Source organism: Danio aesculapii, chromosome 5, assembly GCF_903798145.1.
Source record: "Danio aesculapii chromosome 5, fDanAes4.1, whole genome shotgun sequence".
In the NCBI taxonomy this organism is placed as follows: Eukaryota; Metazoa; Chordata; class Actinopteri; order Cypriniformes; family Danionidae; genus Danio; species Danio aesculapii.
Genome location: NC_079439.1, coordinates 23,741,049 through 23,801,996, shown reverse-complemented (window position 1 = coordinate 23,801,996; position 60,948 = coordinate 23,741,049). Strand labels below are relative to the sequence as shown.

The 60,948-nt window shown below is 36.5% G+C and overlaps 3 protein-coding genes and 1 long non-coding RNA gene across 7 annotated transcripts in view; 3 read left to right on the top strand and 1 right to left on the bottom strand.

Annotated features, from left to right (window-relative positions):
* Nucleotides 1-1,760: 1,760 nt before the first annotated feature.
* Nucleotides 1,761-7,996, bottom strand: tnfsf10l4 (tumor necrosis factor (ligand) superfamily, member 10 like 4). The gene is made up of 5 exons (XM_056456880.1): nucleotides 7,719-7,996; nucleotides 7,483-7,614; nucleotides 7,343-7,388; nucleotides 2,386-2,472; nucleotides 1,761-2,303 (listed from the first exon to the last, which is right to left on the bottom strand). The coding sequence occupies exons 1-5, from the start codon at nucleotides 7,890-7,892 to the stop codon at nucleotides 1,900-1,902; spliced, it is 843 nt and encodes a 280-aa protein (XP_056312855.1). The 5' UTR covers nucleotides 7,893-7,996; the 3' UTR covers nucleotides 1,761-1,899.
* Nucleotides 5,512-6,555, top strand: LOC130228454 (uncharacterized). Its single transcript, XR_008837764.1, has 3 exons — nucleotides 5,512-5,552; nucleotides 5,890-5,989; nucleotides 6,094-6,555. It is a non-coding gene; the product is annotated as an uncharacterized LOC130228454 (long non-coding RNA).
* A 3,292-nt stretch (nucleotides 7,997-11,288) lies between the features above and the next one.
* Nucleotides 11,289-33,187, top strand: aifm1 (apoptosis inducing factor mitochondrion associated 1). Of its 4 annotated transcripts, XM_056457625.1 has the most exons (19): nucleotides 11,289-11,486; nucleotides 13,287-13,417; nucleotides 14,568-14,667; nucleotides 15,311-15,334; nucleotides 19,211-19,531; nucleotides 19,636-19,695; nucleotides 22,311-22,477; nucleotides 24,522-24,652; nucleotides 24,780-24,870; nucleotides 25,018-25,102; nucleotides 25,181-25,257; nucleotides 27,061-27,169; nucleotides 27,420-27,527; nucleotides 27,724-27,812; nucleotides 29,453-29,593; nucleotides 29,787-29,929; nucleotides 30,585-30,709; nucleotides 30,797-30,987; nucleotides 32,603-33,187. In XM_056457625.1, the coding sequence occupies exons 1-19, from the start codon at nucleotides 11,399-11,401 to the stop codon at nucleotides 32,672-32,674; spliced, it is 2,253 nt and encodes a 750-aa protein (XP_056313600.1). In that variant the 5' UTR covers nucleotides 11,289-11,398; the 3' UTR covers nucleotides 32,675-33,187. The 4 variants fall into 4 exon arrangements, with proteins under 4 accessions (XP_056313600.1, XP_056313602.1, XP_056313603.1 ...); XM_056457627.1 differs by lacking the exon at nucleotides 15,311-15,334; XM_056457628.1 differs by lacking the exons at nucleotides 19,211-19,531; nucleotides 19,636-19,695 and having other exon boundaries at nucleotides 11,291-11,486.
* A 9,458-nt stretch (nucleotides 33,188-42,645) lies between these two features.
* The window catches only part of glra4b (glycine receptor, alpha 4b), a 23,880-nt gene continuing 5,577 nt past the window's right edge, over nucleotides 42,646-60,948 (top strand). The window contains exons 1-7 of the mRNA XM_056457630.1: nucleotides 42,646-42,724; nucleotides 50,298-50,365; nucleotides 51,207-51,430; nucleotides 51,516-51,598; nucleotides 51,682-51,819; nucleotides 52,775-52,989; nucleotides 55,727-55,882. Of these exons, the coding sequence (XP_056313605.1) occupies nucleotides 42,646-42,724; nucleotides 50,298-50,365; nucleotides 51,207-51,430; nucleotides 51,516-51,598; nucleotides 51,682-51,819; nucleotides 52,775-52,989; nucleotides 55,727-55,882 (963 nt within the window). The remainder of the gene's footprint in view (nucleotides 42,725-50,297; nucleotides 50,366-51,206; nucleotides 51,431-51,515; nucleotides 51,599-51,681; nucleotides 51,820-52,774; nucleotides 52,990-55,726; nucleotides 55,883-60,948) is intronic.

Here is a 60,948-nt window from a genome sequence, read left to right as displayed (position 1 = left end):
TTGGGGGAGAAGGACCTTAGTCAGGGAGGTGATCAATAACCCGATGGTCACTCTGTCTAAGCTCCAAAGGACATCCATCTGTGCAGCAATCCACCAATCAGGCCTGTATGGTAGAGTGGCCAGACAGAAGCTGCTTCCCACCTGGAATTTGCCAAAAGGCATCTGAAAGACTCTCAGACCATAAGAAACAAACTGCTCTGATGAGACTAAAATTAAACTCTGGAGTGAATGCCAGGCGTTACGTTTGGAGAAAACCAGGTACCGCTCATCACCAGGCTAATATCCTCCCTACAGTGAAGCATGGTGGTGGCAGCATCATGCTGTGGGGATGTTTTTCAGCAGCAGGAACTGGAAGACTAGTCAGGATAGAAGGAAAGATGAATGCAGCAATGTACAGAGACATCCTAAATGAAAACCTGCTTCAGAGTGCTCTTGACCTCAGACTGGGGCTACGGTTCATCTTCCAGCAGGACAATGACCCAAAGCACACTGCCAAAATATAAATGGAGTGGGTTCAAACAACTCGGTGAATGTACTTGAATGGCCCAGCCAGAGCCCAGACTAAATCCTATTGAACATCTCTGGAGAGATCTGAAAATGGCTGTACATCGTCACTTCCCATCCAACCTAATGGAGCTTGAGAGGTACTGCAAAGAGGAACAGGCAAAACTTCCCAAAGACAGGTGTGCCAAGCTTGTGGCATCATATTCAAAAAGACTTGAGGCTGTAATTGCTGCCAAAGGTGCATCAACAAAGTATTGAGCAAAGGCTGTGAATACTTCTGTACATGTGATTTTTCAGGTTTTTTGTTTTTAATAAATTTGCAACAATTTCAAAAAATCTTTTTCCACATTGTCATTAGGGGGTATTGTGTGTAGAATTTTGAGGAAATAAATACATTTAATCCATTTTAGAATAAGGTTGTATTCTACAAAGTGAAGCGCTATCAATACTTTCCGGATGCACTGTACAAAAACATATTTTCTAAAGATTTACAATAAATAAATGTGAAAAAAAATACAGATTTATTACATTAAATGGAAAAAAAAGGGAAAAAAATAGGAATCTGTTAAAGTTTTAAATGAAAATATGTAGTCTATTGTCATTTATTAGGCAGATAACAAACTACATTTGAAACTTCAAGGATAACAACAATAGCCAAATTAGTATTTAAATCAATTTCAATATGGTATGCTTTTGGTGCTTCACACCTTTTTTTTTTTGCTCATTTTTGTTTCAAGCATAAGGGTCCAAGATTTAGAATAAAAGTTACTTGTACGATGTTTTCTCAGTTTAAAAACAATTCAGTAGTGAAAGATGACTTGCCTTATGTCAGATTGAAAATTAAAAGTATTAGTTAGCATTGGCCAAAACTGATTAGCTAAAGTCACTGAAGCGACACCCAACAATGGATTCCGCTTGGTCTTATAGTCTTTTTCGATGGGTTATTTTGACTGTTTATGATGGCACAGCAGTCAAAATGGGAAATGAGTTAATGTATTGGACAAATTCTGGACCTTTGTCAGTGAGGGGTGGGTCTTCCTAACCACCTGAACACCCCCGGCTAAGGACCTGAGTTTGGATTTTCTGTCAATTTTAGGCTAAAACATTTATTGTAAAATACATATTGCATGTATATTGACAATCATTTAAATCACGTTCATGTGTCATTTTCCTGGCGACAATTAAGGGGTTAAAACATGTAACAAATCTATACCAACAGCATAAACCGTCTAATAAAAAAATTAAAAAGCCTTTTAAAATACTTTTATTTAATCTTTATATGTAAAAACAACCTGTTGTACATCACAATAAATATTTGATTATATTATCTGGAAAACACAAAAATATATAATCCCTGTAAGCAGTAAATTTAATCAAAACACAGCGGTATATAGCTTATTTAATCATGAATGCCCCGAAGTACGTGGCTTCCTGAGGGAAACGTACTGCGCTTGTGTCCAGCACGTACAGTGAGAGCCTGTCGCCCTTTTGTAAGCGGAACAGCGCCCCCTGGTGGTTGGAATAAAGCTGTACACCATATCTGACGCTCGCGCATGGAGTCACTGTGGCTTTGGAGAGCAGCACAGGTCGAGGATGGTACGCTGTCCTCTTGTATAAATACTGCGTAAAATGCACATTCTGTCCTAACTGTGTTTCGAAATTAACCTGAGAGTAAACGAAGTAAATTCCGCTTAGGGGCACCACTATTTCACCGTCGGGACTCAGCCGCATTAACCCCTCCTGGATGATCTGGCCATTCATGTTGTCCCACTGAATGCGACCCAGTGGAGGAACCTCGTCTACAAAAAGAATGTTGCGATTATTAACCTGTTGAACGTAATCACATTTTCTAACACACGTGTAAACGGTGTCTCGTCTTACCATTTATCTGCAGACTTTGATATTGTTTAAGGTCTTGTTTTGCCCCGACGTGCACAGCAGGTCTGAAAATCTCAGTGATGTTATGTTCTGTCAGATTTAACGACATATATTCAAATTTAATTTATGCTAAATTAAAAAGGGTCTGACTAAAGGTAGCCTAGTTCACCCAAAAATGAAATTTTTTGACATGTCAATACTCAGTCTTTACTTACCACAACAATGTTTGAGTTTCTTTTCTTTCTTTTTTGGTTATTTTACATTTTTTGGGGAACCTGTAGCCAAACCATTGAATTCCATAGTATTTGTTTTTCCTAGGCCAACTATGGAAGTCATTAGTTACAGGTTAACATTTTTGGACCAACCTCTTTGTGTTCAAAAAATGAAATTCATGGAACCACTTAAGGGTGAGAAAACTTTCATTTTTGGGAAAATGTTTAATGGAATATAGGCAAGTCATCCTCACTGTCATTTCAAATCCATGAGCATTTCTTTCATATTTTTAGGATGAATGCATGATCGCTTGAACTGATTCACTTTTAGCTGGAATTCACATAAACTAACATGAACATCAACAGAACCTGCTTTAATATTCCTGCTTGATACATTGATACATTCCTGCTACATACAAACCTCAGTGATTCTTCATAGAAGCTCAAATTGCTGATGTGGCAAACAATAATCACCCTGATTGGCGATGGTGTCAAGCAGGAATGCTTGAGCTTCCATAACCAAATTTTGATGCTGTAATATTTTTGCTGATCAATGTTTAGCATATATATGAATAAGACCCAATCCCAGTTCTACCCTTTAGCCCTTCCCCTTACCCCTACTCCTCATTTTGGGCATTCACGTGAAGGGGTAGGGGTGTCCCAATTCTCTTTATCTTGAAGGCGTAGGGCTAAGGTGAAGGGCTAGATAGCCCACGAAAGAGAGATTTTCCAGGACCACACTCAAAACCAAGGGGTAAGAAAATTTCCCAGAATACACCAGCTACAACGGCTGCATAGCTGCACCCGGAAGTCAGGAGATGTACAAATTAGTATTTTTTGTCATCATTAATTTTTACAACAAACAGACATATGTTTTAAATACATTCATAACTGTGTTAATGTTTTAATGTCATACTTTAAAAAAAAACGCTAAAATAAAAACTATAATCTAAATCTATAATCCCTAATAATAACTCATGTATAGCAGTCCCTCAAGCAGAGAAGGGCTAAGGGGTAGAATTAAGATTGGGCCTAAGTCTCATCTAAATCTGCCCAAAAAGTGATTCCTCTTTAAAATACTTAGATTAAACCATTTATTCTGATTTTCCAAATTATCAATTTGTATACATAATTATTCACAATTATTATTTTGTCATCTGAAGATAAGATAAATGGTCTTATGGATTTGTAAAGACGTGAGGATGAGCAAATGACGACAGAATTTTCATTTAGAGGCTTGATTTCCTCAAAGGTTCCAAAAGAGAGGTTTTCAGTGTAGGACCGTATTTGTGTTTAATATTTTATTGAAAAGTCTTGAATGTATTTTAAGTGTGAAGTATATCTCACAAATTTAAAGAACATTGTTCCACCGATTATAAAGAATAAAGAACCTGTTATTTTTTCATGAAACCAATAAGAAACCTCTATTTTTTTAAAGTGCTGAGATAATCATATGACGCATCCCAGCAAGCAATAGCCGTCATTTCACCGGCTAGGTGAAGTATAGACCAGATCTAGCCCAGCTACGTGTAACCCAATTTTAGCCCAAATAACCTTAAATTTGGTTGCATGTTGTTTTTTGCTAAATAAAGCTTATGATATGTATGATACTCCATCATGTAAGAAAAGTCAATAACGTTTATGAGGTTCCTGCAAGTAATAGGCGTAGTTTCAGTTTCTCAGAGAAGTATAGACCCAATCTAGTCCGGCTATGTGTAACCCATCTCTAGCCCAAAAAACCTTAAATTTGCTTACCTGTCTTTTTTTGGCAAAATACCTTGTGATATGTATGATATTCCTTCAAGTAAGGAAAGTCAATCGCATATAAGGTGTTTGGGTTTTTTAAAATATTTGCTATTTTCATAGTCTGAGCGTAGCCTTGAATTAGCTCGTCATCCGGCCGGCTATTTATAGCCCACTGATAGCCTAAACTGATTCACTGTATTTGGCCATGCAGCGCGTGCATCATGCACGCATTATCAGTAAGTGTTTAATTTCGTGACATTTTCTATTTGTAGCCTTAATTTAGCTTTGAATTAGATGGGCTTTACCCACCTCGCAAAATTGACATAAAAAATTTATTGCAGACTTACTGCCTTTTTATTTTTAATTAAAAGTGAATATGGCATAATATATGTTATTTATAATATATTACATATATCTTACGGTAAAACAAGCCAGATCTAATCAGTTAAGAAAAATCAATGCAGTTCTGTACTCCACACGATAGATGGCGGTATTGCACATTTGTCGAGTCGGCTCGGCTGAAATGGACCAACAAATCAAGAAGAAGCTGTTGTGGTTTGAAATTTGTAGCGCTAAGGACTGCGAGCGCGAGTGCCCTACAAGGTAAGTGTAATCTGCTTTAATATAATGTTTTAGCAATGTTTTTTTATTATATGTGTGAGTTTTAATATAGTATTATGCTAATATCAATGGACAGGCACCATTTATTCCAAATATCTTACACAAACAAAAACGGTGTGAGTGAGAGTTACAACATTTTAAACACGTAAAATTAAACACTTATTAAGCAAAGTTCGGTGATTAAGAGCATTTAGTGTGTACATTGCGAGTCGTCTTAAATTGCCTCATGAAGTCAAATAAAAAAATCAGTCATGAGATGAAACTTCTGCAGTTCTGGCTTTTAAATCATATTTGCTTGTGATTTCATAACAAGAGACTTTTAAACACAAGTACCAAGTTAATTCTGTTTTTAGAAAATCTATTCAAGGTAATTTCTGATTTTTTATTGATTTTTTATTTTATAAATAAACTTTACTATGTTATGGAAAATATATTTTTTTAGTAATATGATTAACTGTATTTTGACTTGTCACAGTAAAATTAAGTATAAAGTAAGCTGATAGTTATTATTATAATGCTTCTCTAATATTTGTAATTGTTTTTCCTCCACAGATATTTGAGTGTGGCTGTGTGAAATGAGCAGTCTAGCAGGTATGAGTTGCTTAAACACTTTAGACTAAAACATTTACACTATGACCACATTTGCTGGTTTCCCTGTCCATATGCAGATTGCCCATGTACAGTAACAAGCTGGATGAAGCTTTCGAGTCACATCAAACACACAGAATGAATATTAAACAGTATTTATGCATTATCCATATAACTGCTGTTGACATAAAGAAGCATTGAATATAACACATTGATACTAAAATAGTTAAAATAAGTGAATAAATAATTGAATTTAAATGTGTAAATAAGTAATAAGCTTTAAGCTGTAAACCTGTGGATAATTATTTTTTATGTTAATAGATGTTTTTTTTTCTTCTAGTTTTAATACGTAACCATCAAGTGTGATTGTGTCCTGAAGACCTACCTCATTTGAAGAGTCTGTGCATCTACCTCAATGAAGACTTTTAAAGGAATATGTGGTGAGTGTATCAACCCATCTCCTTTCATAAATGTATTTGTAAAACTCACAGTCACAGGACTGAGTTTGCAACACATCTCAGTATTTTCTCTCCTTTTTCTGCAGGACTGAAAGTGGCTGAATCTCAATGCACACACAACAGTGGAGATCTTTATCGTTTGGGCTGAGGATGCTGGTCCTGGGGACAGACCTACAGATGTGGGTGTAGAAGTTTTGCAGAACCTGCTGAGTGTCACATATAGATTGGATGGACTTTCTGGGCTCATGTACACTTAAAGGGTTTTTTTTAACCAGAAATGAAAACGTTTAATTATTTGTGTCGTACCAAACATTGATTTGTCTTCAAAGTACAAATTAAGATACTTCAGGTGAAATCTGAGAGCTCTCTCATTCTCTATAGACAGCAATGGACCCAACTTGTTTAAAGTTGTTTAAAACATCCTCAAAACAGACCACATGTTTTCAGTTGTTTAATCAGAATATTTTTAAGCTACAAGAATAATTTTGAGTGCATATAAAGCAAAAATAACAGCCTTTGAGTTTCTTTATTCTGTTGAACAAGATATTTTGAGGAAAGCTGAATAACTGTAACCATTGGTATATAACCTGTACTTCCATGGTATGTTTTTTACTGGCTTTCAGCTTTCTTTAAAATATCTTCTGTGTTCAACAGTAAAAAAATAGTTTTTATCTTATTTGTTTTGTCATAACTTTGAAATTTTTATATATATTTATTTTGTATTGTTTAATGTTTTTAATCTTGTTAATGTTGCTTTCATTAATAAAAGCTTTGTTTAATTAGTTTGAATGGATTGCATTTTTGAGAACCTGTTGATCAAAAATGTTTATATGTGTATTTTTGTTGTTTATTAAATGTACAAACATAATCATTCATTAGCTGAAATTTTGATGACTTGTTTATGCTTGGGCTATACTTAGACGTCTATTAGATTTTCACTGGCAGCCCAAATTTAACCATTATTTAGCCTAGACCAAAATTCACCGGCTTTTAGACGTATATATGTAGCCGTTGAAAAGGCGTCTAAATCACGTCTAGTCTAATCTTGGGCTATGGTTAGACGTCTATTAGATTTTCACTGACAGCCCAAATTTAGCCGTGATTTAGCCTAGACCAAATTTCACCGTCTAATAGACGTCTATATGTAGCCGTCTAAACTTGGGCTATGCTTAGACGTCTATTAGATTTTCACTGACAGCCCAAATTTAGCCGTGATTTAGCCTAGACGTCTAGGCTATGTTTAGACGTCTAATAGACGCCTTTTAGACCAAAAAATGCTTGCTGGGATGTGTTTTACATTAGACAAGTAAATAAATGTAAATATTTTTCAATTACCTCCAAATGTTTCCAGCAGATAATTCTGTATGTCTAACAGCAGCCTCTGATTAAAAAAAAGTATTAATAATGATCATAATAATAATACATTCATAGAATATCTTTCGCAATATGAAATGCTCCGGAGAAGTCTTAAATACCTGATGTGCAGTTTGTTTCAGTTCTTGATTGAACAAGTTACAACTTGTGATTCCTGGTTGATCTGCCGGTTGGCTGAGATTTGTGGAGAGACAGTGTATTGGAAACCCTCCATCTACAACCATTTCACTAGTCTTTTAAGGTGGAAAATGTAAATTAGCATAGCTGTCAATACGCTATTTCTTGTTTATGTTAAAAGATATGATAATATGCTATAAGATTGAAAGATTTGACTTACTCTGTGAATATCTCTGGAGTAGTCATAAAGAAGACAAGCTGTGATAAACGTCTCAGTGCTTAAAATAAAAGTCAGAATCAAGTAGAAGATGTACTGTCCTTTTGCATGTCTGTTTTCAGATGCGTTTTCGTCCAGCTGGCTATAATTGGGGCCGATAGGAAGGTTGGATGTCATATTCGGACAAAGTTTTGCAGCGTATTGGCATGACAGAAAGAGAAAGTATCTAGTGTTTCCCTGTCGGATCCTGCGGAGTCAAAGGTCTGTGTGTTTTCAGAGTTCTTCCGCATCTCAGTTTGTTTTCCTCGCTGGAAAGTCCCGCGTTCGCGGCGCCGCCCCGCTTTTCATCAAGGGGTATAGAGGGTTTATGTCGATGTACAGAATAGGTTTATGGCTAATAATGTATATGCTTTTTCATTATTATTTTATTAACAGAGTACACAAGTGTGCTGGTAAATAATCATCCACCTTGAAGCCAAGTCCGGGACCCATTATGATTCTCTTTGAACTTCAGTGGTCCAGCAGGGATGGCCAAAAATACATTGAAATGTATTTTAAAAATACCAAATACCTTAATTTTACATGTATCAACATACACTATAAAATACAGCAGCCACAAATGTATCAAAATAAAATACTGTATTTTCATTCATTTACTTTTCATCTTAGTCTCTTTATTCATCAGGGGTCACCACAGCGGAATGCACCGCCAACTTATCCAGCATATGTTTTACACGGTGGATGCCCTTCCAGCTGCAACCCAACACTGGGAAAATACTGTATTTTGGATTTTGAAAATACTAGGCCTACAAAATACTTTTAAAAGGGAGCATGAAATGTCTTCCCCATAACTGACTTAGTGAAGTAAACAATGTTTGACAGCAACAGCATTTCTCTGAGCAAGTTTAGTTCAGCTTCTCTGCCAACCCATTCACCTACTCCTGCACATGAGGTATTCAAAAACTCTTTCATTTCTCTTTTATTTTAGTATACATTTTGTACAAATTTCATACAGAAATTTCTTTCTTGAAGATGTAAAAACCCTATAGCGCAGATAATGAGTTAGAATATAGCACTATTTCTCTTTATTGTGTTTCTATCCATTGGGTGGACAGTAAAATTGCCATCTCTTAACAGTCTTATATTTTAAAAGGGTGATGTATAAAGAGGTTATTTAAACTTTTTTGTTCTCTTTTTTTTTTTTTTGCAAGTGAAATTTTCAATACTTAATATATGGTTTCTGAAAAGTACTAAAATCTTCAGTTTTACTCGTCTGCATAAATCATGTTTTTTGAATTTGTACTTTTCAACGAAAACATAAAATATTATATCTCTAAAAATCTCTAAAAATGGAAAAATCTGTTTTTGCACATAAACTCTTCATATACATCCTGCTGCTGCCATGTAACAGGAGTCTGGAGATTTTGACCTGTCTGAATAGACTGCAGTACTATTAAATATTTGTGTCTCATCACACACTGTATTGCGGCATTTTGACATCTTCATTTTATTTCAAATCTATTGTGTTGGTGTATAGAGCCAAAAAATTGTGTCGATGTCCCAAAATTTGCTGGTGCCGAATTATACTGCCATTAGGATTATGCAGTGTACTATTTACAATGATTGTTGACTTTTGTTGCCATTTGTCTGTTGTTTTCTTCTATTTTATTTGTGCTGCATAATTTTCACCCAAATTCCAACCCCACACCACCTTCTTAATCAATATTTAGTTCTGATTTCAAGTAAATAACTGAGAAATTATCAATCTGAGGCCACATTTTTATATCATCATGTAGACGTCTTATGAAGTATTTTACAGTATTTAAAAAACACTAAAGTACTTTGATAGAAAATATTAACCCATTTTCATAAACCCTATCAAATACAAATTACAAACTACTTATTTATGATATTTATATATCACAAATACTGCCCATCCCTGGCCTTAAGATTACTTCAAGTATAAGGCTATTTGAAATAGGACACAACAAAAGCTAAATGAATTTATATCTATGTCACTTGACATTTCTTATTTTCGTTTATTGCACCAGCCACTGTTTTACGGAAATTTGGTTGGCTAAAAAGAAAACAAATAAAGTAATGTTGTTAATTTTACATTAATTCTATGCCCTTTGTGATAGTTTGTCAGCCTGGTGATGTGACAACCTGTTGTAAGATGGTGTTTTTGGTAGTATAGGCTTTAAATCAATGAGAATTACATATTGTTCAGTTCTTTTTATTCTTATGCAACTTTTTAAATTTATTTTTTATTAATGCATGAACGACATATACAAAACAATGCCTTTTTGTAATGTTGTTAATGCTTAGCAATGTTTTTTCGTACGGGCTGTGGCACATGGAACATGAGACTGGCAGGCAGATTGGTGCAGCGGCAGCAGTAATGCGGTCGATGTACCGGTCCATTGTGGTAAAGCTTTCGATTCACCGGTCAATCTATGTTCCTACTCTCACCTATGGTCATGAGCTTTGGGTCATGATTGAAAGGACAAGATCTCAGATATAAGCGGCCGAAATGAGTTTCCTTCGAAGGGTAGCAGGGCGCATTCTTATGTATAGGATCAGGAGCTCTGACACTCGGGAGGAGCTCGGAGTAGAGCCGCTGCTCCTCCACATCGAGAGAAGTCAGTTGAGGTGGTTCGGGCATCTGTTTCGGATGTCTCCTGGACACCTACCTAGGGAGGTGTTCCAGGCATGTCCCACCGGGAGAAGGCCTCAGGGAAGACCCAGGACATGCTGGAGGGACTGTGTCTCTCGGCTGGCTTGGGAACGCCTCGGGATCCCCCTGGAGGAGCTGGAGGAAGTGTCTGGTGAGAGGGAAGTCTGGGGTTCTCTCCTAAGCTGTCCCTGCGACCCGGCCCCGGAAAAGCGTCAGAAAATGAATGAATGAAAATAAAATAATAACAAATACAGAAAAAAATATTACAAATAATGCTAGGCCTTATAACTCACAATAACTTAAACGTGTCAAGCAAATACACAGTTTTAACAGCTTTTTTGTTTGTACTCTCCTTAATGGTACTTCTATAAATATCTAGTTCAAGTACCAATGAACAAAGAGGTTTCTGACTCTTATGCAACTGAATTAATCGGAGTGTTAGGCGTGTCGAGGGTCATAGGCTCTTTTAAAGGTAATAACAACAATAACAACAACAACAGCGATAATAATAATAATAATAATTATTATTATTATTAATATTATTATTATTTTTATTATTATTAATATTAATATTATTATCACACACATATACACTCAATTCTTGTGTTTTATTGATACATTATTTAAATTTCTATTGTGGATACAGTATAAAGTAAAAAAAAGCAATCACCTAAAAATATAAATATATTATAAATACAAATATAGCGGGACATTTACTGGGCGGTCTCTCGTCACAAGACATGCTGCGTCGTTAAGGCGTGCGTTACATACAGCCAATAACCCATTGACATTAATAACGGACAGAAGCACTAGCCAGTTATTCAATCATCCGCTATAGCCGCAGCCAATCAACGCGCAAAGAGGGCGGGTCTCAGGCGGATGGCGGAAGCGTCTACAGGAGCTGTGTGTGACCTGAGAAGGTCTCCGGCCTTGTGCGAGAGCTGCACGGTGAGCGTGGCTGTACATTTTTCCAGGCTGTTCCACAGAAAAGCACAGCTCAGCCGCGATGTTTAAGTGCAAGACAGTATGGAATAAACTGGCTCCGCTGGCCCGGGCCTCGTCTACGTTGTGTCTGCAGAATGCGAGGAAATCAGGCAAGTTGAGAAAAGCGGCAGAGCTGAAGTCTGCGGCTCCACGAATCACCTGCGAACTTCATTTCAGTCTCGCAGAAAGCCTTTCACACTTTGTGTGGAAACACCGGTAGGGTAAAGCTCCTGTTTGGTGCGAGTTGTGCGGTGCTCTACAGATGCTAGATATAGGTTAACCGTGTAAACAGTCAAACCTTAAACTTGCGACACTGAAACGAGTTTCAATGATGAACATTTGTCAGTTTCATTCAGCGGTGTTTGCGGTCAAACTTTACGTGGACATTCTCTCTATATCATTATACGACAGAAAAAACCGGTTTGTGGGTTAGTGTTGGAGCGCACGAGGAGCTGCTTTAATTTTTGTGCCAAGGTCGATGATTATGAAGTCACACTTGTGGCTCTGACAGCTTCATGACGCTGAGGTTCAGCTGAATTACATGACAACAGTTTTGAGGATTACTTGACGAAAGTGACAGGCTGACTATTTCTCTAATTACAAACAGTATATTAAATATTACTCTTAGATATTGGTTTTGTGTTCTTTAAAACATTCCTTACTCCATATTAATATGTGTGTTTGTGTGTGTATAGGTATATAATATATATGTATATAACTTCGTAAAAATGCTGAAGTGAAAAGCTACCCATAAGGCATTAAACCACTAAACCTGGTCATGCTAGTATGAGCGCATCATAGTTTCTTGTGCAAAAACCCAATTTATACTGTTAAAATATACCAGTACAAATGCGTCTTAATTATTATTTGGAAAATATTGATTTACTTACTCATTTTTCAAATTTATTTATTCACTTTATTTTAATAAGATTTGTTTTTTTAATTAAATTTTTATTTATTTAAATAATTTGCATTATTTTCCTATTTCTTCTTTTGTATTCCTTTGTATTTTTTTGAATAGTCTATTATTTTTTATCTGATTTGTGCGTTTAGTTTACCTTTATATCAATATCTGTTTGTTTATATAATTTTTTTTATTATTCTAAAATCATTTTATTCATTCGAAAGGAATTCATTATTAGAAATAATTAAAAAAAAAATTTTTAATAACTTTTTCTCTGACCTTTTTAGCACACTTGCATCTCTGATTTTAAATTCTTTGAATCGAGGCTGACAAATGAACACACCACACAACTCTGGCCTTGAATTCATCAAGGCTAAATACACTACACAACTCTGGCCTTAAACACACCAAGGCTTGCAAACATGACACGATCATTGGCCAGATTTTGTGACCAGGTTTAATATTAGGAGCGGATTATACAATTTTTAAATTAATGTAATATATTCCAGAATTAAGATGTTCAATTTATCCTTCCTACACACAACACACTCACTTAGGCTACACAGATTCACTGTCTGAGGTTAATAAAAAAATTATTGCAGTAGTACACTACACAAGTTTGCAGTCTTGAAGTTGAGTTAATGTGAAAACCATGAGAGAAGTATGCTATTAGTTGCCAAGAGGTCTTGGTAAACAGCAATAAATTAAGCAAAATATAAAACAACTTATTACAGAATAAAACAAAATATTACAGGCCAATTCATTTGTTTTTTGGAAATAAAAATCTCTATTTCCACTGTGTAAATGATAAAATAATGTAGCTTAAGAATTTAGTAACCTGGTCCTATTTGAGGATTATGACACATGTACAGAATTTTGTCAAAGCATTAAGCACCTTTTGTTAAGCTGGTTTGTAAGATTAAGTATTGTGAAAGCGATATACAAATAAACTTGAAATATTGAACTGAATTTAGAATTTCCTTTGTTTTTATGATTGTCTCCTCAGTCCTGAGACATGGCAGAAGGCTGGAGATGGTTCAGAGGGCCCAGATGTCATCCAGGCCACCAGGAGGTGGTGGGGAAAATGCTGTGTATTTTGTCCTGGTTGGAGCAGCATGTCTGGGGGGAGGCATTTATGTAAGTACCCTTCTTCTTCGGCTCCAAATTAACAGTCCATGTGTGATGTATCAAAAAATAATGATGCTTTTTCTAGTGTGTAATATTTCCCCAGATAACAATAATTAAATAATTTTTATTTAAGTATGTTTTTGTGTAGGCATTGTGGCCTTTCAAAGATAAATATAAACAACACTGAATATGACTGGTAGTTTCTGTTTTAATGGGTGATTCATTGTGGTTTACATTTTGATGTGTATTAAAACGTTTATCTGACTTTTTGTCTCGAAAGTATAAGATGTATACATTGTTTCTTTTGATACAACTTTTTTTTAACATGAGGCAGTCTTTATCCCATAATCTTATTTTTAAATATAGTAACACAATTTAATCTAGATCAAAAGTTGAATCTGTTTTCTACATTGTAATCAGGGCTGCACAATATATAGTTTCAGCATAAATATTGCAATGTGTGTATTCACAATAGTCACATTGCAAGATATCTAATGTTGAGTCTGAATAAGCTGACCAGGAGCTACAGAACTGTATTTAATTACAGTATTAATATAGTAGTTATACGATTTATGCAAAAATGTTTTTCTTACTAAGACATTTGTCTTGTTTCTAATCCAAATATCTAAAATTCAAAGCAAAACCAAGATTATTTTGCTTACCCCATTGGCAGATAATTTTGTATGTTTTAAGGAAAGATTTTTCATTTTTACTTATTTATTCTGAAGGTGAAAACAAAACAATATTTTTTTATTTGTTCTAAGAATCGTTTTGATATTTGACTAAAATAAGACAAAGCAAAGTAAGAAACTTTTTTTATAATTCAATATCTGTACCTGAATACTGTCAGACACCCCAGGAAACTGTCAAATAGTGAAACTGCATTTACATTGCAATATTTATCACAGAAAAACAAAATTTCGCTGTATCAGATTTTTTTAATATGGTGCACGACCTAATTGTAATTGTAGTAAATAATGTTATAATTTCAGTCATAATTTTAAGCATTTTTATTCTGTAACAAATGGTTGAAGGAATGAGAATTGACACAGACAGCTTTTATTCTCTTGTTTTGTTTTTTCTTAAATACGATTTTGATTAGAATATTTGTAGTGTTTAAAGTGAGTGTTTATTTTATTCTATTCTTGTTTGTTTGAAGGCATACCGCACTGTCTCACAGGACAGTGAAAGGTATAATGAGCGTATGAGACAAATTGCCAGTAGACAAAGTCAAGAGTCGAAGCCGGCTAAAGCTGTAGGTAAGTCAATATGGTAAACAGACTATTTATTCGGCATGGCCCGTTATAAGATTCTGACGGTATGATAACCTTAGATAAAAATATCACGGTTTCACGGTGTCATGGTATTGTGTTTACTGCTCAAATATTTTATTTTTAAATGTCTGGGGTAAAAAACAACAACTTTTTCCACCATTGAACACAATATATTTTAGTTTAAGAAACATTTAAAATATTTTGGACCAGCAGCTTTTGATGTAGAGGTTCCTTTTCTGCTGGAGATACTGTTGCCCTAAAAAACTAAATGAAATAGTTGTGAAAAACATGTAAAAAAACCCAAACAACGACTTTATATACCTTAGGAATGGTATAACAAAAAACTTTGACAGTTTTAAATCTGTGACTTTTCCAAACTGCGGTAAACCTTGAAACCGGTTATCATCCCATGCCTACTGTTTATGCATTAAGTAATTGCCAGCTCTCTGTATATTTTCATTTCAAAGAGTTCTTGGTGTCTGTCTTCTGTTTATATTCATAATTTTTCCTGACACATTAAAGTATTTTTTTTGCCTTTTGATATACTGTTATTGGCAGCCCATGAATAAAAAAAAACACAATTTTAATTTTAGTTTAATTGAGTGGGATGTTGTTCCTTGTTTTTAAGCTGAAGTTGCAGAATCAAAGGAAGGTGAGACCCTTTATTTGTACATGCTAATCTAAGATCTCTCTTATCTGTCTGCATTCATATGCACATTATTCTCAGCCTTTACTGATGATGTTCTCTGAGGTTTCATGGCTTTGGATGGTATTTGGATCTTAGTGTGGCACGTATGGATACTAACATGCCCAGAATGTCCTGTTCTTGCAGGATAACACAGCAACTCCCAGTAGGAAATGTGTTCTAAGAAATGTTGTTAATCTGAAGGAAATAAAAACATGAATATACTAAAATAGTAAGTTATAAAATGACATTAATAGATATATAATAAATAATTGCATTAATAGTAACATATCTGTAATTTAAATATTTGAATGATTTATTATGTCAATGCCTGAATTTAAATCATAGTATAAATTCAATTCAATTCAATTCACCTTTATTTGTATAGCGCTTATACAATGTAGATTGTGTCAAAGCAGCTTCACATAAAAGGTCACAGTAAATAGGAACAGTGTAGTTAAGTTTGTAGTGTTTAAGTTCAGTTCAGTTTAGCTCAGTTCAGTGTGGTTTAATAATCACTACTGAGAGTCCAAATATTGAAGAGCAAATCCAACGATGCGCAGCTCTACAGATCCTGAACCATGCAAGCCAGTGGCGACAGCGGAGAGGGAAAAAAAACTTCACTAAAGGCGGAAGTGAAGAAAAAAAACCTTGAGAGAAACCAGGCTCAGTTGGGCACGACCATTTTAATTTCTCCGCTGGCCAAACGTCTTGTGCAGAGCTGCAGTCTCAGTGGCGGAGGCTGGAAGCTGGCCTCAGCGAAGACTCGTCTGTCTCTGGAGCGTCATAGGAAACAGTCTCATGTTCTCCACTCTTCCATGACCATCGCAGTAGTTGTTCAGGATTCGGCCAGGTCCAGGATATGGAAACCTTGGGATCATCTCGTCGTTGGTCTTGGATCGAATCAGTGACTCTGCATAGTCTGAGGGCCTCGGGAAGAGTATCCCCAGGTGGAATGGAGAATAAAGAAAATAATTAGCGTAGCTGATGTTCACAGTGTATATCAGCAAGATGCATAACCTGTGTGGAAGCCCCCTAAGTGGTGCACTAAGTGTATGCTTTACTGAACAGATAGGTCTTTAATCTAGTTTTGAATTGGGAGAGTGTGTCTGAGCCTCGGACGTTATCAGGAAGGCTATTCCAGAGTTTAGGAGCTATAAATGAGAAGGCTCGACCTCCTTTACTCGACTTTGCTATTCTAGGTACTACCAGAAGTCCTGAGTTTTGAGATCTTAAAGAGCGAGTTGGATTGTAGCGAGACAGAAGATTGGTTAGATAAACAGGAGCTAGATTATTTAGAGCTTTATATGTAAGAAGCAATATTTTAAATTCAATACGAAACTTAACAGGCAGCCAGTGTAAGGAGGATAAAATTGGGGAGATGTGATCAAATTTTCTAGACCTGGTTAGAACTCTGGCAGCTGCATTTTGTACTAATTGAAGTTTGAAAATAAATGTATCTTTCAGATTAGTTCTGCATTCTCATCAGGTATTTATTGATTCTGTCAAAAACCTTTATATGGAATATTACATTTTTAAAAATATACACAAATATGAATAAGAATCACACTCAAAGTTATATGTAAATGCTGAACATGTTTAACTCTTTGGCATTAAGTTGATGATTTGAGTTTTAAAGAAAGCATATTATGATTGTCTTGGACCCTTTGTCAATAGATCAACCATCGGCTTCTAGGGAAACCACAGAGAAAGTCAACAGTTTCTGATAAAACCCTATGCTGTTTACATGTTCACCATTTCTGTTTAGTCCCTTAATAGAATCTAGACTGTCATCTGGGGATTTTTTTTAAAAAGCCTCTGGATGTTTGGTCTGTTGTTTTGTATATCTATTAAACGTCGCCTTTGGTTAAGTCTTTTTGGGATATTGCAAAAACCATAGAAGACTTGACAGGTTTTTGTAATAGCTATTGTTTGAAGTACTCAATATGTGGCATGTTTCAGGTTAGTTATAGGAACCTTTTTTTGGGGAGCAAAATTTATTCTAACAGAGTATGGTCACTAGTGTACATTGACCTAGCTGGTTGCACATTCTGCCACCTCTGATTAAATAAATACATGGACAGATTCTGAAATCCAGGAACTTTAGTTCAGTGTTTCTCACCCATATTCCTGGAGGACCACCAGCACTTCATGTTTTGGATGTCTTCTATGTTTGTCACTTTCATTACAGGACTTTCAGTCTCTGCTAATGAGCTGATGATCTGAATCAGGTGTGTTTGGTTAAGGATACATGGAAAATTTGCAGTTGGTGGTACTCCAGGAACATGGTTGAGAAACACTGCTTTAGTTGTTGTTTATTGCAACACTTTAAAGTTGCTGTTGGCAGATTTATGTCAGTTCAGAATTCATATTAGTAATGCAAATGTATTTAGGAAAATAGCACTAGGGCAAAATTTAGAGAGATTCTTCTGGTGGTTGATTCCCATAACTGATTCCTATAATTATTCCTATATGAAAAATAGATAAAATGTACATGAACTGTGTCACAAACAGTTGTGCATGCTTTCAGGGGTCACTGCATGCTTCATACAACATGTGCCTCCTTTTGCTATTAACAACCTTCACTTGTTTAAATGTCCTCTAACCTTTCTAAAATGCCTATATTTATATATATTCCCCTTGCCAGGTACTTGTAAACCGTTCATCTTTAGAACTGTCACCATGACCTTCCATCTCTTTGCATACATTGTCTCCTCTCTGTCAAGCATTTGGTTTAGAGTGACTGCTTTGTGGGTAACTTCATTGACATTCTTCATTCAACCCATTGACTATTCATGCACTGAATTCACAATTTTTTATTTCAATTGCTCTGTTATTTTGAATCAAGAATATATAATGGTGCAAAGTGTATCCAAGCTTTCTTTGAGCCATGAGCGGTTGGATTGAGGTAATGTTCAATGAAGTTCTTCTTTCATTGTTGATGGACGTGTCAGTTCTATATTTTGCATCACATTTTGTCTGTCGTCACCAAACCAACATTTCCACCACATGGTCACCACTTTTTCTTGCCTCCTTTTCTCTTCGTCACACTAACTCCTCAGTGTTTTTAAGAAGGCTGTTTTGTCTTGCAAATTGCCTTGTTTTAACTTTTCAATTTTAAAGTGTTTGGAAATACTTTAGATGGCTAGACCAGCCATTTGTCTGGATTGTCTGTCTTGCACAATGAAACTTTTGAAGAAACCCTCAACAGGACTCGTGTTGCTCCATATATGTTTCTATTGGACTTTTTAATTGGCACCAGTGCATTGATCCAGCCTCAGAATCTGTGAATACAGAAGCTTCTGTGCTACCAGTTACACATATTAATAGATAAATGGAAAAAGAGTTTAATGTAGTGATTGTGAAGCCAGAAGAAAAGTTCTGGAAATGGTTCAGAATACTATTTCAGAGTATATGACATGTTTCTTGGTTGCATGGTAGTCATCCCTAAATCTGAAGGAGGATCATTCAGAAAAGCTGCAACTCAGGCAAGAAGTGAATGAAGACACCTTCACATTCATCCTTAACTATTGCGCTTTTCCTTATGTTTTTACCCCTTTTCATCATTTAACCCTTTTCCATCAAGTTCATTCCTGCTCTTGGATCCTTTTCCTCTTTAACAGGAAGAACATATCCCAAACTGAAAAACCCGTACATGTTTTCAAAGCTCAAAAGTTTCAGGATACCATTCATAGTTCTGCTTTAGATGTTGATGCACGTTTGGAATCCAACCCAAACCGTCTCCAAAGCCAGTTAAAAGTGAAGGAGGCAGAAAGGAGCGTGGACGATTGTTTTAGTGCATCTTCTGTCTCATTTTATGTTTTACTCATTCTGTGGAATTAGAACCTGCTGCTGAAGAACCAACTCTGATAGAACCTGCTGTTGAAGAATCTCCAGTAACAGAAGATATTTTGGAGTCCACTGAACCTGTAACAGAACCTATTGTAGAACCGCCTGTTCCAGAACCCGCAGTGGAAATTCTATTAATAGAACCCGTTGTTGAAGCCCCTGTTCCGGAATCCTTTATTGAATCCCCAATAATGGAACCCGTTGTTGAAGCCTCTGTTCTGGAACCCATCATTGAAGCTACAGCAACGGAAACTGTTGCAGAAGCTCTGGAAGTTATACAGAGTGAAGAGCCAATAGCTCCTGTGGTTGAGAGTGGTAAGCTTGACACATCTGCATGGAAATCCAGGATTGTTTTTTTTTTTTATTTGGAAATTGAGGTTAACGTCTTTCCTCTCCTCCTACATCTGGATTATAAACAGAGCCAGTACCTGTAGTCATCGCCGAGCATGTTCCAGAGGCTTCATCTGTTTCTGAGAGTGGTAAGAGTCCAGGTTTTACTGGATGGGAATCAGTTCTGCAGATTAAACACGTTATCGATTAAAGATAGTCATAAGTACTTCATACACATATGGACACCTTTATTTTTTTATTATGTGATCATTTTTGACTTTCATTTGGTAATATTCTTTCTTCATTGAAGATCTTTCAATATTCTTGACTATATAAACCACATTGTCGTCTCTTCTTTTGAAAGATTTCCTTTTCTCGCTGTCAGTCATTTCATTCCTTTGAAAGGTTGTTTTGTCATAGTGTGACTGTTGTAATGCTAATGGCTAAAGCTAATGGTACAAGGTCACACACTAAAGGCCCTGAGATACCTCAAAGTAAATTGAAAAACAAGCACTTGGCTGGTAAATGCGTTCAGTGTGGTTTGTGGTGATTCTGAAATTGGTAGGCTCCACCTTCTTTTACTTGCAACTGTTTGGGGGTCATTTCCTCTATATCAGGGGTCACCAATCTCATTCCTGGAGGTCCGGTGCCCTGCAGGGTTTAGCTCTAACTCGCCTCAACACACCTGCCTGGGTGTTTCAAGGATACCTAGTAAGACCTTGATTAGCTTGTTCAGGTGTGTTTGATTAGGGTTGGAGCTAAAATTTGCAGGACACCAGACCTCCAGAAACAAGTTTGGTGATCCCTGCTGTAGATTCAAACACCATCTATTGGGTGTCACCAATTGAGAGTTTGTTACTTGAAACAACTTACTTCATCTAAAGGTTTTTAGTATGTACATTGTTACAGCAGTAGGTGTAAAATATATTTCCCACTGAATAATTTGCTCAGGATTCTTTAAAAATGTAGTTTGTCAATAATAAAATCTGCTGTGAAGTTTGTGAGAATTATTTAATCATTCGGTCAAACTGATATTTTAGAAACGTATATTCATCAGAAATCATAAAATAATATATTGTATACACTCACCGGCCACTTTATTAGGTACACCTGTCCGACTGCTTGTTAACTCATGTTTTTAATCAGCCAATCACATGGCAGCAACTCAATGCATTTAGGCATGAAGACATGGACAAGACCATCTGCTGCAGTTCAAACCAACCATCAGAATGGGAAAGAAAGTTGATTTAAGTGACTTTGAACATGGCAAGGTTGTTGGTGCCAGATGGGCTGGTCTGAGTATTTCAGAATCTGCTGATCTACTGGGATTTTCAGGCACAACCATCTTTAGGGTTTACAGAGAATAGTCTAAAAAAGAGAAAATGTTCTGTGGGCGCAAATGCCTTGTTGATGCCAGATGTCAGAGGATAATGGCTAGACTGGTTCCAGCTGATAGAAAGGCAACAGTAACTCAAATAACCACTCGTTACAATCGAGGTATGCAGAAGAGCATCTCTGAACGCACAACATGTCGTACCTCGAGGCGAATAGGCTACAGCAGCAGAAGACCACACCGGGTGCCACTCCTGTCAGATAAGAACAGAAAACTGAGGCTACAATTCACACAGGCTCACCAGAATCTGACAATAGAGGATTGGAAAAACGTTGCCTGGTCTGAGTCTCGATTTCTACTGTGACATTCAGATGGTAGGGTCAGAATTTGGTGTCAAAAACATGAAAGCATGGATCCATCCTGCCTTCAGGCTGGTGGTGGTGGTGTAATGGTGTGGGGGATATTTTCTTGGCTCACTTTGGGCACATTAGTACCAATTGAGCATCGTGGCAACGCCACAGCCTACCTGAGTATTGTTGCTGACCATGTCCATCCCTTTATGACCACAGTGTACCCATCTTCTGATGGCTACTTCCAGCAGGATAACGTGCCAGGTCATAAAGTTCAAATCATCTCAGACTGGTTTCTTGAACATGACAATGAGTTCACTGTACTTAAATGGCCTCCACAGTCACCAGATTTAAATCCAATAGAGCACTTTTGGGATGTGGTGGAATGGGAGATTCGCATCATGGATGTACAGCCGACAAATCTGCAGCAACTGCGTGATGCTATCATATTAATTTGGACCAAAACCTCTGAGGAATATTTCCAGTACCTTGTTGAATCTATGCCAAAAAATATTAAGGGAGTTCTGAAGGCAAAAGTGGTCCAACCCGGTACTAGTAAGGTGTACCTAATAAAGTGGCCAGTGAGTATATTAGAGTTGGCAGAAAAAGTCACATCCTCTATTAAATTACCTTTACCTTTTGAGATTTTTAGTTTATTCAACATCCTGCAGCTCTAATGTTAATCTTGTTATTAAGACTGGAAACATCACAGTTCACACATTCATCTAAACTCTGCCCTCAGAAGTGTTGACTGAATTCAGCAATAGTATGTCACTCTTCAACTATTTCAAACTTTTGTTAACTCCTAAATAAAGAACAAAATATGATTTTGCTCTGTGTATATCAGGGTCTTTATGACCAAGTTTCAGCAGCGTTTCCAGATTACCTGAGGTTCAATTTCTGCTAATATTACAATAAAAATGCTAATCTCTCCCCTCATCTAGCACTGTGTTCCTGAGATCCCTCACATATTTTTTTTACAGATAATCTTAAGTGCACTCGCATGTCTAATTCAGCTCTCAGGATAAGTTTGTTTATATGCTTGAGTGTGTTTGTACTAAATTTCTCTTATTCTGGCCAGCTGCAGCTCCTGAGACAAGTCCTGCTGCTGCTCCTGCTGCGGAGCCGATTGATCTCACTGCTCCTCACCTGGATGTCCTTGAACACGCTCCATACCTGCTGATTGGTGGAGGCACGGCTTCTTTTGCTGCTGCTCGCTCCATTCGGGCACGTGACCCTGGTGCCAGGGTGAGTTTGGTTGTAGTCGGGCAGAATTATGATCAAGCTCATGCGAAACTGTATTAGTTAGCCCCTTTCACACAGTAATGCTGGTAAAGAGCTATAAAATTACAGGAATGACATTATCAGTAAATTAAAAATGTGCTGTTCACACACAGCAGAACTCTGTCAATTTACGAGGAATGTCACAACTTATTGTTCATGGAAATTGCTGGAACAAATTGATTCATATATATTTACTGATAATTTTCTAGAATAGTCTAAATGTTTGAAAGGGGTTATTGATAAATGGATACAGGAGTTTGACAGGAATTACCAAACGTGAGGGTGAAGAACCTTGTGTGACACTACATTCATATATACAGTATACACTCACCAGCCACATTATTAGGTACACCTGTCCAACTGCTCAACGCAAATTTCTAATCAGCTAATCACATGGCAGCACTCGTTACAACCGAATAGTATACAGAAGAGCGTCTCTGACCACACAACACGTCGAACCTTGAGGCGGATGGGCTACAGCAGCAGAAGACCACACCGGGTGCCATTCCTGAGAATTTGGCGTCAACAACATGAAAGCATGGATCCATCCTGCCTTGTATCAACGGTTCAGGCATGTGGTGGTGGTGTAATGGTGTGGGGGATATTTTCTTGGCACTCTTTGGGCTCATTAGTACCAATTGAGCATTGTGTCAACGCCACAGCCTACCTGAGTATTGTTGCTGACCATGTCCATCCCTTTATGACCACAGTATACCCATCTTCTTTTAGCTGGATAACGCGCCATGTTATAAAGCATGAATCCTCTCAGACTGGTTTCTTGAATATGACAATGAGTTCACTGTACTCAGATGGCCTCCACAGTCACCAGTTCTCAATCCAATAGAGCACCTTTGGGATGTGGTGGAACAGGAGATTCACATCAGGGATTTGCAGCTGACAAATCTGTAGCAACTGCATGATGCCATCATGTCAATATGGACCAAAATCTCAGAGGAATATTTCCAGTACAGTGTTGAATCTATGCCACGAAGGTTTAAGGCAGTTCTGAAGGCAAAAGGGGGCCCAACCTAGGACTAGTAAGGTGTACCTAATGAAGTGGCTGGTGAGTGTATTTGGGAAAGCATTTTTTTAAACTCTACTTCCGACATTGATTTATTATAAGTAACATTGCGCGTAAATCTTAAGTGACTTTCATTAAAGTGTTAGTAGAGCATTAGCAGACTGTTTGGTTAGGATTAGGTTTAGGGTTAATAGAATAAGCCGACATGTAGCTCAAGGCTACTTAATCAGTAAAGTGTCTACTCTAATGGCCATTAGTTGACATGTAGTTTTTAAATTACTTACAGTTAGTAGAATGTCTAAAGTGGACTATCATAATAAAGGGTTGCCCAAGCCCCCCACCCACAATAAAATAGTTGGCATTGGTCATAGTAACAAAAACTTGATAATATTGTTATATCATTGTTTATTATTGCTTTCAAATTAATTATTTAAATTTGATAACATAAGTGAGGATTTATTTTATTTTTTATTGTTGTTTTTACTATTATTTGGATTGTTAAAACACTGTTTTTGTCTTCACATTTTTAAAAACAATCAGAAGGTTTTCAGTAGAATTATGATTATCAGATTATTACACTATTTCAGAGTATTAATATTAATTTAAATGAAACTAAAGCTAAATAAACCAACAATAACTGGTAAAAAATTAAAGTCAGACGTTGTTTTATCGAGTTGCCAAGTTTCATTTCATCTATAATATCATCTGAAATACAGTAAAACTGTAAAAATTCATAATGCCCTAATTACAACAAATTTTTCAATTTAAGCAATTGCAAAGTATAAAAACAATTATATATTATGTAATAATAAATATATTCTTACATATTATATAACCCATTCTTATGCCTATACATTGGACAACAAAAATGGTAAATGGAATTTGGTGAATAATAACATTTTATCAATGAAAACCCTATATATATCCCTTATGCACTGTGTATTTAGTTGCTAAAGTGTTTATGCGTTTCATGGCTTTTATGCACAGGTGTTGATTATCACAGAGGAGTCAGACTTGCCCTACATGAGACCTCCTCTCTCTAAAGAGCTCTGGTTCTCTGATGATCCCAAAGTCACAGAAACACTGCGCTTCAAACAGTGGAACGGCAAAGAGAGGAGGTGCGTGTCCGAATCATCCAGATAAACCGCTAATTAGTTTCAGATGAAATCAGGATTCAAATTTTGTGCTTTGTTTTTATTACTTCAGGCTGTGAATGTGATTTGAACTAATTTCTGTTTGTTTCAGTATTTACTTCCAGCCTCCCTCATTCTACGTCAGTCCTGCAGATCTTGCTAAGGTGGAGAACGGTGGTGTGGCTGTGCTCACCGACCGTAAGGTGAGATACATCAGCATCTCCTGCTCCTTAACTGTGATCCTAATTATATCCACATGAGTGTGTGTGGAAATTGTTTATGAATGCTTGAGTGTGTATGGATGAACCATCCTCATTATTACCCTGTGTGTGTTTATACTCGTGATGTAGGTGGTGCACATGGATGTCAGAGGAAATAAAGTCAAGCTGAGTGATGGTTCAGAGATCTCCTATGAGAAGTGCCTCATTGCCACAGGTAAAATATATAAACACACATGTTGAGATGTGAATGTTATTTGTTAGTGTGTCATGTAAATGTGTGTCTGTGTTTTAGGTGGGGTGCCGAGGAACCTGCAGGTGATTGACAGAGCAGGAGAGGAGGTCATTAAGAGGACAACCCTATTTAGGAAAGTATGTCTTGCTTTGGTTACTTTATTAGAGGCAAAATATGAAATAATTCTCTTTTTGCATATTTATACTTTGCCTATATCTTTCAAACCACTAGGCTTTACCCATGTTTCAGCTATCACTTTTTTAAGTCATTTAATTATACTATTTAGTATAATGACATATTATTTGTAGATTTCAGAAATTACAGGTCTTTATTATATTTTTTAATTCTTAAAGTAGACACTTTAATTGCCTTAAAGTCCCCATGAACTGGAAGCTTTATTTTTTTAAATTAAATTATTTTTTTGCTATTGTTATGCAGTTCCCAGAGAAATGGAACATTAAATGACACAACAGTGGGGGTGACTTGTTTTTCTACTGCGAGCTGATTGAATGCATTGAAGTAGGCATTTCATTCAGAATGATTCGAGAAAGGGTTTGGGGAGTTATTACAACCTAACAGACTCCTCATCCTCACCATTTCTGTTTGTTGTCAAAACTGACAGTTGCAGCAGCGTGATTAAATATGTTAGCCACACCCATTTGCTAATATATATACGTAATCTTGAATTTAGCTGAAAAAAAAAACTGGAAGTGCATTTTCAGACTTAAATTAAAGATTAAAAGCGCAAACAATTTCTTGATGACATGCACAGATAAATTGTTCACTACAGAACTAGCAATGTGGGCTAACAAAATCACATGCTTTAGTTTTAATTTCTTGGCCACTTTGAATACACTTAGTTTGTGATTTTTATAAATATTATTGTAATACATGCATACATCTTTGACATGAAGTGGAAGTTATTCCATAACAGAGAAAAAAAGTCTTTATCAACGTGCAATAAATCACTCAGACAGAGAAACCTTCCTTTTTATAATGGATAAAATCAGGTTTATTTCCAGTTGTTGTTTTGTTCTTTGAAAATTAACATTTCACTTGAACAATTCACATTATGCATAATTGGTTTTGAATTGATTTCCATGTTAACTGTAATATTGGTCAACTGAATAAAAACCAGGGTCAGGATCAGATTATGCTGAAATCTACAGTGTCAGTACACTGTAACTAGTGAAGCAGAATAATATGTTTTTTTTTTTTAGGTTTAGCTCCTTTACTAAGAGCAAATGCACATGCACGACATCTCATGAGAAGCTAAATGTGGGAATGTTAATGTGCAGAACTCCACTGGAGGGCAGTCTTATGCTAATCTCTAGCGTAGAATTTAGAAGAGTACATTTTCTGATCTTTAAACAGAGGATTTTCAGCATTTTCATAGTGTTTTCTTGATATTAGCATTCTTTGAGTCGGATATCTTGTTGTAGAAAATCTGAAAATATCAGTGAATTGTTGGAAATGAAACATTTTTGTAGTAAACAAAGTACTTGTTATGCTTGAAGCAATAGTTTACCCAAAAATGAATATTCTGTCACATTTTACTCGCCTTATACTTGTTCATATTTTAGTTTAATTCTTTTATTTAACACGAATTAAGAAATGTTAAAAAATGCTTTCTGATCCACCCCATTGGCTTCCATAGTATTTTTTTCTATTATGGAAGTCAATGGTTCCCAGCAACCGGCATTCTTCAAAATATCTTCTTTATTATTCAACAGAAAAACGAAACGCATAAAGGTTTAAAACCACATGAGGCAGAGTAAATGATGTGGTACTTTTTAAATATTTACAAATTTCATCCTGGATATTCTAAAAAAATATTGATTAAAAAACTAATGTTTTTTTGTGGGCAAAAAAGTGTGTAAATCCTGTCTACATGAATCTGTTTGTTCCAGAATGTAACCTTCATATGTTCTTTTTGGTAGATTGAAGATTTTAGATCTCTAGAGAAGATCTCCAGAGAGGTTAAGTCCATTACCATCATCGGTGGAGGTTTTCTCGGTAGCGAGCTTGCATGTGCCTTGGGTCGCAGATGTGAGTCCAAACCCTCAGCTGTCACTCAGAGAAAAAGAAAGGGAAAAAATCAGGTCATAGTGTTGAGAGAACAGGGGGAAGTGTATGGGTATATACATGTATGTATATGTGAATCAGTGTGTAATATATAAACATTGTTAGTGTTTGTTAGTTGTAGGGTCATGACATGTATTTCTAGGTAATGTATTTTTTCATCTCATACAATATAAAATATTAAAATGTTCTCATGCTATCATTATTTTCTCTGTAGCTGCTGATCCTGGCTTAGAGGTGATGCAGCTCTTCCCAGAGAAGGGTAACATGGGAAAAGTGCTGCCTGAATACTTGAGTAACTGGACCACTGAGAAAGTCCGGACAGGTAAGAGAGTAAATAAATGATGTTTGTTTGAGAAGCCCAGCAGCCTCAATAAGTGTGGCATGTGTTTGGGGTCACCAGACAGCGGCAGAGTTTGGTTAAGCTGTCTGAAACCTGTTGTATTTTCTTTGTGTAGCCTTATTTTTCAGTATTAAATGTAGGCTTTTTGGCCACAGCTAACCTTTTTGACTTTTCACAGAGGGTGTAAATGTAATCACGGATGCTGTAGTGAAAAATGTGACTTACAAAAATGACAAATTGGAGATCAAACTAAAGGATGGACGAGTGGTGAGTTTCCTTTTTCAGAAAACATTACTTTTGCTATAGACTATGGGTGAATGTTTGTATAATAGTATACAGATAATAAAGAGATGTATGGCATCAACATAAATAATAAAGAGATGAGAAGAAACTAACAATTATTTTAAAAAATTGCTAGGATATTTTGTAGTGTATCACACTGTCCGCACATCTGGTGAACAATGAATCATCATTCATCATCTTCAGTAAACTATTTATATTAAAACAGTGTGTCTTTTAAAATACTATATAGCAAACAAGGCACACTCTCTGATTATCTAAGTCTTTGAACTTGGGCATGCCAAAAATGAAAAAGAAATGCTATATACATTGATAGCAAAATGTCTACTATGAAATGAACCAATTCAAATGAAAAACAAACATTTTAGATTACGTAATCTGTATGACTCCAGCTTAATCTTGTGGATGAAATCAAAGAAAGCACTAGTTTATCATAATGACTATGTTTACATGGACGTCAGTAATCAAATTATTAGCCATAATCTAAATAAGACAATGATATGATTAAGGTGTTTGGATGAGTTGCTTTTTGAATGTTCCTTTCATCCTCGGTTCCTGTTTTACATGTTATTTTACATTAGTTCGATTAACTTCATTATGTCACCATTCAGCGCTAATTTCCTCCAGCATTTCATGCATCATCAGTTCGTGTTCATCATGGCACCATATGTGATTTTGGTAATTTCATTTTTAATTCAAGTTCAACTGCAGTTCATTCCTCACTCACACTGCGTGTATACAGACAAATTCTCAAGCAACAGGCCACCTCTGCCATTTCATTCATGCCCCCACGATGAGATACTTCATAATACTTCTATTTCTTCCAGAATTCTCAGCATAGTCATTGTTTCCCACTCACACTAAAAATGTTCTCTCTTGGTTGAAGGCACTCTCATTTGTTTGTCGTCAAACACCTGACAATTGTCGTATGTGCATCCTGTCAAAAAGTACTACTAAAACACCTTAATTGTTTGATTAAGGTGTTTACATGTCTGTACTGCATTTCAATAAAGCGACTAAAATGGGAATACTTCACATCTTGGATTGATTCAATTATAAATTTAGTCCATGGATCTCAAACTTGATTCCTGGAGGGCTGCAGCTCTGCACAGTTTTGCTCCAGCTCTAATAAAACACAGCTGATCCAAATAATCAAGGTGATTAAGACTACTAGAAACTATTAAGCAGGTGTGAGTTTGAGGTGGTTTGAGCTAAAACCTGCAGAGCAGTGGCCCACCAGAAATTGAGTTTGAAACCATTGCTTTAGTCGGAATAAAGTCGTCAAAAATCTGTTTACATGGTAGACTCTTAATCGGAGTATTGTCTTCCTCATACTAAAATTGGTGTATTGGTGTTCATGAAAACACACTCAGTATATTATTAAAATGTCAATGCAGCCACCATATGGAATTTCTCCTCACTTTCACAGTCGTTACTTCTGCCTGTTTATGTAGACAATTATAGGCTCATAACAATGTTTATTCATTTATGGTCAATTAGACAACTGATCCCTTAAGAAAATGACTACTAGTCTACCATGAAAATCTTTAATTGAGGGCGTCTCTATTAATGATATTAATGCTTTTTTCCTTGTGCTTTTGATTTAGGTGAAAACAGACCACATAGTGGCAGCAGTTGGTTTGGAGCCCAGTGTGGAGCTTGCCAAATCAGCCGGGCTGGAAGTGGACTCTGATTTTGGAGGCTATCGGGTTAATGCTGAGCTCCAGGCTCGCTCCAACATCTGGGTGGTATGTAAGGCTATTATAAGGGCGAGGGGAGGGGGTCTTTTAATGTTACTGATATTACCAGTATTCAGGAGATGGCACCAAGACAGATGGTTCTAAGAAAGGAAATCTGTTTTTCTCAAAAGGTTTTAGTTGTAATAGGTCTGATTGAATCAAGCCCTTTAGTCAATATAATAATAAATGTTTTTTGTTTTAGGCAGGAGATGCTGCATGTTTTTATGACATTAAGCTGGGCCGCCGGCGTGTGGAGCATCATGATCACGCAGTGGTCAGTGGCAGACTGGCTGGTGAAAACATGACCGGAGCCAACAAACCCTACTGGCATCAGTCTATGTTCTGGTAAACACACCTTAAGCTGACTTTTAAAGTAGATAATTCACTACAAAATTTAAATTTAGAAGCTAATTATTTGGGTGTATGAAACACTGCTCAATTTGGTGGAAACTCAAATAGATATGAAGTGAATTACAAAATTATGCTGTTTAAAAAGTTTTTAATAGTGATTTAAAAATGTCTCAGTTGGAGTAAAAAGTATTTCATTTCTACCTTTTTAGTAAGAAAAGAAAAAGCTAACACACTTCATATATAACTGCAGGTTTACCATCTTTATATCTAATAACTTTACCTGATAAAGTTTAAGTAATTATTAGTATCTAATAACATTATAGTAACTAATAACTTTAACTTCTGATTTTGATTGTAATGCAATAATGTGCACATTTTGTAAAGCTGCTTTAAAGCAATAATGATTGTGAAAAGCGCTATACAAATAAACTTGAATTGAATGAATGGAAAAAGTATGTTCTGGAAAACAACGTAATAGCAAGCCAGTAACTTGCTGATCCCAAAAAGTAGTGGTGTAAACCAATGGTTTAAGAGTGCACCAAGAGAAACATCAGTGTATACATACTCGGCATTCCGTTCATCCAGAGTTTAAAAGGACAGTGGGTAAACTATTTAAAGTCTGAGAGCCCTCTTATGTGGTCGTCTTCAGGAGTGATCTTGGACCAGATGTAGGATATGAAGCCATTGGTATAGTGGACAGCAGTCTGCCCACTGTTGGAGTGTTTGCAAAAGCCACAGCCAAGGACACACCAAAAGCAGCTACTGAACAATCAGGTACACAAACATTTGCTTACATGTAGATTTCTCCATCAATAGTACCAAAAAAAGTAAACAAAGTTCAAATTTTTTTTGTGTTTACAGGAACCGGAATCCGCTCAGAGAGTGAGACAGAGGCAGTTGCTGGAGTGTTGGAGGTGGGAACAGTGACCCCCGCACCTCCTGTCCAGCAGAAGGAGGATTATGGGAAGGGAATAATATTTTATCTGAGGGACAAGGTGGTGGTTGGTATCGTTTTGTGGAATGTCTTCAACAGAATGCCCATTGCAAGGAAGGTGAGCAGAAAAAACGTTCACATCTCTGTTAACACTGCACGGCTGATCCAAGGTGATTTTCATGCACATTTTGTCAGTAAAGCTGGCTTTGTAATCAGCAGTAAATCTCCAGGACCTGCTTTCAAACTAGCAGTGATTACACTGTGAAAAATGTTGGGTTCTGCACAATTGATTTGTGTCGGGGAAACATGAAGGATTCAAGTCAACTTATCAGTATTATCAAATTCAAGTTGAACATCAAACAATTAAGTTGTCCCTAAAAAAACTTAAGAATTGTGTTGTTTCAGCTCATTTTAAACGAGTAGTTTAAACAAACAGCAAATTACATTTTTTTAGTATTACACAGAGCCAGTTTAAAGACAAGTTATGCAAAAACATTTAAAAAACAATTGAATCCAGCAATCCTGAAAGATTTAAATTTAGCATTTTAACAATTGTTTGCATCACTACTCTGTGATCTTTGGCTCTGTGTTGCTGCTACATCTGAAAGCACATGAACATGCAACATTTAATAACATGTTTTTACTTCAATCATACCTCAACAGTCGAATACTGATATAGTTTACTAATTCACACACACACCTCCTGGCCTTTAGAGGAGATTTAAGGCAGATTTTTATTTTCAGCTGTGTCTGCAGTGCGAGCCTCAGCTGACTCTGCACACATAGAGTTGTGAAGGCTTTTATACTTGACGCACTCTCTGTTGTACTGTTATTTATAATAACAGGGTGCGACTCAAAGTAACGCATGACGAAACAGTGGGCAAGTACAACTCAGTGAGTGGAGTTGCTAAATTACTTTAACTACATATAACATGAATACCTTCTGGATAATATTGAAGGACATTTGTGAAAGTGTTTGCTTTTGATACAGTTGTGTAAATGAGTAACTTAGACTATAACTAAGCTAACTGTGTACTTAATGCAAAAAAAAAACTTTTATACATACTTTTATACAAATAATCATTGTAAAACCTGTGCATAAAATATATGAATTCCCTCAAAGCTTCATAAGAAACCTTCACTTCACATCAGGTGGTGATTTTGGATTTCTGATGCCCCATTTACATTTCACACGGTGCATCAGCGTCAACGTTTCCCATTCACTTTTTCAAGCGTTGCCGAACTGAATTGTGGATCCGTCGGCGCTGCTTCATTGCTGTTGCTCGCCGCAGAAGTTGTGAATTTCTCAACTTTTCTAGCACCAACAGAAGCGTCAGCTAATCAGATAGCTTTATGCAAATACTCCACTCAGATATTAGCCGATTGCTGACTTATTTCATTGACTGTCTGTCCCAACTTCAGACACACCCTCTGTTAAGCGTTGATGCTGAAGCCCCGTATGAATCAGGTGTAAGGTTTGTGGCACATGTAAATTCCCCCAGCTCGGCTGCCAGTCATGCATCTTTGAATGTGAAACGAACCTCCACCAACACCCGCGCACACCCAAGCTAACTAGCGGATACGTCAAGGATAATCTAGGCTTTATAGATCTGTGCTTCCCTGACAAGATGTGCATGAGAATTGCAGCTTTATCCCTAATCTCGTTCCATCTCCATTTCAGTGTTTGCCTATAGAATGTGTATTAATCTGTTGTTGTATCTGTTTATTTGAAGATAATCAAAGATGGAGAGGAACATGCAGATCTAAATGAGGTGGCCAAGCTTTTTAACATTCACGAAGACTGAACAGTCTTTCGTTTTCTTTGTTCTCTTTCCACTGTCAGTTTGGAGTGAACTTGGGGAAACACACACATGCACACAAAACAAACATGAAGGCTTACAGCAGCCTGTCATCTGACCTTGAAGCCTAAGATCAGGACATGCAGTGCTGCCTATGGGCTGCAAGTTGGCGCTGTGATTTCATTGCGGCCATGAATTGGTTTAAACTATCTTTCAATTTTCTACTGAGGGAACTTCTCCTGTTGTTTGTATTGAAAAAGTTGTGCTGTGTTTCTTTTTCTGTTGAGGTCAGTAAATGTTCATCTCTTCTTGAATGCATCCCTTTATAAACATTTCCTCCAAAGCCTAAAATCCATACAGGAGATCCACTTTCAATGATTATTGCATTAATGTTTCATATCCAATCAAACAAAACCAGATGAAAGACATTCCTCTGACACCTGGTGGGTTTCTGCCTGCACGAAGCAAAGCAGCTGGTACAAATGAAAACTGAATAAAAATAAATTATTTTAATTAGTACACGTGGTTCGTTATAATTCTTCCTAACGTGTTTTTGTTTTTAAAACATTTGCAAATATCTTAAAATATCCAGTGTTTCTCTGGCTTTTCCAGCGGTCAGTGGAACTCACCAACCTTTTTCAAGTGCAAGACATTCAGAAGTTGTTCATTTGAATGCCTGTGTGTCAGATATGGGCGTGACCCTGAGGCTTTTGAGATTCAATATGTTAAGGCTCATTAAACCTGTGATTGCCCGCAAACATGTTCCCTACCATAGCCTTGACCTACTTCCTTATGCACCAGTGCTCTGATATACAGGTCAGAGTAATAGCAAATTGCTCATTCTGTCTTTCTGCGGAGTGATAGCCAAGGAAACTTATTTAATTTGGGCTTGAAGTATTTTGATGTGTACAAATTCTATTTTTTATATTATTTAAACTTTAATAAGCACAAATTAAAGGAACAGATTATCTTCATAGTCAGTGCTGGGTAGTAACTGTTAACAAATAATTTAAAGGTAATTTGATTACAAAAAAATGCAGTACTCTTAATTACATTGCTTTACATTTTTAAATTTAATCAGATTGCAATTACTTTTTATGGATTACAAAATATGCCCGTAATGGCAGTAGAATACTCATAAAGGGTTTCTCCCTAATAATTTCTTTGTTTTAAATTTATATTCTGAAAAATCATCAGTAAGTTGTCAAAAATAAATTAAGGTAATATAAAAGTAGTCGGCACACAAATACTAGGTTTCACACAATTTTTTCATGTTGTTTCAACACTAATCAATTGTTAGATTTTTTTAAAAAAATTTTTACACAAATTAAGATTAAACATTAAATTTGAACATTAATTGAAAACAATTAAGTTGTCCCTCCAAAAAACGCAGGAATTTTTTCAACTCATTTTAAATGCGTAATTTGAACAAGAAGCAAAAATCATCATGTTTTAGTGTATTGACTAAAAGGTTATCTAAATTATATTACTGCCTGCATGCTGCTTTTATCATATTATGTTAGCTTGAAAAAGTTATACTACTGTTATACTACTCTGTTCTCAAACAAATGCATCTCCTCTTAGCCCATTCATGCTACAAGGCCCAAATTTGGTCAAAATGTGCCTTCTGCATGTAAGATTGTTGCCATTTTTCCTCATGCCAATAGAATTTATAGTTTTTGAATTAAAAAATTGTAAATATTACATTTTAATCTGGGCATATAAAAAAAAATTATACAAGCCCCAAATTTGGCCAAAAGCTGTGTTCTGCATTAGATTTTGTTGCTATATGTTTTCAAGTTTATCAGACTTATTGATATTGGAGTTTTCCAATAAATAATTTTTAAGCATTATTTTTCTCAAATATGGAAAACCCTTTTTGACTTTATATATATAATTTTTTATTATTTTTTTATACTGATATCGCAAGCCATTTTTACAAAAAGTCCTTTTTTTTTACTGATATGGCAGGCCATTTTTGCATGCATCACTTTCAATAAAGTGTGTTCAATAAAATATGGCAAGCCATTTTTGGATAATATCCAAGTCCAGTTTTTGATTGTCATAAAGACATCAGGTTGATTTATATCACTCATATTGGCAAGAAGCTTTGATGTATTATCACAGCTGTCAATTGTCTCCATAACAATAAAACAGGCTAACCTAGCAACCATTTAAAAACGGCTTTATCTCGTCATCAGAACATCGGAGGGACCTGGGTATTGGCTTGTTTGACTCACGCTTGCCAATGGGACTTCCTGTGAACTATGGAAGGTTAACAATGATATGCCAAGTGCTAATAACACTACATGCTATGCCTGATTATCTATCATCTATCTTGCCATTTAGCAACTGCTTGGCAACCACCTAGCAATGCCATAAACATTTTAGCAACTGCCTAGTAACCACTTAGCAACCGCTGTGCTTCATGCCAACTGCCAGTCCCACCCCTAGGGTTGGTGCTAGATCAGATATGGCTGTAGCCGGAAGTTAACGAGAATTATTTATATTATTTATTAAATTTCCTATTTATTGTATTTATTAACATTTACCCCCAGCCCAACCCTAAACCCAACAGACACAGTAATGTAAAAACAGATCTGAATCTGGAGTCTTCTCTATTAGTATAGCTGATTAACTATGGGACTTGTTTATATTATTTATTAAAGGGCACCTATGGTGAAAAATCTTTTCAAGCTGTTTGGACAGAAATGTGTGTAAGTATATTGTATAAACTGTCATATTGGGGTGATATAAACACACCCAGTCCTTTTTTTTTTCAAATTTAACAACATAAAAATGGTGGACCAATTGGAGTGGTTTTCAGATCGACCGCAACTTTACGTAGGAGAGCGGTCTCCCCGCCCACCAATATTGATTGACAGCTGCGTGCATTAACATGTCGGATATTCACGTGTATAATCATATAATCAAGACAGAACCATAGACTGTAAAATATGGACAGGACGAGCGCAAAGCAACCGGGAATAAAAGGTGCGTTCAGTTCGCTAGGATCATCAATCATCATCAAATGTGATCAAGAGTGAGTTTTACAAGTTTAAAATGTTTTAAAACAGCATGTGTATAATGAATTACAGCGATTCACTTCAGATGCACTTAATCAGCACAGCCGCGTGTCAAAACAATTATAAAGGAAGACGCTTCAATCGCTGTTTGAGGACGTTTAATCAGGTTTATTTTGTACATTAATATAAGAGATATCCATACAGCAGTGGATATTACCAGTATCATGACACATATGCGTGCAAAACGAGTGCAAAGCTTAACTCTCTCTTTCTTTCTGTGTGTGTGTGTGTCTGCGTGTCTGAGCTAAGTGTGTGTGTCTGCGTGTCTGAGCTAAGTGTGTGTGTGTGTGTGTATGTCTGCGCTACGTTTGTGTGTGTGTGTGTGTGTGTATGTGTGTGCGCTATGTGTTTGTGTCCTTGCTGTGTGTGTGTGTGAACTTTGTAATGACATTGAGTGTGACTCATTGTTGCAAATCCACAAAAAAATGCATCAAATACTGATTGTTAAAGTTCTTACTGTAGTATTTCTCACACATATTATGTGAGATCTGCTTCCTGAGGCAGATGAGGGCGGCGATTGCTGACAGGCACGTGGGAACGGTGGGCGGGGAGGACTAGCCTTAAAGGGCCAGTACAAAAAAACAGCAAAACCTTTTTTCCAGCTATAATATAGACACTTCAAACAGCTATAATAAATAATCTGATGGGTGTTTTGAGCTGAAACTTTACAGACACATTCTGGGGAAACAAAAGACTTATATTAAATATGAAAAAAGGGGTAACCTATGTGCCCTTTAAAGTTCCTATTGTATTTTATTAACGTCTACCCCCAGCCCAACCCTTAACCCAACCGTCACAGTAACGTAAAATAGTAGTTGTACCGAGTATTATTTGTGCTATTAAATCACCCAATAAATTGTACTTTTTAACGCCTGTACTGTAAAAATATTTATTATTGTTATACAGTGTCATAAAAATGTTACTATAATTGATGTACATATCGCACTTCCGGCCGGTCGCATCCTAGCGCAGTCATGTTGGCTTTTTTTAAGCCAACATCAAAGTTCGTCAACGAACTCAGGGTTCTAGTTTGTAAACGAACACTTTTCTAAGTATCTATTCAGCCATTTTGTAAATTTAACAACATTTTGAAAACATTTTATTGTTGATCATTAAAATGATTGCAAAGATTGTGATTGTTTTTATTTATTTTAATGTGCTGTTTTCTTAATCCCAAAATATTCTTTATTCGTCAGGGTAATTCGTATTTTTGGTGGTTGCATTGACTGAGGTAGTAGAAACACCAGTGGTGGAAAGAGTACTGAAACAAGTAAAAGTACCATTACTTACCCAAAAATGTAGTGCAAGTAGAGTAAAAGTATCTGTTGTAAATATTACTCAACATATGAGTAAAAAGTAGTGCTTTTAAAAGTACTCAAGAATATTACGCTGTGAAAGGTTGAAATGTTTACATGCAATTTGTGCGTGTGTGTGAAAACATAACATTCTGTAGTGCAGTTGTTGAGACTGTTTGGTTTTTCAGTCATAATATAGGCATCCTTCATCTTCTCATAAGTGACTAGCCGTCTCTGGGTCATTGCATGTAAAGATTTTTGACATGTTCTTGGACATTTTTAATGCTTCCAAATGGTTTGCTGCATTTATAAAGCGTCCATGTCTTGAGGTTGTTCAGTATGATGTGATTAACTTTTTAATGTGAGATTGAACAGGATTCACATGACTGATTTTTATACTCCGCCAATCCCCATAGACAAGAAAAAATAAGGTAGTGACTGCAGATTGAAGAAAAGTAGTGGGGTAAAAGTATCAATACAGCACCAAAAATGTACTAAAGGGAAAGTAAAAGTACACATTTTTAAAACTATTTAGCAAATTACAATTCCTAAGAAAAATTACTTAATTACAGTAACTTGAGTATTTGTAATTTGTTACTTTACACCACTGATAGAAACACCAGTAAGCAGCGACAAAATATGTGCAAGCTCCAAACTTCCTGAGGACTCCATGCATGTGAAGATGTCGGTAAACCACACACACACTTCTTCCCCCGAGTTAATCTGGATTCAGCCGGCACAGTTCTCACTTCAGATGCCTGAGTACCTTGAGGAGACCACTGTGCAGCATGTATGCGTCTGTTTGATGTTTCAGATTGCATGATTCATTGGTTAATAATCCTATTTTCAGATGCCTTAATGAGTAGAGTTCAGTGACTTGTGTATTTCGAGGGTCTCGGATAATTACGTTAGCCGAAAGCAAAAAATGTGTGCGTCGTCGTGTAGTTTAGGCATGTGCTCTAATTCCTCCTGAGGTCAAGGCTTCGACATGACCACTGAGTGTGCTTTTGTGTGTGTGTGAGTGATTTCAGAGGAAAAACCGGGTCTGTTATTCTTTAGTTCGGTTCACTCTGGAGTGAAGATACATTAAAATTAACACTGGCCTAGTTATCCACTGTGACTCAACACAAGATAAAGCTTGGTCGGATTTCTCTGTTACACCCACTCTAACTATATTCTTGTCTTATTTTGTTCCCTGGCTTTCTCCTACAGAGCTGCCAGTTCATGTAAAGCGGTAGCAAGGAGGAAATAACGTCTAAACAGCAGGTTCCTGCATATTCAGCTTCCAGTAAAAAACGAAATAAATTATATATATATATAATATATATAAATTCTAATATAGTTTTCATACACATAAGTAGGTCAAAGATAAAATGGATATTCAACCATCAAAACTATTAAAATAGCATATAAAAGTTGAAAGTTTTGTTAAACAGTATAATGTCTGTGCATGTTGTATTATTTTATAGTTTTTGAATCAATTTACAGAAGATAAAAACGTGTAAAAGGTGTTTTATACAAAAAAACAAAACAAAATAAGTTCTCGTGAGCCATATTTAGAACAAGAATCTGTATAAGCCCTAAAGTGATTAACTGTTATTTTAGATATTATTTATAAAACAGTTCTGTCTGGTTCCCGACTCTGATTAGCTGATAGCCGTGTGATGTTCTGCAATAACAGCACTTGTGCAGAGTCTTCAATCTTGTGTATCACTCCGCCCACATAGAGTGACTAAAGTTTGGCAAATATTGCAGCTGTTGGTTAAAATAATGAACTTTTGAGGATTTATTTTAAGCGAGAATGTAGTTGTTTAGATTGCAACTATGCACAACCCTGACTTTTCGGTTGGCCATCTGTTTGTTTCTAATGAGGCTCCTGTTTTCGTTACTGCAGACTAGTTCAGTAAAAAGAAAGAAAGAAACAAAGAAGAAATGCCCGCATGTGTTTAGCGTTTTTCCTTGTGAAAACACAACAGTAATCTGGTAATGATTTCGTTGCTGTGGCTTTTTTGGGCTTAATTATTGTGATCCCAGTTGAAACAGGGAAATACTGGGGAAAGGCTCTAGACTGATGGCAATTAACTTTCTAGAGAATAATTCAAGCACTAGCACTAAAGTGACGGTGAATTAGTAACGGTTTCTGCTGTTCTGACGTCAGCTGCAGATGTGAATAATGGCGGAAGAAAGTAGTTCCTCTTACAAAAAGATTTTTAAATTCTCTAGTGTTTGATTTTCTTTTTTTATATACACGATTATGCCATCAAACTGTTGTATAAATGCAATATCACATGACTAGCAGTGTGATATGGCTGTATATCGGCACTGATGGGACACTAAGGCTCTCGGCCTGCGGCACTCTGTACTCACGCCTCCCACCAGTGTCGATATACAGCTATTTCGCACTGCTACTCAAGTGATATTGCTCATATACATCTGTTCAACTGAATGACAATATAGGTCCACCTCTATTTTAATCAACTTTCTAAACATCAGCATATACCAACAATTTAAGAGTTAAAGTGCCTTTCCATAGAGATTAATTGACATTTTAAATTGTTATACTATCCTTAATTTGTCAACAAGGTATTTTAATCATTCAAAATACATAAAAGTTTAGAGAGATTCACGTATTGTTTTCATTGCTTCATTTTCCTTCGGCGTAGTCCCTGATTTATCAGGTGACGCCCCAGCAGAATGAATTGCTTGCTTATTGTTTTAGGTAACACTTTAAAATAACAGTACATGAATAATGATGTGTTAACATGTAAACTAAACATTACTTGTATGCGATGTATGTGATTAAACTAACTTTAACTACAACCTGAGTCACATGAGTTCATGTGTGAATAACGGCTACCTTAATTACTTGTTAGCACATGTTTGTTTGTTAATTAATGTATTAATTACCACATTAGTTTATGCTTAATTTCAACCATTATGAATTCATGATATGTTACTGTATAATTACATCATGACTTTACTTGGAGGGGCACATCATCGTTAACCCATTTTGAACTACTCACAAACTCTTTATGTTCGTCCGTCTAGTGTGTTTACACTGAATAACATTAGAACAGTGCTCTGTCAACATCGACATGAACAGTTTAAACACAGGAGTTTGGTAAGTAAATGGTCATGCGCCCCCTTCAAGTAAAGTCATGAAATAGTTTTACATTAACAGCTCATGAGTTCATGTTGGTTACATTTATCTTAAACGCAAATGTTAATCAATGCACTCACTAACAACATGTACTAACAAGTAATTTAATTTTAGGTTAGTTCATAATTGGTGCATACATTAACTCGTCATTAATTCAAAATAATGCTTAGTTTACATATTAAAACATCATTTTTCATGTACTGTTACTGTAAAGTGTTACCTTGTTTTATATACAGCATGTAATAAGAACAGGTCAGAATAAGTATCTTTTTTTGGCTTATATACATCTGTTTAGATGAATTACAAAAGAATTAGCCAAAAAAAACATCAACATTATTTCACCCCTATTATTTTACTAAACTTATATTCATCAAAATCAGCGCATTCGAATGATTTCTGCAGGATCCTGTGATGCAAAGGAGATAAGAATCCTGTAAATCTATTTCTAGAACCTAAAATGTAAAGATTTATCAATTTGAACCTAAAGTCTTGCTGTTAACAGTAAGCCGATGTTACACATCATCCACCCAAAAACAGTCAAGTATCAGGAGAGACGGATGGATAGCTGTTTGTCCTCTGCTACAGTGCGTCTTGGGATGTGAATCTGGAGCCCCTCAGGTTAAGTTGTGTCACAGTTGTTTATTCTGATAAAAGTCTTTAAATGCATCTTACGCTTTGTTGCCTTCTCTCTTCTCCATGATAGAACTGCACCTCAGGCTAGCATGTGGCCAGAAAGAGAAAGAAAGAGCAGAAGACCCCCTCTACGCACACGCACGCACACACATAGTCGTCTCTCAGCCCGTCTCGGGATGCTGTACTCAGTCAGATGGCAGTGGAGGAGAGACCAGAGTGCATCAGAATGGGCGTCCTGCATCTCAAAAACACATCTGCTCATTGAGATTTAGCCACGGGACACCAGAAAAGCAGCTGCTGAACAGTGAAAGGATGTTTTCTGTGATCTGGAGGATCCTGCTGGAGCTCTTACTGGTTTGCTGGATGTTTGAAGGGGTCATCAGGTGAGTTTTCATCAAGTGTGTGTGTTTTTGTTGGTTAAAACGCTGTGTGTTAAGCATGAAAACACTTGTGGAGAGAGTTTGTGAAGATCTAGCTTTGAAGTGTCTTCCAAATTCAGTAGATCTACCTGTTTCTCCTCAATATTTGAGTTTTTGTGTTTGTTTGTGCGTCCAGTCATGCGTTTTCAGCTTGTGCGTTCAGTTCAGTAGACTTCATGGGTGATAGGTTTATTTTAATCCCGGAGAGCGTTCTTATGTTTCTGAGTGTGTGTTTGTGTGTGTGTTTGTTGGCTTTATGTATCTGGGTCTCTGAAGTATGAGGCTGACACGTAGAGACAGCTCTGTCTGAAGTCATTGTCACTGTTACTGAAATTGCAGATTTATTGAAGTTCACATAATGAGATTTAACTATTATTGGCCTGTTTGGGACTTGACGTTGCTACAGACTGACATATAAGGCTTCTGAGACTCACCTGAGGATGCGTTTGCTGTGTGCTATATTTCCATTTTTCTATATGCTGCGTGAAACGGACTTTATACCTTCACAAATCGAATTTGCCACAGTTCTGCTCACAAACACACAGGGAAATTGAAGAGGAACTGGACCAGAAAATTTCTTTAAATATGGAATAAGATTCAAAGTGTAGGAGAGAAAGTGCTGCCTTTTTTTTTTGCTACTTCTACTTAAATCTTTCTCAATAAAATATTAACACCTACAACAACCTGCAATCAGGTCCAAGGCAATAAAGACGTCAGTTCTGACTCACGTCTTCACTGCAGCCATATGGAGAAAAGGACAGGACGTGTCCAGTAGACAAGGGTGTTAATAAAACATCGGACAGATGTTCTGACCTGCTCTTTTATAGGCTCCTTAAAGATTTGAAGGAAACTCCTCATATGTTTTGTTAGAAACCTTTTCAAATGAGCAAACATTATTGCTGAAGCACTCATTCAGTAATTGAATGATAATAAAGGCTTTTGACACCAGCGAATGTTAAAATGAACAGCAGAGAGAGCTGATAGAGTGCGTAGTTATTAATAAGCCACACGCATGTACAGTCCGGAAGACCACAGTGTAATTCCACTCATTTAAAATCCCAATTAAACTGACAAATTAAAGTTTCTGAAGACAGAGAGGAAGAGGTGATAGCAAAGAGTGTCATTTGTTCAGTATGAGTGGTGGAGGGAAATATACCTGAGGGAAATATAACCTGAATATAAATGAACTTTTTAAGCTTTAAAAAAAAGTGTTGTCTCATACTTTGGGCCTCACTGTTAAACACACGTGCAGCTCTCTAATATGATGATCTGTTGGAGGTGTAGATCTGTTGCTTTGTATTTTTGCATTTGTTTATTTTTGTACATGTCTCTCAGGTGTGTGTTTAGTAAGGAGCTGAAATCTCCCAGTGTTCGGACGAAGCCCATGTCACCATCAGATTTTCTGGATAAATTAATGGGAAAGACATCTGGATATGATGCTCGAATAAGGCCCAACTTTAAAGGTATGTTTTCAACTCTGTCCTTTTTAGACTCATTTACATCTTCGACATCTGAACATTTCTCAAAAGCCACCATTTCTTCACTGACATGTTGATTGACCATTTGGAAATGTATGTTCATCAAAAATGAATTTATTTGATCAAAAACAGCAAAAAAAAAAAAAAATAATTGTAAAACATTATTAAGTGGGAGAAGGAGTAAGGGTTGGGAAATGTCCTCGAGCTGGGATTCGAACTCAGGGACACCCTGAAGTGCTACCACACCATATGTCAGCGCTAGCCACTAGGCCAGGCATGGGCAAACTCGATCCTTGAGGGCCGGTGTCCCTGCAGAGTTTTGCTCCAACACTAATAAAACACACCTGAACACCCTAATTAGTGTCTTCAAGATCACTAGAAAGCTACAAGCAGGTGTGTTTGATTAGGGTTGGTGCTAAACTATGCAGGGACAGCGGCCCTCAAGGATCGAGTTTGCCCATCCCTGCACTAGGCTATTGCGCTGACATTATTACAGTATAAAATATCTTTTTTTTTTGGATACATCAGTTGTATTTTACACAAATTTCTAAATGTCCAAATGACTAAAGGCTGATTTAATCTTCAAGCGCACACACATGCTCCGGCGCAGCACTGATGTGCACCTCTCAAAGAATTTAACTACATGTCGCAACGACACAACACAAGCTTTGTGATTGGTCTTGGTTGACTTGGTAGCTGTGACCAGTGTGGGGCCAAGAGCTACACAAACCCGATGGAGTGAGTGTTTACAAGTGTTGAGTCACGTGAAAAAGCTCCAGATAAAGACTTTTGTTTTGTGTTTACCTTATGATTAAAGTTGTTGCACGTTCGCTGATTCCCACCTCTCAATGAGCGAGTTTTAGCTACGTGTACACTGAAGTAGCATTCAGAAAAACACAAAACACTCGTGAAGAAACTCGACACAGAGGAACATAAAACACTACTGCCAACTAACGCTTCAGAAGTGTTTTTGCAGAGGTTTTGCTTGCGCATCATTCCCTTGTAGCAAACTAATAGTAATGGTACATTCATAGCAAACACGGATGAAGTGTCAAGCGTGTATGATTTACAGGTTAAGTAAATGCAAAGATGCTATTAAATATCCTGTGGTGCTATTTGCGTGAATGATGCAAATTGAGCGAATGACACGATGGAAATTGAGTGTTTTGAGTGCTTAACGCATGATTTGAAATCAAAACTTGATTTCACATTAACCAATTAGGAGCTTGCTCTTGTAGGGGTGTGATTATGCCGTAGCCGTGTAGTTGGTGTCCTCCTGCCGACACAGGACAACAGGTCATCAAACTGGGGCCAGTGTCCTGACATTTTATCCCACCCATCAGATTATGCTACCAACAATGTATTTGAATGGTTCTGAAGTTGGGGTTAGGGATAAGGTAGGTTTGGGTGATATTACAGCTTCATACCACACTACTCCACATTAAAATTTACACTGGTAGCAAAATCTGATGGGTAGCATATTGTGTCAACAAAATGTGCTACCTACTTTTTGAAAGGTGGGAAGGACAATCTGACAAGGTAGGACAAATCGACAGAACACCGGTTCAGTTGGAAATACCGCTGAAAGCATCTGCCGTCCAGTCGCTGCTCCTGAAGGACTTGATGAACTTACCAAGCTGATTGAGCTTCTGAAGGATACAGCTGACAAGAAAACATAACTATTTTATGGTTTGTCAGTTTAGTAGCTAATATGTACAAATTCTTACTAAAATGTACAATTTTAAAAAGGAGACGTGGCACCTAACCCAACCCCACCTATAAACCCATCCGTCATTGGGGGATAAGCAAACCGTACTAAATTTTACGAATAAGATCATACGATTTCATACGAAGTAGCTACTATATCAAAAAGTTGTGAATTGTCATGAGATGATAAGGGCTGGGTGATCGATTGAAAAAAAAAAAATCGAAATCGACATTCAGAACCTAAAATCGATCAAATTCTTCCAGGTGGATTTTTTTCCATTACTTTTTCTTACCACGTGTGGAGTCATGTGAACCTGCTCTGTTAAAGCTGATTTATACTTCACAGTCATACGCACGAATATGGTCTGACACAGCCTTCGTTAAAATGTACACCTTGCGCGTTTGCACCACATTGATGATGATTGGAAGCTGCGCCAGAGATGCCTTGAGATGCCTTGAGATGGCATATTATCCATTACATTAGAATTATTATTTACATGAAAGTATTTGTTTACAGAAGATGCAAGAAATGCACTGTTTAAAAGATTATTTACAGGATAAACAACAGTTATTTTATTTAGAAGAGATACTGCTTATTCAAAACTTTTAATCTGAAAAACATTGAAAATGATTAATTTTGTTTCCAAAAGTGCAAGTTCTTTTTCGTCTTTTTGTAAGATAAAAATGACTGTTCAATTTAGGCAGTGTGTGTTTTAATTTCAGTTGTTCATCGTTGAAGTAAATAATCATAGATAGTAGGTAGTGTGTGTTTCCTTTAATTATTTTAAAATAAAGTAATGCATCCTTCATTCAAACATCTCTCACTTGTAATATGTGAACATATTTACTGTACAAAACCTGTCAGTGAACTATGAGGCCAAAATTAATAAAATGATGTAAACTCATAGATTTTGATTTTAGGTCAAATCGCCCAGCCCTAGATCTGATGTACCCAGACATGGCGCCAAACAAATCTACGCCATTTTCCAGCCTTCCTAAAGAACATAAACTACAGTTACTCTCTCAATAAAATCCATGTCAGCCATTTATCAACAAAAGTGGAGTTGCCAGGCAGACAGACACCCCTCCCATGACGCTAATTCACCTCTATTGTGAAGTCAATATGATGCGCAAATTAATCGAAATTAATGTGCGAATAAAGGGAGTAGCACAAGTGGTGTGAATGCCCCATAAGAGACGCGTGGTAAAGACTATTGTTGGGAAAAAGGAATTACAAAGGAATTTTTTTTAACAAATTTTTGTCTCATTTTCTTTTCATTAAACACTTGTATTTGTATTGCTTAAAGGTGATATATATTAACTAAACTTCTACTCGATTGTGATATGTTTGGCATACTATTGAAGCATTTTTGCAGAAGCACTTCTTGTAAGCACAGAATTTGCAGTTGAGAAGTCTTGTGCTTTTTGACGTTGTACAGAGGATTAGTAGAAGAATAGGACCTATGTATGGGTGCGGCCAATGGAGGACTGGAGAATGATTGAGAAGTGACGAACTCCACTAAACTTCACCTGTTAATATCAGCTGCGCATAAAAGCACGAATCAAGAAATGAAATGGGTGCTCACCTCAGTGTTTCCTGTAGGATTTTTTCCAGCTGTGGCGGCAGGCCTTTTTTTACACAGATCTACCAACTACTGTACCTGTGGCGTTATTTTAATGACAAATGTATGCGCAGTACTACAATTTGAGATCGCATTTATGTAATAGCCAACGAGCATGTGAATCTCTTTGCTTGCGCGCCATTTTCCTCTGCTCGTGCACAAAACTTCTTGCCTCACGCATCACGTCAGTCAGCCAGTCAGTCAGTCAGCACGTAACTTTAAAGGGTTAAACAAATGACGCACAGCACTACTACAGTTACAGAAAAGTTTGCCCTGTTATAATTCACTTACTTTTTAATATGTTTTGGTGCGATTATCACCCGCTATTAAAAGAAACACGACTGAATGTTTTGAATGAAAAGCTGTAATGTAGCCGTGGCAGGATCAATTTTGGCCGGGTGCCCCGCCATGGAAGAATGAATGTAGCGGAAACCATGCATCTCATGAATGTAATTCTTGCATTGCATTGAGGATAACAGAATTGTGTGAATCGAATTATTCATTTGTAGCCAATAAATTGCTAATATGTTATACTTTGAAGAAAAAAAACCTCTCCTGACCTTTTTTATTGAACATGCATGGAACTGATTGTTTATTCCAACACTATTGTGGCTAAAACTGTCAAACAAAAGTCAACAGAAAAGGACTGCCACTCCAAATATGGAAGCAAATGCTCAGACTTTGATTGAAGATTACCAAAACAAAATAGAAATCAGTACATTAGCCTGCACAGATGAATCGTTTACCAAAAGAATATCACTGTGCGGTAACAAAATAAACATTGTAGATTTTGATTTCACATGGACTATATTTTCCAGACCTAGACCACACTAATTCTGTAGGCACACCTAATAAAGCAGCAGCCCTCTAGCATTAAATCTCCATTGTACCATTTGTATTCCCTTTCTGCTGAATCCTGCTTTCAAACAAACATAGGCTAGGCTGTCTACTGTAGTCCTGTACATCCTCTCATTCTCACTCTTTTACTTCCTTTCAGTGATATCTTGGTCATTTTTGAACCTCATGTAAAGCAAGCAACACAAAAACCGCTGTTCTAGCTTAATCTCTTGCGCGTAGATTGTTTTGGCAGGAACTCTGCAAAATGTGATGTGGTCAGCAAAGTATATTTACATTCTCTGTGAGTCTCGCATGTGAAGATGTGCTGTGACCCGAAAACACAGAGCAACATAAGATCTCATTAAACTGTGTGACCCCCCCCCCATGGGTTCTCCGCTCTATTTTTCACCATTTCCACCTTACACCGACTCCCATTGACCATTCGATGAGAAAAACCCACAGGCGAAAGCTGACAGAATACGAGACTTTCAGTGCCAGACGATGAGAATGACTTCAGAAACATGCAGGATACGGCTGTCAGCTCACGGTAGATTTCTCTCCGTAAAAAGTGTCACAACAGCCTATGTGAAGATTTGTGAGGGGCAGTTTCTGCTTTGGCATCAGAGCCTTTTAGTTTGCCATGCTGTCCACTCGAGTGCATGTTAACCCACAGACCTAAATAAGTCTTTTCCTTTCATTCTCTCACTTATATTTTGAATTTCTTTTTTATTTATGCTTTTTTTTTTCTTCCCTCCCTTGCTTTTCTCTGGTGATCTCTCTCTGTGGGCATCTCTGAGCTCGTGTATATTTCATATCTGCTCTACATCTCAGAGATGCGGCTGTCAGCGTGTGTGGGGGAATGTCCCTTCTGATACGCTATATATATCGCTAATGTCGTGAATGTTAAATCAATAAATAAAATGGCTTAATCAAATATTCACAGAGCGAGTATCCGCTGAATCTGCATAGCCAGCCTTTTAGTTCATTGTGAGCAAATGAGGCATTTTACATTAGCCCGGGTCGCTGTGGGCTTTTCTTGTTCAAGAAAACGCTTCGTTTTAGAGCATAACTTGGAAGTTGATTTAACCGTCTTGGACAACCTCCTCAGTATTTTGTCTCAGAAGCGATCTGTTGCTGTTTGCTACATGAGCATTTCTTCGTAATCGAGGCACTGAAGATGACACAGCAGGTCAATTCTGCTTCAATTGTTTATCCAATCTAATATGTTAAAATTGCGAGCACAGATGTTACATTTTCAATATTGTTCCTTTCGGTTGTAATGTGCGTGCATCGCATTCTGCTTTCAGACTCTCTTTATCTTTAAAAAACTGTTATTCTTGCTGACAGAAGAAAAAGGAGAAAAAAAACTGAGACTGAGGAGACTTGCTTGTTTCGTAGCGTGGTCAGGCTAGTCTGATTTGCTGGTTTTAGAAAGGTTTAGCTGCTTTAAAGTCAGATTAAACCACTAAGACTAACACAGTAGCAAAGGCTGGTTTGTTTTAATTCCATTCATCTTCATTTCTATAGCACTTTTACAATGTAGATTGTGTCAAAGCAGCTTGTGTCAAAGATCTAGTAAATTGAAGTCCAGTTTAGTTCAGTTCAGTGTGGTTTAATTTCACTGCTGAAAGTCCAAACACTGAAGAGCAAATCCTTAGATGCGCAGCTCCATAAGTCTCAAACCAAGCAAGCCAGTGGCGAGGAACAAAACTTCACCAATTGATGAAAGTGAAGGAAAAGAAACCTTGAGAGAAACCAGGCCCAGTTGGGCACGACCATTTCTTCTCTGGTCTGGCCAAACTTCTTGTGCAGAGCTGCAGTCTAGGTGCTGGAGGCTGGAAAACGCTGGACATCCATTGTGGAAAAGCTGCAAGTGTGCATAGGTCACCGGCGGGTGTTCAGGCTGACCCCGGGGATCAATGCAGAGACTGGTCTGTCACTGGGGTCTTTTAGGAATCAGTCTCATGCTCTCCACTCCTTCATGACCACCAAATCATCTGTTCAGGATACGGCCTGGTCCAGGATTATGGAGACCTCGGGATGAGGAAAAACAGACTAACATAAGCGTAGATGCCATTTAAATTATAATGGGAAGTGTTTCCGGCTCCGGTTGGCCTAATTAATGCAGCCTACAAATCGTTTAGAGCAGGGCTTCTCAAAGTCTGGACTCCGGTCCGGATCCAGATTGTGAGGGTATTCAATCCAGAACCGACTCCATTTCGTATTGCAAAACCATGTATAAAGGATTAAAAATTGTGGATTTCCTTCATTGATTAAATGCACAAACCTTGTAAATCAACTGTTACGTTGTTTGTATTTTTGTTTAAAAAAAACTTTAACTTTTTTGGAGAGAGGTCTAGATGCAGACCAGGTGCAGTTGGCCTGCTTGCAATGCTTTTTAATGCCCAAACTTAACCCTACCCCTCACAGTGATGTCACTAGCTCCATTCAGTGCATTGTGTCTGACAATGCATTGCTGGGATATGCAGCTTTTGTTGTGTTTTGTACAAAAATGCACTTTTATTAGTGGTTTTGCCACATTTACATTGTAGTTAATGTGTTTTGAATGTAAAGGCCACTTTGTTTAAAGGAAAATAAATATTGTTGACTTGTGAAACATGTTATGGATGTTTATTAAAAACAAGTTATGTAATATAAATAGTTCTGGACCTTTGATATAGATTTGGACCTTTAAATGTAGACATTAAGAACCCAGCTGTTCCAGAGTTGAGGTGGCAGATATGAGAAAGATCTACCACCTACAGTTGATTTTGATATTCTGGGAATAATCAATTGTCCAGAATTAATTGAGCACAGTGGGTGTGAGGGGCTGTAATACACTAAGTGCTCCCTCAAATACTGTGGAGCTAAGCTGTTCGGGGCTTTGTAGGTAGTCAATAAAGATTTTTAAATTTAAACAATATTTAATTGAGAGCCAATGCAATGATGAAAGAACTGAAGTAATATGATCATATTTCTTTGAAAGTACTCTAGTAGCTGCATTTTGAACTAGATGAAGTTTGTTGATTAGGCCTACAGGGCAACCGCCTAGTTATACATTAAAATAGTCATGAATAGAGATCATGAAAGCATGAATGAGCTTTTCCGCATTAGACATTGATAGCGTATGTCGAAGTCTGGCAACATTTTTAAGCTTGAAATCTGGCCTTCAAACGACAGGTTGCTATCAAAAATCACCCCCAAATTTTTGACTTGAGATGAGGACTGAACCGAGAATCCATCAAGGCTTAGACAGTGTTCTAGGTTTTTGCATGTGAGGTTTTAGGGGTCTAATAAGCAAGACCATGTATTCATATATGAATTTAGTAATTAGTTACTTAAAGAAGTTATTAAGAGAGATACTAACATTTTTATGATGTTTTTCTTTTCAGGTCCTCCTGTAAATGTCACCTGCAACATTTTCATCAACAGCTTTGGCTCAATCACAGAGACCACCATGGTATACACTTACACTTACACACTCATGTTGGTATTGGTGGTTTACCGGGACTCTCTATAGGTGTAATATATTTTATATAGTAAAATTAAAAGTGTTTACTGTATAAAATACATTTACATATAACATGCCCTAAAGTCATCCCTCACAGGAAACCAGTGGCAAAATTTAATGTCAAACAACCCCATTAAATATGATATTGAAGTGTTCTGAATTACAAGGACATCAAGCATGTCCTTGTAAATGAATAGAATAGATTACAACTATGTCCCCACAATGTTATGAATACAAGACGCACACACATGCACTAAGCACATACGCACATCTCCTAGGAACCTGTCAGAATGTATTAGAATAATGACCACTAAAATTGTACAGTGCCAACATAACAGAGATGCATTTTTCATTAACGATGGACACACCATGGACACAGACACATAGAAAGATATATATTAGAAAGATCGGAAAATCAGATCCAGAACTGAACATCACAATCAGCCTCAATTAAATAAATCTTAGAGCTACTAAAGAGAAGTTAGAGTAAATTATGATTTTATTAGTTATTATTAGTTATTTATTAGTTATAAATTAGTTCTTATAATGTAATTATTAATTATAAGTAACACAGAATGTGGAGTGATTATACACACACTGGGCAGTTTATTAGGTTCAATTGTAAGTTAATGCAAGTATCTCAGCCAATCACATTACATTAATGCGTTTAGGTATGTAGACCTGGTCAAGATGATCTGCTGATTTTCAAATCGAGCATCAGAATGCAATATATCATTGACTCCACTGCTGTGAATGTCATCTGATTCATTTCTGAACCTGAATTCGTTAGGATTACCGGCTGAACGTTTTTCTACGGCAGCAGTGGAATGACCCACGGCTGGCTTATAAAGAATACCCAGACGATTCCCTGGATCTGGACCCATCCATGCTGGACTCCATCTGGAAGCCAGACTTGTTCTTTGCCAATGAGAAAGGCGCCAACTTTCATGAGGTCACCACAGACAACAAGCTGCTGAGAATTTTCCAGAACGGAAACGTGCTGTATAGCATCAGGTGCAATGTCAGCCCCTGCAGTATATGTTATGTAAATCCTTTCAAACTGTTACATGAACGATACTCAGAAATGTCTTTCCTTTAGACTCACGCTGATTCTGTCGTGTCCGATGGATCTGAAGAATTTCCCAATGGACACACAGACCTGCACTATGCAGTTAGAGAGCTGTAAGACGCAACATCAAGAACTCATTTAAATATTATTTCTTCTTTATATGCTTATTATTCTCCCCGTTGTTCTTTTCTTCTAGTTGGCTACACTATGAATGATCTGATATTTCAGTGGTTGGATGAAGGCCCGGTGCAAGTGGCTGATGACCTTATGCTGCCCCAGTTTGTCCTCAAAGAAGAGAAAGACTTGGGATACTGTACAAAACACTACAACACTGGTAGAGCACTGAATACCACAGTACTAATGCTTCAGTACAGTACTTGTTTGAGGGGTTTCCTGGGGGTTATTTATATTTAACCATAAACAAATACAGAACAATCGGTAACACTTTATTTTGATGGTTCATTTGAGTATTAGTAGACTGTCTGCCTAATATCTGTTGATACTGCTCCTTCAACAGATATTTAACTGACTATAATAAACTTAGCAAGTACATGTCAACTTACACTAATCCCAACCCCAATCTAACAGTCTACTTATAATCTAATGAAAATTTGTTGGCATGTAGATGCAATGTATCTTAACTCAACATACGGACCATTAAAATAGAGTGTGAACGAACAATCATACGAATATTCGTAATTGACTAATGGTTGAAATGTTGCTGGTTTATGAAACAATCAAATTATTTATCTTTAGTGTACTTTTAAAAAACTGTATCAAATTAATATGTGAAAAATATCTCTTATGCTATTTTTCATAAATGCCAGATAAGATGTTGTACAACGAGGAACTTTTCATGTCACAGTAAGTGTCCCAATGTAGTGAAGTATACTCATCACTGCGCTTACTAGCAGGGGCGTAGCAACCAGGGGGGATGGGGGGCATACGTCCCCCTCACTTTTAGAGACAGACCATTTAGAAACAGGTGATTAATAATAGAATGAACGTATGATCTCATATAGCTGTCCACCTCACTTTTGAAATGTCCGCTACGCCCCTGCTTACTAGTGCCCAAATTAGTGTACACAACTTTTTGATAAATTACCTCTGAAGCAACTAATGTGTTCTGGAGCTAGTGTGTTCCAGACCCTTCTTAGATTTTTGCTAAGCAGTTGTTAGGGGGTTTTAGTCATTACCAGGGTGTTGCTATGTAAGAGATTACTATGCATACAAGTAATTATTAATCAGACTCATTTAGTTTTGCTAACATGATCATTTGTTTTGTCCAGGTAAGTTCACCTGTATAGAGGTGAAGTTTCATCTGGAGAGGCAGATGGGTTATTACCTGATCCAGATGTACATTCCCAGCCTTTTAACAGTGATCCTGTCATGGGTCTCTTTCTGGATTAACATGGATGCCGCCCCGGCCCGTGTTGGACTGGGCATCACCACAGTTCTTACCATGACCACACAGAGCTCAGGGTCTAGAGCATCATTGCCTAAGGTAGGAACCCAACAAGCATTTTTTATGCTTAAAAGAAGTTCCATTAAATTCAGTTCAAGTGTATTTGTTTAGTGCTTTTTACAATAATTATTGTTTCAAAGCAGCTTTATAAAATGTGTACATTATTGCATTATAATCATAACTTTGCATTATAATCATAACTTTATTAGTTACTAAAAACTTCAACTAATTAACTAGTAACTAATAGCTTTTAACAGTTAAAGTTATTATATATAAACATAGTTAACCTGCAGTTTTATGGTGTACAGGTGATGTCTATGTGTACATGCTCAGTGAAGTGTATTTGTGTATTAAGTGTATGTGTTGTCCTTGAAGACTTCGATGGTTGAAGATGAAGTCATCATCTCTTTACAGATCTTGGATCTGTCAAATAGAGAGTCTAATATATTTCTAATAATAGATGGCTTGCCTAAAACGAGGCTAATTTTGGGCTGTCCATGAAAATCTACTAAAAGGCTCGTTAACACCAAGCAAGATAGCTATAAATGCAACAGTAAATACAGTGCTCAGCATAATTGAGTACAACCCATTTTGAAAATGAATAATTTATCCATTCTCAATGAATATAGGCAATGTATTTTGGTGCATTTAAGCAAAACGGATTTTTTAAACAGATCTATTCATTAAAGTAATATTTTAGTCACCAAACATATTTAGAAATTGAAAAATAATACAATTAAATTTTGCAAAATATTACAACCTACAAAATTTCAACAAAATTTTTCCATTTTTTGTTTCTCTTGACTTTTCCTTTTTTTTTATTTTGTATTTAATATTTTCTATAACATATACATTTTGGTGTACTAGTTTTTGGAGATTACTGAAGATTTGGTTCAGTACCGACTAAAGTACTGAAGCCTATAGCTTCCTATATGAATTTAAAAGATAGATTTGTGAGGGGTGTACTTATATATGCTGAGCACTGTATATTTGCGTCCACACTGATGAATGATAAAAATCAGTTTGTTTTTAGTTTGTGCTTTCCATTGTTATTGTGCTTACATTTTGCTTTATGTTATCAACTTATCAACAACATGATGATCAGTTTTTTTTATTAATCGTTATTACTTCTGTTGGTGGTGAATTTGTTGTTTACATTAGTTGTTTGCTTTCTTAATTCATTCAGAAGTATTTAACGTTTAATTCAAATGGCAGAATGTGTACTTTATTTCATTTAAATCTTCTGCAATTATATTATACTACAGTGGCCGAGAAAGCTTAATGTGCTGCCATTTAAGAAAATATGTGCAATTACAAAAAACGCCAGCCAACTGAGAAAAGATCTTAGTCAGTTTGACAGCACATGTGCTGCAAATCCTCACAACCCAAACACATATTTAAAAAACGTGCTGCATTTTCACACAGCACAATCAATTAATAAAACATGCTGCATTTTCTCACACATTTTATGCTGGATTTTCTTACAACACAACAGAAATTACCTTTTAAACATGACGGACCAGGCAATTTATTGTAGGTTATGGTTATTTAGGCTAATAAATACAAAAGACAAGGGAATCTGGATATTAAAATAAACCAACAAAAAAACTCACCTTTCAAAGATCACCTACTACTTCACTGAGCATTAGTCGCGGCACAGTGGCGTCCGTCACGTTTTTGGGTTCCCTTGAAACATTTCCGTTGTGTTCCGTTCTTTTTGTGTTGTGAGAAAATGCAGAATGATTTCTCAAAATGTTTGGGATTTTGAGAAAATGCAGAGCGTTTTATTAATGGTTTGCATTGTGAGAAAATGAAGCACGTTTTTGAAAAATGTGTTTGCGTTGTGGTGATTTGTCAAACCGATGAAAATCTTCTCCTAATTTACTGCTGTTTTTTGTAGTTCCACTTGTTTTCTTAAATTGCAACACATTAAGCTCTCTCGGCCACCGTATTATACTAGATAATTTGTTTTACATTTATTTACACCATGTTGACTAATTTATTCAGGCTCAAATTTTCAGCATTTTCAAAGTCACTGAAACGAGCACCTGAGGTGAATACCTGAGGTACTTATTTTTATACTTCATTATTTTATCATTCTTTCCAATGAAATAACCATTTGTTTTCTAGATAGTCATTATCTTTAAATAATCTTTGAAAACAGGGCATCAAGCAGCGCTTCTCCAAAATGTCTTCATCTGTAGCTTTAAATTGCGTGAACCCTTTATATTTCAATGGATTCTGGCTGGCTGACAGTATTTGATCATTTATTAGCTGAGAAAAAATTTTTTGTAAAATGATCCCAACCATTTAATTTCTCTCCGCCTTTATCAATATAGTTGTGGGCTGAACTCTGCTGTTGTTTTACATTCAGAATGATTTTTGAGCTCTTTCTTCATCATTATCTTTATTCTGTAGTTTCCTGCTTGGTGTGAATAGGCCTTAAGAATAGCCTAAAACTAGACTAGTCATCAAATACGCAGGAATGAATGACTACACATGTGGAGTCCATCTAATCTGTGTATTCGATGACTAGTCTAGTTTTGGGCTATTCTTAGAGGTCTATTAGATTTTCCCTGACAGTCCAAATTTAGCCTTGTATTTAGCAAAGCTATCTATGTTTGGACGTCTATTAGATGTCTGTTAAGCAAAATAGCTTGAAAGTAGTTTTATCCACCTATCCAGTGATCAGCTATTACTTTGTTGTTCAAATCAACAGTCAATCAGCAGCATTTGACAGATGGATAACATGATGGCACTGTGTGTATGTGTTCAGGTGTCCTATGTGAAGGCCATTGACATCTGGATGGCAGTGTGTTTGCTGTTTGTGTTTGCTGCTTTGTTGGAGTACGCAGCGGTTAACTTCGTTTCAAGGCAATACAAAGAATTCTTCCGACTGAGGAGGAAACTGCGGCAGGAGCAACGCAACAGAGCTGTGAGTGGCACTTATAAACCCTTTTCACAGTGCCCTTAAGATACAGTACAAGCAATGTGTCCCTTTGATCTTTCATGAGCGCAGCCTTCTGGCCCCTCAACAGCAGAGAGGGAAGGTCAACTGTGGCATAAAGTGATGTCATGAATATTGCAGAATATGAGTAATACAAATCTTCCCACAGACTAAAAAAAATGTGGGACAACATGAGTTGGAAGACGCTGCTGGATTTTAAATCTGAAACGTCCCACTGAAGCAGAATACTAAATGCTGGGCTGAACTGATAAATTAAGCATTATTTCTCTTTTAAAACCCAATGTGAAGTTTCTAGGGTACTTGATCTGGCAAATGGAACTGCTAAAATGATCATTTTGTTCAGGGTTTCTTAAATTTAATTTATCATTGGGTGGCACAACAGATACAGCGACTACATTTACATGGTACATCAAACTATTTGCCTTAATCTGAATAAGACAATAGTATGATTAGGGTGTTTACATGAGTTGCTTTTTGAATTTTCTTTTCATGATCTTGTTTTACGTGTTATATCACATAATTCGATTAACGTCATTGCGTTTCCACGCTATCCACATTTCCTCCGAAGTTTCATGTAATTTCGGCTGTTTCATTTTTAATTTGTCGACTTTAATTGCAGTTCATCAAGGTTTCTGGCTTTTCTCTTAATGAATCAAAGTTAGTCTGGAGTTTATGAATATCAGACGAATATACTTTATTGGAATATTTTCCAAAAAAGCAGTGACTGCTAGGCTTGTTTGAAATCAGGTTTTATTTGGGTAACTTTTGGTATGGGTAAATAGGCATACCTGTGATGACTCAAGCTGTGAACTGTTTTAGATGGTTCAGTCTGATTTACTCAAAAAAAGAACTGGTTAAAAAAAATTTGTTCACAAACCAGACATCACTTTGAATAATTTGCCTGAGGCTGTGGATTACAAGTGAACAATGTTTGACTCAGTGAATCCTCAAAATATCATCAGGAGTCACTGGTATTTATTTGCAATCCCCGATTCCCTATTTTTTGTTTTTTTACTTTTGTGGTGATGTTACCATTCAGCTGCATCTCTTAAATCACCAATTAAAAAAATATTTAATGAATCTTTTGAAACATTTCATGAACATATTTACCAAATTTTATTTTGATAAAAAAAATTATTTCAGTTTAACAAATACTACATCACTTATAGATTAATATAATATTCTTAAACTACAATCAATTCAAATAAAATGAAAAAAGTTATTAATACTTTTTAAGGAAGGATGAATAAAACTGGTCTAAATTGTTAGTAAAAACTTAGTGACAAAATTATTTATATTAATTGGATTTTAAAATTGACTTTTAACAATGAAACAACTGTATCACAATTTCCACAAAAACAATCAAGCTGTAAATCTGTTTTCAACATTCATATTAAAAAGATTATTTCTGGAGCAAATCTTTAGAATGATATGATATTAGAATGATGTCTGAAGAATTGTGACATTGAAGACTGGAGTAATCATCCCAAAAATTCAGCTTTGCTTAAACGGGAATAAATTGCATATTTAAATATATGTATTTTTTACATTACAGCTTGTTTCAAATGCTTTGATGTATGATTGTATGTATGTATGTGCAGGGAAATATATATATATATATATATATATATATATATATATATATATATATATATATATATATTAGTTAAAGTCAGAATTATTAGCCCCGCTTTGAATTCGTTTTTTAAATATTTCCCAAAATATGTTAAACAGAGCAAAGATTTTTTCACAGTATGTCTGATAATATTTTTTCTTCTGGGGAAAGTCTTATTTGTTTTATTTTGGCTAGGATATAAAAGCAGCATTTATTTTTTTAAAACCATTTTAGGGACAGAATTATTAGCCCCTTTAAGCAAGTTTTTTTTCCGATAGTCAAGTAAACCATTGTTATGCAATAACTTGCCTAATTACTCTAACCTGCTAGTTAACCTAATTTATCTAGTAAAATATTATTTACTGTCATCATGGCAAAGATAAAATAAATCAGTTATTAGAAATGAGTTATTAAAACTATTGTGTTTAGAAATGTGTTGAAAAAAAGCTTCTCTCCGTTAAACAGAATTTGGGGGGAAAAATAAACAGTGTATATATATATATATATATACACACACACACACACACACAAGTGGTAAGAGTAACCTATATTTTAATTTGTTTTGAAATTTGGAGTGTTCCAGTAAAAAAATACAAACAAACCCTTAAGAAAAACATCCAGATGCATTATGCTAATGAGGACATGGTGGGGGTGGGGAGCTGTTCTTGTTGTCATGAAAAATCTTACAATGCAGTTTTAATGGTCCTAAGAATAGACTTCATTTTCTTCATGCAACATATAATGTCTTGTTTTTGCTTCTGGTCTTTGAGGTACAGTTTGACCCAGACATGCTCTTTGTCTGCTTGGAATAGAGTCAGGCTCTTTCCAGACTTTTCTCAAGAGTTTTAATGTGCCGACTGCAGTTATTTCTTTGTTGCTCTGTTTATTACTCTGCTCTCAACCAGCTAGTTGAGAGAACACTGTGGCTTTTTTTGGACACAGCCGACACTGTCCTGGTGCAAAGAGCACAGAGAATAAATATTACACTATCCTGTCCTTTTCAGTTCCTCCTCCATATTCCCTCTATCGCCCTGCGGGGCAGGCTGTGTGTGTGTGTGCGTGTGTGTGTGACCCAGTGGGTGAGTTGGTGGCGCTGTCCTCCTCATTTGCCTTAGGGAAGCTGATGGCCATGTAACATACGAATGAACTTACACACTACTGCACTCAAGCTTTTTGGCACAATGTACATATAAAGACACACACACACACACACACACACACACACACACACACACACACACACACACACACACACACACACACACACACACAGACACTCCGCTGTCCATGTGATTTTAGCCACGCACACACACACACTTTCAGACTGGCTGTTTGAACACAAACTGTACGCAGCATGATGCAACACAAACACACCTAACAAAAAAAAGGCTCCTTTCCCAAAAGAACAAATATGATTGCACACACAGAGAGAGAAACACTGCCTAGATAAATCCAAACAGTAATGTTGTTTTATTTTAAGCAAGCAAACTCTTTACAGTCTATGATTAGACCTTTATTGTGGTACCACTTGTGTATTTGGTAACAATACATTTAACCACATATTATGTGTTGTGTTGTTTCTTGCCTATTTCTGAGTGGATAAAGAAACATTATTATTTAATTAGTTTTTTCTGAATATTTCCCAAGTGATCCCTGCAGGCACAGGACGTCATATTGACATTATACCCCATGTACCCCAACGTCGTGGGGACGTTGGATTTTGTTTGCAAATGAAAATCGGGTTGACGTCAGAACCCAACATCAGGCCGACGTCAATGTCCAATGTCCAACCTAAAATCAACCAAATATCAATGTCTAATCATGTTACACCTTGACGTTGCGTGGACGTTACCACTATGACATCTATCAGACGTTGGATTTTGGTCACTTTCCAACACAACCTAAAATCAACCATATATTAATGTAATTTGACGACATTATTGGACGTCAAAATATCGTTGTCCTTAGACGCTGGCTAGACATTGAATTTTGGTCACCTGACGTCATGACCTAAATCTAGCCTAATATTAAAATGCCTTATGATGTTGTGTGCCTGCTGGGATGTTTAACAGAGGCAGAATTTTCAGAATTTTTTATAACAGTATTTCCTGTTATATTGTTTAGTCTGGATGAAGTCGTATTTCTTGTAGTTTGGCTGTAATAAAAAAGCAGTTTTTACATTTCAAAATGTAATTGTTATGGTCAATATTTTTAGTCCTATTAAGCAATTTTTTTTCCAGATTGTTGAAACCCTTGTTGTCCAATGACTTGGCTAATTGGCTATATGCACAGCTAGTGTTTTTCAGCCAATGATGAACTTTCGGTTAAAGGTTTATGTGACTATTTTCAATTTCATAAGGTTCCTTTTACAGCATCGATGTTGTAATGTAATTACAATACATTCAGTTAAATAGACATAAACATCCATTTGGTTGTTAAATCGTAAAAACAGACGAAAGACCGTTTAAACACAGGCGCCGTCATTAGCAGCAGGCGAGTGCAGAAACTCTTGAAAATACTGGGGTAAAATTAAGTTCCATATTTTAAAGACATGGTGTGGAAAAAGTATATTTTAATGCAGTGCTTCTTGTTTGGTCTGATACCCACTTTATATCATAACTCAGCCAGGCAGTGAAGATTACTGAAATCAGATCTTAAGCGCTGCAATTTTGTATGGAATGATTTTGTATTTGTATGGGATTCACTGGTTGACTGAAATTAAGTCTGTGTGCATATACCCAATTAACCTTACTTGTCTATTTAACTTGCACTGTAAAAAATGCTGGGTTCCACACAATCCCTTCATGTCATCCTAACACATATGAAGTTAATTGTGTTGTTTCAGCTCATTCTTTGAACAAGCTGCGAAAATATTTTTTTGAGTGTAGTTAAGCCTTTAAATGTCACTTTAAGCTGAATATTAGTATTTCACTGAAACAACTATAAAAATGTTTATATTTTGTCATCATGGCAAAGACAAAAGAAATGAGTTATTAAAATTGCTAAACTATAATGTTTAAAAATGTTTTGAAATCTCTCCATTAATCAGGACTTCCAACATCCAGAAACAAACAAAAAGTGCTTTTGGGTTAATTAATGTGTAGGTGCTCTTTAGATAAGAGATTCATAAGGACATACAAAAATATCATCAGTCCAAGGCACTCAAAAAAGTAGATGGAAAAAAAAAGTTAATGTTAAAAAAGAAATGTAATTCCAAAAGGAGGGCTAATCATTTTACCCTCAACTGTATTTACACTCACCGGCCACTTTATTAGGTACACCTCTCCAACGGCTTGTTTACGCACATTTCTAATTAGCCAATCACATGGCAGCAACTCAATGCATTGAGGCATGTAGACATGGTCAAGACGATCTGACGCAGTTCAAACCGAGCATCAGAATGGGGAAGATAGGT

Bases quoted from the DNA above. Each gene is read 5' to 3' on its own strand.
- tnfsf10l4 (XM_056456880.1), bottom strand. From the start codon at position 7,892: ATGACATCCAACCTTCCTATCGGCCCCAATTATAGCCAGCTGGACGAA. The intron at 2,473-7,342 runs GTAATTGAAAAA...TAAATCTGACAG, and splicing joins TCTGCTGGAAACATTTGGAG to AACATAACATCACTGAGATT. The intron at 2,304-2,385 runs GTAAGACGAGAC...TTCTTTTTGTAG, and splicing joins TCAAAGTCTGCAGATAAATG to ACGAGGTTCCTCCACTGGGT.
- aifm1 (XM_056457625.1), top strand. From the start codon at position 11,399: ATGTTTAAGTGCAAGACAGTATGGAATAAACTGGCTCCGCTGGCCCGG. The intron at 11,487-13,286 runs GCAAGTTGAGAA...TTGTCTCCTCAG, and splicing joins GCAGAATGCGAGGAAATCAG to TCCTGAGACATGGCAGAAGG. The intron at 24,653-24,779 runs GTGCGTGTCCGA...TGTTTGTTTCAG, and splicing joins TGGAACGGCAAAGAGAGGAG to TATTTACTTCCAGCCTCCCT.